General features: G+C 41.7%; 1 long non-coding RNA gene across 2 annotated transcripts; it reads right to left on the minus strand.

Moving 5' to 3' along the window:
• Positions 1-10,643: 10,643 nt before the first annotated feature.
• On the minus strand, positions 10,644-42,268 carry LOC139358512 (uncharacterized). 2 transcript variants are annotated; one of them, XR_011613538.1, is made up of 4 exons: positions 42,182-42,268; positions 29,264-29,419; positions 18,283-18,471; positions 10,644-15,051 (listed from the first exon to the last, which is right to left on the minus strand). It is a non-coding gene; the product is annotated as an uncharacterized lncRNA (long non-coding RNA). The 2 variants fall into 2 exon arrangements; XR_011613539.1 differs by having other exon boundaries at positions 18,283-18,800.
• Positions 42,269-72,089: the final 29,821 nt, after the last annotated feature.

Genomic DNA, 72,089 nt, shown 5'->3' on the forward strand with positions numbered 1-72,089 from the left:
GAGTGTAGGATACATATTCCTGTTTTCTTTGTAATGGGATAGAGGCAGGTCTTCCTGACCCTTTGGATTAAATTCTAGCCTCTCTGTCAATCTTCTCTTTGACAGCAGCCTTTTGGTAGTGCTGTTTATGTGTGTGTATGTGTATCACACACATACATAAATACATGTGTGATAGGACTATAAATGTGTGAGGTTCTTCAACCCACAAAAGTCAGTTGCACATTGTGCTAGGTCTGAAGTTATAGCAGGAAAAGTCGGTGGGCCTGTCACTAGAAACCAGGTGTCACGTATGAGTACGTTAGATCAGAAGAGACCTTGTCAGTCTGGGTCAGATCTGAGGTTTAATTAACTTAATAATCAGTCTCTCAGAGCACCCCAAAATACGCTGCAGAAGGTCCTAGACATGAGGTGAGGGAAGTCCTGAGGCATCCCTTGTTAAATCTGAAGGATCTTTCAGCCACAGGTTCATTAAGTATGAGCCTGGGATTATGTTAAAGTAAAAATTGCCAAAAACTAGACAATTACATTGCATTTTTGGTGCTATATGTTTATTTTCACTTTCTCTATGTCAGAAAATGAGGAACAGTCTGCTTTGTCTTCTTTCTCAAGTCTCTCTAGCTTTCTTGTGTTTTGCTTATTGCAGTCCTGGTTGGATAAACAGATATGCCCTGGAATGTCTCAGGAAACATAAATAGGGTATGTTGGATTTGACAGAATATTACAAGCTATTTCTGTTCACATTGGGTTTTATTATTCTTCTTAAAAATATACATATATGTTAATATACACAAACCCCTCAAACCTTACTTTCTTGTGAAGTTATTTGACAATGTTCCTAATATTTAATAAATATTATCTAGGTCCAGTGCTGTACTCTAGTAACATATTACAAAGAATGTCTTAAAAGGGATTAGTAGTACATTCTTGACAGATGATGCTGAAACAAGCTGTTCCTAGAGAAGATTCATTATAACATAGATTTAATATTAAAACAATGGACTTTATTCTCATCAAATGGATGCAGCAGAAAGAGAAACGACTTATGAAACAACTTATGCTAGTGTGTGTGTGTGTGCGCGCGTGCATGCTTGTGCCCAGAAGATAAATGAAAATCTTACAGCTGTATAGACCCTCCAAAAAGGGGTGATGGTGGGGGTGGTGGAATCAGACCTAGTATGTTAATCCAGCTACCTGTCTAGTCACACTTAGCAACTAACCTCTTATGTCATTAAAACTTAGAACTAGAATAGATTCCATAATTTTATAGATGAGAACAGTGAGGCAAGGGAAACGAATTGCTAGTTGGAGATAGAGCCAGGATTCTACCTTTATCCTAGGTCTTCCAATAGCCAGTTGGCCCCAGATCATAAATCTTTAAGGTGTTCAGAAGAATGCTTGGAGGCTTAGGCTCTGCTTCTCTCTTTGGCTAAGGAATATGTTTTAAAAATGAGTATTTATTAATTATTTGGACTCTGAATTCAATGCATTATTTTATGTTCTTGGGTAATCTTTATACTATCCTTGGAATTCTTAAGGAAGACTAATAGCCAAATGCTGTCCTCAGTTTCACAAAGGGGGAATTGTAAAAAGTATAGATTCGTGATCTTGATGTACACTCTTGGAAAAATGCTAGAGTATGTTATTAAGAAGATGGTCGATGAACACATAAGAAAAGAAAGAGGTGATCACTAGAAGCGTCCATGATTTCCTAAAAGCAAGACATGCCAATTAACCTCAGTTCTTTTTTTTTGAGGGGGATACAGAGTCTTTTTTTGGGGGGACTGGGGACAGAGTCTTGCTCTGTCACCCGGTCTGGAGTGCAGTGGTGTGATCTCAGCTCACTGCAACCTCTGCCTCCCAGGTTCAAGCAATTCTCCTGCCTCAGCCTCCTGAGTAACTGGGATTACAAGCACACGTTACCACGCATGCCACAACGCCTGGCTAATTTTTTGTGTTTTTAGTAGAGACGGGGTTTCACCATGGTGGCCAGGTTGGTCTCAAACTCCTGACCTCATGATCCACCCTCCTTGGCCTACCAAAGTGCTGGGATTACAGGTGTGAGCCCCCGCACCCAGGCATCTCAGTTCCCTTTTTGGCATCTTTACTAGACTGGCAGAAGGAGGGTGGAGATGGTAGGGCAGGTAGTGTAGACATAAAGAATGGCAATAGTGTAAGTCCTATGAAATGTTTCTCCTAATATCCTCCGGAATGACCTAGAAAATACAGACTGTGTGTATGTATTTGCAGTTGTTAGGACAATGCCATTCAAAGACAGCCGATCTCTGGAATGCTATCAACAAAGAGGAAGTTGTTTTAGTATCAACTTACAGATTTTGTTTTTCCTATCCCTGTTGTGTTCCAAGTATTTATCAATGACTTGAATGAAACATTGACCATATGCTTATCGAATTTGTGATGACACAAAGCAGAGGTCAGCTAATATGACAAATGATATAAACAAGTTTTAAAAGATCTTGCTATCTGGAAAGATGGATTGAAACTAACAAGATAAATTTAACAAGGATAAAAGCAGAGTCTTGGTTTTAGGTTTGAAAGAAAGCTTGATTTCACAAAAAGAGGATGAGAAAGAATTGGTCTGAGGGTAGTTCACTTCATAAATATCTGAATGGATTTAGCTGACCATAGACTCTACCAGGCCAACATGGTATTAGGTTGGTGCAAAAGTAATTGTGGTTTTTGCCATTACTTTTAATGGATAAAAATATTAATTTTAATACATAAACATTTTAATTTAATAGATAAAAATGTTATATACTCTATTTTTCTATCTATCCATCCATCCATCTCTATTAAGAGGATCTTATCTTCCGAGCAATCTGTCCTCTGCTGGAGAGGAGATCCTCAGAGCACTGTAGTCAGTTCTGGGCTCCATGTTTAGGAGAAATATTGACAAATAAGACAACAAAGACCACTCTGAAAAGTGTTTGGACATCTTGTCAACTGAAGATTGATTGAGAAAGCCAACAGTGCATTTAGAAAAAGAACAGTTGGGGAAGTAATAACAACTGTCCTAGACATCTGAAAGCATCTCAAGGAGAAGATGAATGGGATAATTCCATTGTGTTCTAGAGGGCAGAACCTATGAATGGTGTGACAGGGAAGCAGATACTGACTCAACGTAAAGAATATTCTTTTTTCAGTAGTTAGAGGTATCTATATGTGGATAAGACAACTTTTGGGTTAGCCAGCTCCTGATCACTGGGTGGGCTTCAAAGCAGTGGTTAGGTGACCACCTGAGAATCAAGATGCTGGTGAGAATATTGTAGCACAGAATGAGTGGATAGACCAGTAGATCTCCATACTTGCTTCCAACTCAGAGATTCTGATCCCATTCCCTGGGTTAAGCTGACTTTCCTGACCACCAAATGGTGGTCTTGGCCTTGTCTCCCATAGCCACTGTTCACATTGTCTCCCCACTTCCTCACTCCTGTAACTCTGTAGAAGCAGATGGGGAAAGGAAACTACTCTAGGGAGGATTGGGTTTGTCTGAAAGTTCTATGTGTTCCAGGGTCTCAACTCCGAGACCTCCAGAAAGCAACTGCCCCTCCAGACAGCCCAAATGCCAGAAAAGATTTCTGAACTTCAAATGAAAAGGAGAACCACCACTCCTTTGAAGTGCATGTATCAAAGCTTTAATAAGAGCTAATAAAATTGTTATGTTGGGTTCACGTCTCCTGAGAGCATCAAGTCAAAGCCTCCCCGGGGAAAGAAACTGTTACATAACTATTCTTACAATTTTTTTTTTTAATGAATCCCTGATTAAAAAGACCACAATAGTTATTTCAGTTTAACTGTAAAGTACTAATTTAATTGCAATTGATTTCCTCAGGTTTTATTTGCAACAGAGAAGGTGTCAAGTAGTCACTAAACACTGAACAAAAGATAGTTCAGTGAGCAACCTCTCTGCGGGCAGATGGCTGTGTGCCCTGGTCTCCTGGGAGTCCTTCCTGTCCCAAAGCTTCTAACAATGGCAATAGTTAATCCTTTCATCTGTGAAGGGTTTAAATTTCCAGAATGATTTTACACAGACAAGGGCAGGCCACTTCCAGGAGCCTGCAGGTGCACTGACCACTAGTCTTTGGAACAAAGGTCTGCCTATGGATGTGAAGAGGCAAACGATGAGGTATGTCACCTGCATACTCAGAACCTGTGCTGACAAAATAAAATGGTACCCAGCACCCAGTCAACCAGAAGGAGTTTTGGGGAGGAGTAGAACCCAGGAAAACTGATGGGCTATGTGCCAGTTATCATACTAGAAAGTGGGTATGATTATCCCCAATTCCCAACTGAAGAATAAAAACAAGTTGCATCAAATGATTGCTCCTGGCCACACAAACATTAAATGGCAGCGCTGAGACTTGAACTCCAGTCAGTGTGATAGGTTCTCACTACACCTCATAGCCCCTGATGGAGTATAATTTCAGTCCATGAAGGGGTGGCAATGAGATTCTTTCCAGCTTGGGGCATATACATTCACCTGTGAAAATGTCTCAGACACCAAGCTGACATCTGCCATTTCTGATTCCCCAAGGAGAGGAGGAGGGGTGTGCAGCCAGGAAAGAGAGGGGTTAAAGGCAGCAGAGTGCTAGGGAGGGCAAGTGCTCTCAGTGACAGGAGAATGTGCTCACACAGAGCCCAGAGCTCTGGAGCAGCCTGCGGCAGAAAAAGGGCAACATTGGGGGAACACATGGAAAGGAGGGACCGGTATCTGAAAGCCATCTGGAGAGTTGGAGGCAGGCAGGACTCCTTCCTGGCCTGAACCATTCAACCAAACTCTTAGAGGCATGGAAATGCCTTCCAATGATGTGCCAGGGTTCTTTGCCAGCAATGTTTCTGAGTCGAGGAAAGGGGCAGAAAGGGGAAGAGGGAAAATATGGGGAAGATGGAACTGAATAGGATGCTTGTGAGAAAGCAAGGGCAAAGACACAATAGATTCTGCTCTTCTCTTAAAGGAAAGAAGTTATTCTTGGTTTTATTTCTCATGCATGGGGAAATTTTGAGCTTATCTTGCTTACCTGATGTCTGTGTCTAAGAATTTAAACATTTGTGTCCTTTGGATAAAGCATAAATGCAGGTTCTGCTCCTGTGCAGTGAGGGACATCTAATCAGGGCAGGGGGAGAAAAGGATTTCAGTGAGAAAATTCCAGGGAACTTGAATCCTCATTAGCTCATCTCTTTGTCCTTGGCTAGGATAGTAGTTATTATCCCAGTTGGAGGAGGATCTAGTGTCTGGGACTTCAGCAAGTTCACGAATCACCTGGGGATCTTGTTGACATGGAGATTCTGGTTTGTGAGGCCTGGGGATGGGGGAATAAGATCTTGCTTTTTCTGCCCTTTCCCAGTGATGCAGTTGCAGCTGTTTCTGGACCAGACAGACAGATAGATAGATAGATAGATAGATAGATAGATAGATAGATAGATAGATAGATTTTTTTTTTTTTTTTTTTTTTTTTTTTTTTTTTTTTTTTTTTTTGAGACGGAGTCTTGCTCTGTCGCCCAGGCTGGAGTGCAGTGGCACGATCTTGGTTCACAGCAAGCTCCACCTCCCAGGTTCACGCCATTCTCCTGCCTCAGCCTCCCGAGTAGCTGGGACTACAGGCGCCTGCCACTACGCCTGGCTAATATTTTGTATTTTTTAGTAGAGACAGTGTTAGCCAGAATGGTTTCGATCTCCTGACCTAGTGATCTGCCCACCTCGGCCTCCCAAAGTGCTGGGATTACAGGCATGAGCCACTGCGCCTGACGCTTCTGGACCACATTTTAAGTAACAAGGTGTCAATTAGTTCTGCAGAAAGGGAGCCTGCACTCCAAGGTCTCACTGTATTCACAGTCAGGAAGTTTATCTATTTGACTGAAATGCAGCATGGACAACTAGCTCTTATCACTCTGCTTACAGCAAAGGTGCAAAATAGCTGGCAAACCTCTTCATGTTGATCCGTTGATTCCTTCAAATTTCATGGTGGAAGCAGGAGACAATACAATTCTTGACAGGCTAGAAAGGGTTGGTTCCTGAGCTGCCCCTGGAAGTGTGACTGGACACCACTCTAAATGACTGTTTGGAAGGACCAATGTAGGTGGAAATAATCATGAAGGAGAGAGTTGGGAAAAGTCTCCAAGCTGGTTTGGGTTTTTGGAAACATATGCTTCTTTTCCTAAGGCTGATTCCTGTGTTGCCGTTGGGGGAATATGAACAACTGTGCACATCTGTCTCCTGGGCTATTCTTGTGCTCAGCTGCCTGCCAGTCAGAATCGGGTTCTTCTTAGGTAGATCCCTTGGTAGGAGCATGTGGTGTGTACTTCTGTATGAGGAACCCCCAGCCAGCTTCAGTGCTTTTAGATGGGTTGACTTAAGGGCCCATCTTCCCAGGTGGAACCATTCTGTGCTAATTTGGAACAGAGGTTGAACTTGCATCGCAGTCCCTGCTTTCCAAGCCTTCTGGGAGGAATGTAGCAGGGACCTCCTCCCTTTGATTCTGCCCCTCACCCTCAAATCTCTGGTCATGATAATTTTTTTCTCCATCCCCACACAACGATATATCTTCTCTCAGAGGTCTCAGTTAGACCCTAGCTGGCCCTTTTCAGCACTAGGGCTTATGAGTCCTGTGAACATGACAGATTCTGCCAAGAAGAAATGACTTCTGTTTTCCTGAAACAGAAGCGTTCCTTAGATGACACTTCTCCATAAGGGCAGACCATGAAAACGCAGGCAGTCTGCAGGGTATGAATGTACTGGTTAGTCACCAAGCAATGGCCCCTTCTCTTATGGGTGCTCCCACCAGCCTTCTTTGACACTTACAGAGTAGGAAGCTACTCTGCACTTAGCAACTCATCCTTGATGCCTCAAACATCTAAACCTTAACCCTAGGAAGCAGCTGGAATGAGAAGGACTTGACTAACGAGCACTGAGACAAAGATTCTAGACCAGACTTAGTTAGTCGTGAGGTTTTAGGTAAGTTACTTAACTCTATATGACTCAGTTTCATTTCCTATAAGTGTGAGGGTTTTTGACTCATTCATTCATGTATGCATTCATGCAATATATGCTAATTCAATGTATATTTTACATTCACCATAGAAGTGCTCTATGGGGCTCTGTAGAAAACCTAAAGGGAAGAAAACACAATGCTTTAAAGCATCCACTCAAAAAAAAAATACCTTTCTACTGAAACTATGCCAAGAACTGGCAGCACTGGCATCATTTGGAAGCTTGTTAGAAACACAGAATCTTGGGTCCCACTCAAGACTATGCATCAGAAACTGCATTTTAACAAGATCCCCTGGGAGATTTGTGCACCCATTAAAGTTTGAGAAGTACCAAACTCCATGGGTAATATTGTGTTCTCTGCTTTAGCACATATTGTCTTGTGCCACACATCCTTTTCTTTAAGGAGCTCATAAGAAAGAGAGGAAGAGATTTTGACAAATCCCTACTCTACAATGTTCTGAATGTCTTAACAAAGATGGGAAGAGAATACTATGGAAATTTAGATGAGCCAATAATCGACCATGCCATTCATTCATTCAATAAATACTTGAACATTTGCTATGGGCCAGGTGCTCTCCTACATGTTGGGAAAATAGAAATAAACACGGAGGAAATGTCTTTATTTTTATGGAGCTTACATTTGAGTGGGGAAAAACATATAATAAACATATTTAAAAATTTATAATTCCAGGTATGATGTGTGCTGTGAAGGCAATGAGCAGAGCAATGTGGTGCCTGAGGAGCGGGGAGTAGGAATTATTTTCGGTGAGTTGGTATAGAGAGGCCTCTTTGAGGAGCTGAGATCTAAGTGATGAGGAAACAATAACAGAAAGATCTGATCTGTGGGGACAGGGAGAAGAGGATGATAAGGAAGGAGGACAGCAAATGTACATGCCGTGGATAAGTCTGACCTCTTTTTGGTGTAGCAGGAATCAGATGTGTTTGGTAAGGGGTGAAGGTATACGCTTAGCAGGGACTGCTCAGGCCATGGTCAGTGTTAGATTGAATTTCACTCAGAGTAATTATAGTAATATGCACAGATATAGATTGAAAACAATTAATTCTGGCTGCTGTGTGGAGACTAGATTGTAGAGGGTAAGGCTGTAAAAGGCAGGCCAGGCAGGAGGCCCCTGCAGTCATGCAAGTGAGTGATGATGGTGACTTGGATTAAGATGGCAGGGGTGGCATGGCCAATGGATTGGGATACGCAGTGTTTTGGGGGTAGGGTCAAAGCACCTGGGGAAGATCTTTTAGAGGAGTCTATGATGTGATGAGATGGGCTTTGAAGAATGTGCAGGAAGTCACTAGACAGAGATTCAAAATTCCAGGTTTTGAAGACCAAAAGTGTGGAGTCATGTGTTTTGGAAGCAGAAGTTGGTTCATGGTATTCTTCTGAAAGAACCAAGACAAAAGAAAATAACCTAAAGTGCATATCTCTCATAGAAATGCAGTTCTTTTCATTTTCAATGGCAGCCCTAAAATGTGAGGTGACATTCCTGATTTCTATGCAACCACTCCAAATCCCTCTACCAACCTCTGTATTACAAAGGTCTAATCATCTGGGAGAAAAGAAAGGCTGCTCTCCTTTCTTCCAGTAAATCAGACTTGGTCCTGGATCTGCTCAGCTATGCCTACTCTTAGAGAATAAACTATTTTGGTCTTCTGAGCAGTATGTGTTCAGCACCAAACTCCAGATTTCCCCATAAACCATTCAATCCAAGTAAGAAAATAAATGTGACTATCACTAACTCAGCAGCCTGGCACTGCAGATGACCCCATTACGTCAATCACCATCTGCAGATCACTGTAACTGGTGGGCTGTCATCCACGTGGAGATTAATTGCTGAGGACCTGTTGTATGTATTAATAGATCATTTATTCAGATTGATCTTTCACCCATTGATCTTCAATTCCTGCATATGGCCAGGTAGCTATTGCTCTTGTGATCTGACTTCTGGAGCCAATCTTTCCTCTAAAAACCCCTTTGGGATTTCTTAGCATGTGTAGCAGCCCCATGTAGACTCCAAGTCCACAAACCACAGCTGCAGTAAATCTTGTCTCATCTCCAGAGAGTCAAGGTATGCTGCTGCTTCCTACCTTCCTATAATTTGATTGATAATATCTTAAGTTCCAAATCTGCAATCAAAGCACTACTGTCAGGCTGCAATCTGAATGCTTATTTGAATAGCTTCAGCACCTTGCCCCTTGGAAATTTGAGCTTCCTTCTTATCCTCCTGCCTTCCCTGTGCCAGCTGGCATTGTTGGACTGGATAGAGAACCTGAGGTCACCTTAACCCTTTAAGTGGCTGCCCTTTAAGTAACAAGGTGTCAATCAGTTCTGCAGAAAGGGAGCCTGCACTCCAAGGTCTCACTGTATTCACAGTCAGGAAGCTTATCTATTTGACCGGCTAACTCCTACTCCTCTGTTATGGGCTGAATTGTGTTCCCCTAAAACTCCACTCTAGTGGAGTAACTCCACTCTAGTAAGTGGCTAACTCTTACTCCTCTGTTATGGGCTGAATTGTGTTCCCCTAAAACTCACATGTTGAAGCCCTACTCCCCAGTACCTCCAAATGTGACTGTATTTGGATATAGGGACTTTAAAGGAGTCATTTTGGTGAAATGAGATAATATGGGTAAACCCTAACCCAATATAATGGGTGTCCATAAGGAAAGGAGATTAGGGCACAGACATGTAAAGAGGGAAGACACTGAAGAAAGATGATCATCTCCAAGCTAAGGAGAGATGGTTCAGAAGAAACCAACCCTACAAACACCTCGATCTTGAATTTTCACCTCCAGGACTGTCAGAGAATAAGTTTGTTTAAGCCACTTAGTGTGTGACACTTAGTTATGGCAGCCTGATCAGACCAATCCACCTTATTTCAGGTCTCACCATACCTGCACCTTTTCTGAGATTTCCCTAATGCAGATTAACTTATGTCATCCTGCTATCTGCTGCCATTTCTGTCTTTTCACTGACCTAACATTCATTACATTACAATTACTTATTTAATTACTCATTTTTAAGAGTTTGTCAGCTCCATGATGCCAGGGATGCCTGTCTTGTTCACTACTTTATTAGGTAAGGAAAATAACTAACTGATATTTATTTGTAAATAATACAAATAAACCTCCAAATCTCAGTGACTTAGCACAATAAGAATGTTTCTCATTTATATCACAGTCCAATGTGGGCCCAGCCTTCAAGCACTTAAGTCTTTATCTGTGGCTAGACTTTCCTCTGCTTCTTTAAGGGCTCCAAACTTAGCTGGTAGATGTGGAACAAGAAAATTATCATTGGTGGGAGGTTTCCATGAGCCACACCTGAGAGTGGAGAACCTTACTTTTGTTCATATTCCATTGGCCAATACCTAAGTCACATAATCTCAGCTAACTGCAAGGAAAGCCAGTAAATGTATAGTCCAGTTGTGTGTCCAGGGAGCAAAGGAGAACATGGCTATTGGTGAACAGAAGCAATTTATGCTATGACCACTATATCTCCAGTGCCAATCATACTGCCTGACTCATAGTAGGTATTTAATAACTATTTTAATTAATTAACTCATTAATTTTCACAAGTCACACACCTAGCCTTAGGTGGAACTAGAATGCTTTAGAATTGTAGTCCCTGCTTTCTCTGTCCAGGTGCTTTTCATTAGACAATGTTATCTCATTTATACACACTTGGAAGAGGAAAATCTCTGTCTTAAAAATCCCCTTGCAAAAAACAATCTCAACCAAGGAAGTTATTTGTACTGAGCAGGCAGCTTGGTATGTGTTTTTGCCATCTTGCTACGGTTATTCATCTCTATTAGACTCTAAGCTCCTAGAGGGCAATGCATTAACCATCTGGGTACCCCAACTTTAAGCCCAGTGCCTGACACATCTATAACATTCTTTCAGCCAACATTTATTGAACTTTTACTATGTGTTGCACAAAGTGCTTCACATCCATCAGCTCATTAAATTGTCCCATGAAGTAGCAACAATAATTGTCTGCTTTTAATACATTGAAAGCCAGTGCTCAGAGAGCTTGAGATAACTTGCCAAGGGTCACAGAACTAGAAAGTAGTTAAAGTAGGACACAAAGTCAAGTACCTAGGTTTTCAAAGCCCATGATCTTAATCGTTATTCCAAGATGCCTTTCCTGTGCATGCTGTTTAAGTTGAATGGAAATTGGCCATGGGCATCAGAGCTGAGTTGGCTGCTTTTGTGAGCCTGGTCTTATTCTTGATGTCAAGAATGTATGTCTCTCATTCTCTTGAAAGCAGAGGATGGGCTGTCTTTGTACCCCACAGAATGCCTAGCAAAGAGCATGCTGCACAGAAGATCTTCAATAAATGTGTGCCTCTGCTCTCTACAAGGTTAATGAACCACAACATAAGGAAGAAAAGGAATGGTCAACCTGCCTATACTGGTTGATGCAGCCTTCCCCAAGTACCCACCCACACACTGCCTTCACTGGCCCCCCAACCAGCCACTCTGCCCAGAGTTCTTCTTGGTGGGTCCTAGCATCCTTTGGGAGTGAAGGCCCCTTTTTTCCCTCTCTGAGATTGGTGGTGATGGTAGAGAGAAGGAACTAGAGGTTTCTCATGGAATTTCCATCTTGAAGATAAGATAGAAAGGAAGAATATTCCTAGTGAGTCCAATTATCTCAGGAAATAAGACAGATGTCTTTTCCTCTGGTCTTCCCCCTCCATTCTTCTGAACCCAGCTGCACCACAGCATCTCAGGCCCCTATTTTTTCCAGTCTGTGAAGCTCAGAAGCAGCAGTGTTCAGATTCTAGTTCTACTGTTCTGGCTTCGGGAAGCAGAGGCTGAGGCCTATCCTTCCAATCCCTTCTCAAATCCATCCCCTAGGCTGCATCAGAATGAAGCAATTCAATTGCATGCAGGTAAACTTCTCTTGGTGCATGATTTAATTTTTTTTTGGTAACCCTGAAAACGGCATTTCACCCAGGATATGTTATCAGTGAGCTCTCTGAGCAAATAATACACTAAAAACAAAATAAATAAAATAATGTTCTTTTTGTATACATTTGGCACAAGTGAAGACCCCTTCCTATGTGGGTGCTTAGCTGAATTATTTTTGCCTACTGGCATTCCTGTCCCTAGAATGAGCAAGGCTGCACAGCTTGTCGAATATGAGGAGGTCAGGCTCCATCATCTGGTGGATACACGTGGCTCTCTCTTCTCCCTCAGGTGGATGAAATGCAACTTACATAATAAAAATGGAAGCATTTCAGGCAATATGACAGAGCCATGTGTAGATGAAGAAGGATTTTCAGCACCTCTGTAGGAAATTGGAATTGGCTAATGGTTCCTCAGTATATGAAGAGAACTGACTTCATCATCCTCAGCAAAGTTTCCAGTGCTACAGGAATTCAAGCTTTACAGCTCTGCTTCTACAACTGTCAGGAGCCTCTTGGGGGATGGCAAGTACAGAAAAGACTGAAGAAAGACATATTCCAGTCACCCCCAAGTTCATTTCCACTTCAGGCTGAGGGCCTGCCGGCCCAGGGGAAGCTCTGTCTCTTCCAATTTGGTGTGAATTGAGACCATCCATCCCGGTCGAGCTGCATTCTAGGCTTTTTTCTTGCTGATGTCAAAAGGCTGAATGTGGACTTCAGGACGGCTTGAGGGCTGTCTCGCCTGCTAACACTGATTTTATGATATGCTAAACATAACATTCAATAGCTATTACTTCCACTGTCAGAGAAACAACTTGAGCTATCTATCTTCCTCCTCAGACTATATTACATTTCTCCCTGCAAATGACAACGCATTATAATATCTTTTATTATAATATTACTTATTTATCGCCAAAGGTTTTCCAGCATTAATGCTGAGGGCTCTCATTCTTTATCTGCTTTTTGGTTTGTTTGTTATGAATGTCACATTTTATTTATCAAGATGGGCTCTGTTCAGAATTTGTGGAGCCATAGTCTTCTGATTTACTTCTTATGCAAACCTGAGCTTTTATCTCATTAGATTTCTCAGCACGTAATGAGCACAGGATGGACAAAGTGTTCTACATTTTTATTTTTTTGAGACAGAGTTTCACTCTTGTTGCCCAAGCTGGAGTGTACTGGCGCTATCTCGGCTCACCACAACTTCTGCCTCCTGGGTTCAAGTGATTCTCCTGCCTCAGCCTCCCGATTAACTGGGATTACAGGTGCACGCCACCATGCCCAGCTAATTTTTTGTGTTTTTAGTAGAAATGGGGTTTCACCATGTTAGCCAGGCTGGTCTCAAACGCCTGCCCTCAGGTGATCCGCCAACCTCAGCATCCCAAAGTACTGGGATTACAGGCGTGAGCCACCGTGCCTGGCCTCTACTTTCTTGCTTTGTCAAAGGACCCAAAGGGAAAGCATCAGGATTTAGGATTATGGCCCTTGAACCTTGAAAATGAGTTCCTGGGGTCATCTGTGCCAGTGTCCCCCTCTCTTAAGACAGGACTTTAACCTTGATAGTCCCATTTTAGCAAGAACTCTGCTGAAGGAGCTCCCGTAATAGTTCTTGGTATCTTGTTCCACAGTTTAGCAGCCTTCCTTCTGAGAAGCTCTTCCTTCACATCCCCCTCTAAATTAAAGCTATTTCCTTAAGTCCAGTCAAAAATGTGATATTCTGCTGAGACATTATTTCTCTAAGAAGGGTACTGGAAACTCCAATATAGAAAATCTCTTAAATGGCATACACACTTGGAGGCAGTTATTTGTTTTACAATAAAACCAAAAACCTAAAATCATGCTTCCTTGAAGAATATCTTCTTTAGTTCTCTTAAGTGACTATGTATACATCATTAATGACTAGACAGAAAAGCTTTTATTTTATTTTTTTCTTTTTCCTCTGTTAGGAGTAGGTAGATGTGCAGGCAGAGAAGATGAATTAAAGTGCCAGCAAACTAATGCTTACTGAAAGTTTGACAGAATTGCTGATATGGTCCTTGGAAAAACTAGAGATATCCTTACATTGATACATTGGTATAAAAACATCAATTTGCGTTCCACTTTGCTGGAAAGAAATGGGGTTCAATTGTACTTGAGAGTGAACCTTTGCCCTAAATTTCTCTAGAAATTTCTCTAGCACCTAAAATCTAATGGAGGCTGAACCCCCAGTTAAGTCTGGCCTTGGACAAGTGGATAAATGAGGGATATAAGAGTTGTTTACTCCCCTGATTGACGCTCTTTTTCCGTTGTAAAGTGACCCCATCCTATCCTGTCTTTTCTCACCTGGGCACCCAGTACTAAAATAATGCTAACTTTTTCTGTCCTGTTCCAAAGATGATATCTGAGAGGCTAATGGTTGATCAAAGCCTGAGGCGTTACTCCCTCCCAGGCTGGTTTACATTTTAATAGCAGACTATGGGAAAGGAACATTATTATTCAAAGAATGATACTATCATAGTGGAAATTCAGACATCATAGAGAACTGATGGAGGATATACTTAGACTAGGGCCGGAAGCTGAAGGTACTCTTAATCACTCCTTGTCAGGGACTCAAATCCTTCTGTCCACGAGACCACATCAAAATGTCCAGTTGAGCAATCCTTCCTGCACGTCATGTATTGAGGCCATCCCTTCTTTGGCACCATGCCAATCACAGGAGAAAGGCAAAATGCAACACCTTGGCCAATGCAGAGGAGTATGTTGAACATCCACACAAAACAAGACACCATGTATTTTCAGCTGTTTTCCCCAAAACGGGTGCTAATGAGATGAAAGGCTTGCCCCTGATTGGAAGAATGTGTTGGAAGGCTTGTAGTTGCCATTCTTATACCCTGGCCTGCCCACCATCCTCACAAGAAGAGAAAATGGTGCAGCTGAGAAGTTCTGCCTTATCATGGTGGGAAAGGAGGAGTGGTTTCAGTGGGACGTGGCGGATTGTAACTTCTTGGGTACTGTCAGAAACTCATATTCCAGTCTCAGAGTCCTGCACTCTGCATTCAGCCCTTAAGCTAGCAAGGCACCAAGGATGTTAGCAGGCTCTGTGAATTATTCACAATGCAGAGGGACTCTTCCTAGAGCAGTGTAGGCTTGTTTCTGAAATACAAAATGCAAGATTGGCAAAGTAGAAAAAGGGGATATTGAGACTATATATTTTGTTAGACTCGTTGGCCTGTCCTACATCTGACTCTTTGGTGTTGTGCCTGCCCCCACCAACCCCCAAAAAAGATGATGAGTTGAAAACAAGGGCCCTATATCCAGATGAACAGTTACCTTGAATTTCCCTCTTCCCCCATTTTCCAACAGTCCAACTTCTATCCTTTCTCCTCCTGTCTATTAAAATAAGTTTGGTTGGTTTGGGTAGATTTGCTATCTCAAACTACCTCTGAGCCTCCTTTTTAATCTTGGAGAAAGGACAACAGATCTAGTCATCTCATTTTTGATGAATCTTGGGCATTTCTGCAGTGACCATAGCCACCAGATGAGTAAACTCTTCCTCCTTGACACTATTGTCTCAATTGATGGGCTGAGTTCTAGATGTCTCCAAAAGACTACACTGCTGGAAGACTGGTCATCTTTTTAGTACATTAAGACAAAAACAATCATTTATGAGCTGTGGTTTGTGAAATGGTGCAATAACTATTTGCACATTGTTTTCTATTGATCTATAGACCAATAAACTGAGCTCTCCGAAGCTATTGGTGAGTTCTATGGGGATGGAAAGGAAGATCCCCCTAAATGCCTTACCCTCTTGGTATCTAAGTCCAGCTGTGGTATAGTCTATCTGATTCTTTTGAAATTTTTTTTGCCAGGTAAGTTATTTACCCCTGTTATTTATTAGAGGTGCCTCTTGCAATGCTAAATTGCTTCTTCAAAACCATGTAGTTGATGACTTTTAGGGGAATGAGGTTGACAGAGTGTAGGGGATGTAATCACCCCAATCCACTTTATCCTCTTAGTGTCATGGCTCTCAGCAAACTTTTTTTAGTGTCAAGTCCCAAGGGAGAAAATCAATGAAATGGTCTCTACCCTGGTCCAAATAACTCCAGATCCCATTGATCTCCCTTTCCAAGTACCTGCTTCCCCAAGTAACTAATTAGGATGGGACTTTTTTTAATACCCACCTCTCCTTCTGCTGCCGCAGATTCAATTCATGTTTTCAATATGTATACATATATTTGCCTGGATGACTAGAAGAGCCCCCTGGCTGTTTCCCACCCCTGCCTCCAGTCTTACACTTCTTCAGTTCATCTGCTATAATTTAGGCACAGCAACTGTTCCAAAATGTGAATCTGATCATTTGAGTTTCTTGCTTAAAATTCTCTTCATTTGTCTTAGGATAAAATCTAAGTTCTTTGCAAGCCACAAAAGACTGTTTATGGGTCTCGATCTCACCTTTTACCATCATCCCCATTGGAATTCCATGCTACTGAGAGCACCCATCCCTCACCGGGGATTCCTTTCACATGCTCTTCCACCTTTTTGGAATATTCTCTCTGAAACCATCTAGTCTTTTGTGGTTAACTTCTATTCACCCTTTAGGATTCACCTGAGAGATTTCCTTTATCTTGAGGCCATTTACAGTTAACTGCTATGGATTAGGTTAGAGCTAGCTATCCATTGTGGGGGTGCCCAACAACCTTTGGGTTTGTTTCTGACAGAGCAGTACCTCCCTTTGTTTGTGTTTTCTGTTTGCTTGCATTTTTGTCTACAGACATTAAGTTCTTGAGGCAAGGACTGTGTCTTAGTCATCCTTCTAACTTGGGTACTTGATCAATAGACTAGAAGATTAGCAAATACTGGGTGAATAAATGCTTGACCTATGTCAATATAGGTTAATTGCACCCAATTAAGTTCCTCCCTCCCTTGCTTCCTTCCTTCTTCCATTCTTCTTTTCTTCCTTTCCTCCTTCCTCCTACCCCACTTTATTTCTCTTCTCTCTCTTATGGTTTGGAAGGTTTTTAAAATTTATTTTATTTTTTTTTTAGTCCTACATATGGTGTTATACTGGGCTTATCAATGGATCATTTTTGGATGAATATAATCCCTGTTATTTCTTCCAGGTAACCCTGGTTAGAATTAGAGACTTCCACTGCCCCCTCCCAGATTTTTCTACTCTTATCATCATCATATATGTATACATATGCGTGTGTGTGTGTATATATGTATATACACACACACGTATATATATACACATATATGTACGTGGGGATTCCACAGGGGAATATATGTATATAAATAAATAAATATGTATGTATTTATTATATATGGCCATGAGTATTATCAAACAACTGGCACAATACAGAAAGATGGTTACCAGCTTCTAAATCAAAGACTCTTAATTTTGTAGTTCACTTTCCTGTCACACACTCCTACAAGGTGCTTAACCAAAAGTTCCATTAGAACTAGCTGGGCTCCATAGAAGAATATAATATATATTATGTATGTATTATGCACATACATATATCTGCTACATATATATTATATATAGATATACAGACACGCAAACATACATATACACACACACAGACACACACACACACACACAACTATGTTAATATCATGTCATGGCCAAGAGAGTCCTGTTCTCCGTCACATTCGTTTCCAGTGGAGTGGTGCAAAGTGGTGAAGATAAGGGATAGGGAAGTAGAAATGAGCCCCAAATGCTACATTCCCTAGTCTAGTAGGGTTTCATTATTTCCTCTCTCAATTCCCCTTACCTCTGATGCTGGGACATCCCCAGAGTCTTTGGTAGTCATTAGCATTGTCCATTAAATATTTTCCAGACACATGATAGGACTGCACTTACTTGCCTAAATAGAAGCAGAAGGCCCACTTTCAGACAAACACTCCTAGAGCAGAGAAGTGATTCACCACTCTCAGAAGGCAGCTGCTTCATCAGCTTGGTCCCAGAGTGAGGACAATGATGAGCAAGCAATGACAAACAGGAAGAGAGGAAGGGACAAGCTTAATTGGGTGCAATTAGCTTACACTGACATAGGTCAGGCATTTATTCACCCACCATCTTCTACTGCCATGCACTAGGGTTGTGAGATAGAGCTTCATTATGTTAAGTCACTAAGATTTGCAGGTTATTTGTTACCACAACATAATCTAGTCTTCCTTGACTGATGCAGAGCCACTGAAATATAGTTTCCTCCTCACTAAATCCTCCTAGTGGGGATTCCACAGGTAAAGGTGGCCATGACATGATATTAATATAGATATATGTACATATATGTATGTGTTTATATATATATTTCCCTGTTGCTCCTGCTGCCCTGAACTAACCTCTGTGGGTGGGGAGACATGGTTCTTCATCCTTACCTGATTTGTTCCTGACACTCTTATCAGTTGGAGCTTGAACCATTGCTTCGCCACCATGTCCACCACTTCCTTTGGGGAACAGCTCCTGCCTCACCAGCTTTGAATGCAGGCAGGCTTCCTACAGCATGAAGAAAGTCCATCTGTAGTAGAAGTGGGTGCTGTCAACACACACAGCAGCAGAGACAAGAGCTATGGAGAGAGAGAAACCTGACAGTTTTGTGAGCTAATAAATCTCTCCCAGTTCTTAAACTAATCTCAGGTGTTTATCTGACAGTCGTAACAAAAATAATTCTTGATAATTCATCCAGTAATATTAAATCTTCTTTCTCTGAGTGATCCTGCTTTCCTAGTTTTCTTCCCTTTATGCTGTGGTGGCAAGTACACAAGTGAATCCAGGTCCTTGGTCATGATCTTCCTGGTAAACAGGCACTCAGCTCTGAGAGCCTCAGGGCTATACAACCATTAGCTTCTCTTAGCCAGAGGTCAGATACATACCCACTTCATCTTCCGGAAGACAGCTGGAACCAAAGTAAGTAAAAAGACCTCTGAGCACATAAAATGCAGTCCATACAACTCATACTCAACCTCCTGAATATTACTCTAAGGATTATCTATTCATAAAACCTCAGAGTTAATTTCCTCTCATTGTACTTAAGATGATAATACTTTCTCAATTTTCTTCTACCTTAGAATAGAAGTAGTCAATTCGAAAGGATAGGAGGGAGTGCTTTTCCTCTTAGTGGTGGAAAGTGACACTGGCTAGTCCATCAAAGGAGAGTCAGAAAAACTACAAATGACAAGCAAAATGCCTCAAGACTGGGGTCATAAGATGTTAGAAAAACAGTGTTTTATATAACTAATGCTCTTCGTATCTCACTGCACATCATTGCTTTTACAGCTCTGTACACAAGAAGATGCTACTAGTGGTGACCCTAAGTCAATATAATGTTAAATTATCTTTGGGATATTTGGTTTATTAAGGCAGGGGGCTGTTTAAGTTAATTAAAAAATATGATATGATGAATTGTTTCAAATGCTTGGCATTCAAAGAGTTAAATCCCCATTTTTTTTCCCTGGCAAATTTATTTATGTAGAACATCCCTTTCTTTGATACTGCTGAGTCCACGAAGTGAACTGTATTGTTTATCAATATAAATAATTTACAGTACAGACATATTTATCTTGTTTGTGTGCACACTCTTTAGTATGAGATAATGTTTGTGGATGTGTTTTTTAATCGGTAGAATACAATACAATGTTCTTTATCATCGTACTCCCTGGAAGTCCTGAATGACATTGATATTCATTGGCTTCTTCTTCCTTAGGAATCCCTGGATGAGCCATTCTCAATGTTTAGTGTACATAAAGTTCTGCTGGGAAGCTCGTTGAGAGTGCAGATTCCCAAGTCTCATTCTTAGTTATACTGATTTAACGGATCTGGGGTAGAATCCAGAAACCTGGATTTTAAATAAGGACCATTCCCCTCCCCTGCCCTGCTGTTCCAAGTGATTTTCACACAGGCAGTCCAAAGTCTAACATTTTACAAAATACAGCTCTCTGCTGGTCTACAGCCCACAACCGCCCTGGGATGGCTCCCTTTTTCCCACTGGACTTGAAAGGAAATCTTCCCTCCTATACAGTGTCTCAGTCAGAACCCAGACCTGAGTCATTGAACAGAGGGTGGAAATCATAAAATAAAATAGAATCTGGTTGAGGTGACTGGAATAAGTTGGAGAAAAAAAAAATAAAGACTTCCTAAGTCAAGTTTTAGGTGGTGGTATAATTAGAATTATTATCCATTATTTATGTGGCAGATGATGTTCATGAGGTGCTTGATGACTCTGTCTTAATAGGCAGTGGTTCTGCTGAAGGAGAAGGTGACATTGGCCTGTTCTTTCTCCCCGCTGCCTCCCTCCCGCTGTCTCTATTCTTCTACTGAGCCCAGCTAGCTCTAATGGCAGTTTTGGTTCAGCACCGTGCAGGAGTGTGTGATAGAAAAGCGAAGTACAAAATTAAGAGCCTTTGATTTAGCAACTGGTGACCATCTTTGTCTAATGTGTCAGTTGTTTGATAATACTCATGGCCATTCCTTGACCACCATCTCTGTGTTGGACGTTTGTCATCTATGATCTCATTAAATACTCATAACAGCCTTTCAAGTAGACTTTATCTCTTTAAAGATGAGGAAACTCAGGTTCAAAGAGGTTAAGTGACCAGCCCATGGCAACACAGCGAATAAATAGTGCAACCAGGTGATCTGAGTCTAACACGCAGCACCTTTCCACTACTTGTCCCCAAGAGCCCTCAAAGGGAAGAGCACATTAGGGCTCTTGTGTCTCTGTAAGTCATCCTGGGTCTCGTTAGTGCTTTGCCCTTATTATGGTCAATAGTGACCCTTGCCCTCTCTTGCCAGGTTCATTTAGTCTTCTCTGCTTTTTCCCAGTGTCACAGCCTAGATTGCTCTATAAAGGGGCACTTTTGGTAGAGCAGGGATCAGTCTTAACCTGAAGCTTTCTGAGAACAAAAAGCACTGGGTACATGTCATCCTTCCTCTGTCAATGAACCCCATTAGCTTTGCTGTTGCCTTTGCTATGACTAATATTTTTTCCTTCTTTCACCTGAATATAGCCTTTCGAAAAGTCATGACCTATTATGTAAGGCTGGCATGTCCTAGGAGAAAGAGAAAACACAAAGTTAAGCATAGTCTGTCAAAATCAGGGGCAACTGGGCTTGAAAAATCCTTGCTCTTCAGGGGCAGTGATATCCCAGTTTAGTGTAGTGAAAGTCATCGTGCCCAGTGTCCTCTAACAATCTGACTTTAATGGGGTTACTATAGCTGGGGTAAAGCATTTTATATGGAACCAGGTTTACATTATCCTACTCTTTAGAGATCTTGCTTGCAATGCTGTTCAAATCCTTTAATCCATAAATAGGATTCCAGACAGCACTGGGCTGCCTTCCAAAACTGTAATCTTCCAGTATATGAATTATTACCAAAAGATTAGGGTGTTTCTAGTAATAACATTTCAAATAAATCAGCTTTCATGGAGGAACAACAAACTAATATTGGAAATAACAATATAAAGACATTTATATAGCCACTTGCTAGAATAACTTCCCTAACCAGGGGCTTCTTTTCTCATTTACATTCATTCTGTTCGAAAAGTCTTTTTTCAGTTATTGTCAGCTGCTGGCTTTAGCCTTAGAGCATGCCACATGTTCCCTTGCCCTGGGACTCTTTGATGCCTGTGAAATCAGCAGTTCTATTTACCTAGGGATGGTCAGAGATATTGGCTACTGTCCCCAGAAGCTCTAGGTCCCTTTGGACTTTCTCTTTGACTCTGAAGAAGTGTGTAGGAAAAGCTATATTTACATTTCAGGCTGGAAAATGCTCTTTCGGGGCTTCATATCAAAGATTATAAATGAGATTGTGATGTAGAAGAGAGAGTTCCTTGCATGGCTTTAGGGATTGAGTCCTTTTTGGTGGCACAGAGATCTGTTGACAGTAAAGATTTACTCGGCATGTACACACCATGGTGATGACCCCAAGGCTGTGTGATGTGAGCTGAGAGGGCCTGCCTTATACCTTGATGAATTCTGACTTCATCGCTCACCAGTCTTAGGAACACTGGGCAAATTTCTTCACTTCTTTGTTCCTCTATTTTCTCATCCATAAAATGGGGATATTTACTACCCTATGGGGTTATTGAAGTTAAATGAAGTATCAGAGGTAAAGTCAGAGCTCCATACTATGAGTTTTTTCCTCCCCTTTTTACTGTTCTTTTAAACCATTTGAGTTCATGGTGATGTGGCTGATAGATAGTGAGGGGCTTCACTCTCTTAGCCACAGATGGCTACTTTGAGAAATCCCTCCGGAACACCCATTTTTGTGACTTATGTCTGCGACCTTGAGTGAGTTGTCACACTTCTGGATCTCCACTGCATCTTCTATTGGAGAAAGTACCTAGCTCCTTTCTAACTTGGTAGGTGAGAAGGCAGTAAAGTCAGTATTCATATATGAGCTCACATTTTAAGGAGACATTTCATAGTCATGGAATTTTAATGCTAGTAGAGATTATCTAGGAAGAAGAGTAATTAGCATTTCTTAAAAGTACTCACTATGTTCAAAGTAATTTATATGCTTTGCCATATTTAATCTTAACAACCTCATTAGGGAGGTGGAGTTATGCCCAGTTTACAGATGTGGAAACTGAGGCTTAAAGAGTCACTTTTAGTTAATTTACTCCGGATTGTACAGCTAAAATGTGGTGGAGACAGACCTCAAAAATTATATAACTCCAAAGTCTTCCTATTGCACTGTTTTTACCCTCCATGATTCTTATTTTACAGATGACCAAAAGAACTGGGACTTAAATCATTTGTCCATGGACTTAGCTGGTTAGTGAAAAATGCAGGACTAGAACCTGAGTTTCCTGATGCTATTCCTGTGCACCAGCTCCCCTCCCAGCCCTGAGAATTGGTATACATTGTCTAACCTCACCGCCCGTCTTATATTATTATTTCAAAGATGCTTTGTTTTCATTTTTGGTGGCTTTTCTATAGACACAGGCTCCTGACATTTTAGTTCTAAGACTCTCTTCTTATATGAAAAGGTTGGAATAGTTGATTTCTTTGGTTCCTGCTAGCTCAAAAATTCTATTATTCCTATGACCCTCCATTCCCCATAGTAGTTAATGATCTGTAAAGAAACACTTAAATGCACCGGTTTACTACCTTCTCACTCTGCAACCTAGAGGGAAGCCAGCTATTATTTTTTTTCTTCAAAAGGGAGATCTGAGACCCACATTGCTTGAGCAACTAACTCAAGGACATAGCTCATCAGTGGCTGAGCCAGGCCTGGAATGCTCGAAGGAGATTGTGTTTTCTTCACCTGTTAACCTCAACCCTTAGCAGAGGGGCTGGGACATAGTGTGTGCTTGTTTACAGTAGAATAAATATGCTTGTGCATTAATGAGCCATGAGTGAAGTTGAACCCAGGCTTCCCAACTCCCAGTATAGGCTTCCATTAGCAGCTCTTCCTCCAAACCTTTCGTAATGAAGGAAATTTGCCTGTTTGCTAAGTGATTCATATGTTGGGTTTCCTAAAAGCAAAGTGGCCCCACAGAGTACATTTCAAAAAGTGGAGGTTTTATTTGTTATTTGCAGATCACTGGGGTGGCAGGTCTGAATTCAGACCTGGGAGGATGGATGAGTGAATTTGCACACACCACTCCAATCTACTCCTACTCTGTCAATTTAAGGCAACATTATTATATTATTAATGGGATGGGAGAGGGGATGCCTGGAGAAGAGAGATTTGTGAAATGTCTCTTCAGATTAAAGGAGCTTTGAAATGGAAAGCATTAGCCCTCTGATTAACTGAGCCCTGCAGTTTACATTTTGGACTTTAAAATAAAAGTGAAAAGAGAAAAAACACCACTGTGTTTTTGGAAGCTTGTGCCATTTTTTTTTTTCTTTCCCTTTCCAGCCTTCCGCTTAGCTGCCCCAAAAGGCAGGCGATGATGAATGGCGCCTACTACAAAAGAAAGCCGGCGGGCACACATGGGCCCGATGTTGTTTCTGTCAGGGCAGCTCAAAGGGAAGGCCGCACCACACGGTGAGTTCCCCCTTTTCTCCCTAAACAAATGTTGTTTTTACTGAAGTGGGGCCGTTCTGATTTAATTACAGGGGGAAAGAGAAAGACACCGTCCATTCTTCTGCTCCATGGAGAAGAGACATTGGCAGGCTTGGGTGGGATGAGAACCAGAATGCACCAGTCCTCAGGGCCCCTGGCTCAATTACTCTTTCTGCCTTGGTTTCCCCATCTGTCAAAACCAAAACAAAGCTTTCCTAGCTGTCTCAGGGGGTGTGGAGGGACTGCTTTTATAAATTAATCTGATGACACTAAGTGTGGGAAAGGGGAGAAAGGGGCATGAGAGGGTCTGTGCCAACCAGCGGCGATGACTTCATACATTTGTTTTCTGTCAGTATGAGAGGTGGGAACAGGGCTGGGTAAATGACAAGGGCTGAGACATATTTTTCCTTGGGGAGTTTTTGGAATAGACCAGGTGCCACTCTTCATTTCCCCACACACAGGCAAAGATACTATTGTTTAGATGATATTTAAAATCATGAAGGCAGAGGAGTGGACTTGACCTCCAGAAGATCTTTCTCAGATCAGGATTCTGGGACACAGATTTTCGCAAGCAAGCCTGTGCTCTGGGCGCTGAAGACAATGCATCTTCGTTGAAAGGCACTCCATCCTTCTCCCAGCTTGCAGCATAAGGCTGGTTCCACTCATTAGCAGGCAGGCCTGTTTCTCAGGCGCTGGCCTGCTCTTCTTAAGCAACTATTGTCTCCTTTCCTATTCAGCTGTCAGCTCATTCCCTATGATGCTGCTGACTTTCAGCCTGAAAAGGGTCTTTTCCCTGCTGGGCAGTGAGGCAAGCTCCACCCAAGGGGTTGCAGCCCCTCCTCTCTGCTTTGGAGAAAGAGCCGGCATCCTCCTAATACTATCCAGTGATCTTGGCTGGCCCCAGCCCAGTGAAAATAAGGAGCTGTGAAGACAAGTACATTAATAACTCTTATTCATATTTCTAGACACCTCTATAGTTGGGTAGACAGGTTATGTGGAGGCAAAATATATTAGTTTAGGAGTAGAAAACATGAAACACGTTGACAAATCCACCAAGGGTCAAATGAACCATGCATTTATTTTTAGAGATTAGGCAAAACCCCAAAGATTCCATGCAGTGTTACTTGGGAGAACTACTAAGGCTAAAAGGCCAGCTACTGAGGTTCTTGTTTTCATTCTGGAACTGACCAGTTAGTTTATCTGAGTCCAACATGTTGCAAGGCTAGTGACTGATGGCAAATCACTTGGCCAGAGGGTGAGCCTAATGCCTCTCTGTACCAGCCTAAAAACAGATCTACTCATAGACGTATTGTGTTTTATGGTACATAAAAGAGCAGCAGTCTTAAATTTGGGAAATTGTATTATTCCCTAGACACACTTCTCACTAGTTTGCCTTCTGGATTCAAATTTATATTAAAATAGATTGAGAAAAGACGAAGCAGAAAAAAAAATTGTAATTCTTTTTTTTTTTTTTTTTTTTTTTGCAGCAGGGTCTTGCTCTGTTGCCCAGGCTATAGTGCAGTAGTATGAACATAGCTCATTGTAACCTTGAACTCTTGGGCTTGAGATCCTCCCACCTCAGCCTGCTGAGTAGTTGGGACTGCAGGTGCATGCCACCACACCCAGCTAATTTTTTTTAAAAAAAATTGTGTAGAGACGAGGTCTCACTTTGCTCCCCAGGCTGGTCTCGAACTCCTGGCCTCAAGTAATCCTGCCTGGCCTCACAAAGTGTTGGGATTACAGGCCTGAGCCACTGTGCCTGGCTTTGTAATTCTATATAAACTGGAGTTTTAGTGATCATTATTGAGAAAATATTTCCAAAAATTGAAAAATAATACATTGCAACCCCCAAAGCAGTCATCTTTCTCTTTGCTCCTGAGAGGGCTCTGTGTAAACCTCGTTTGGAATGCCCTGGACAGGACAGACTGGCTGCAGCATTGCTATGGCATCTGTCCTGGGCTTGCTGGTGGTGGAGGCAGGCAAAATCCTGGCTTGGGGAAGATAGAAAGGTGAAAAGTTCATGATGTACTTGAAGCTGAAACAATGAAAATTGTATATCCATTAGAGGGAAGAGAAGAGGGAATTTCTAAAATTGCTAACGGGACTAATTTGCCCGTTTTCCCTTGAGAGGCAGGTTCATCCCACACTTCAGGATGTTATGGATCTCCTGCAGTTTCCTGCTGTCTTATGAATTTTCTGTCACGTGGCATCTCTTTTCTCCCTTGCTTTATTCTTTGGCATCCCTTTTTTCCTCCTCAGGCTTTCAGATAATCAGCCCCATGATGCCAGGTGACTTGCTCCCGTTCAGCATCATTGAGTCTTCACATTCACTTGCAACTTGGGGCCCTTCAGAGCTGGCCAAGCCTGGTAATTAAAATGTCCTCTTCATCTTTAATTGCTTCATTTAACATCTAGTGCAATGGTTTAGGAGGGCATGTGCCCTCTGCAACGATCTGGTGTGCCCTGGATAACTGACAAGCAGCACCTCTTGCCCCTGGCTCAGGAAGATTAGTCTGTTTGGGGACTGGGCATCTTCAAATTCCAGCCATCCTTTGACCCACTGTGCTTTCTCACTTGCTTGGGAAATGTAATTTTAATTTCCTCTGCCTTCCTGGGTGTCAAGTGGGGACCGTGTCCGCTCCACCCTCACATACAGAGAGGATATTACATCTCCCTGGAACCTTATCATTGCACAGACCACACACTCTTACCTGAGTCAGGTGCAAGAGAGTGGGGAGAAGCTCAGGGCTGGGTGGGAAAAATCTGAGTCTGAGTCGTAGCTCTGCCAGTTCCTAATAGGGACGTGGGGACCAGGTCCTTGCTGCGCTCCCTAAAGCCTCACTCTCCTTTCTTGCAAATGCTGCAGTGACACCCACACTACCGGGTTACTGGGGGGACTAGATGAGGCAAGTGAGAGAAGTTAGGTAATGCCTTAAACAAATGAAAAAAATGTAAGTTAAGATTGTGGCACAGAGGCCATCTGGGATCATGAGTGTGACTAAAAGAGATGGCCTCTCCCTTGTATCCTTTAAGCATGGCTGTGGGAGGGAGGGCGGAAGAATCAGACATCATTTGAGTATGGCAGCAGGGGATGATGATGCTTACAGGGGGAATGCTACTGCAGGTAGCCTCAAGGTCATGATTCTTTGCCTCCACTTCTCTACATTGATTCTCCTAAAGAAAGTTAGTTGGGTGGCAGGGCCAGGCCCCTTCCTGCCAGAGGGATTTCATGGTGCCACCGGAAATCATGGATGGGGTGGCAGAAATAGTGAGCAGTATCTCTTGCTGATAATTTAAAGAATTGGTCAATGTGGAAAGATAGGATTATGTTTTCTGAAATAATTTCGTATGTTTAAGTCCCTTGGAGAAAGTCTAGCAAAGTGGTTGAGCATTCCTGGGAGCAGAGAAAATTATGTTGGTATTACTAAGACTTCTCCATGCTGAAAGTGTAGAAAAAAGGTAAAAAGTATTGCCATGTCCCTCTGAAATTTTAAATGAGCTTAACAATACTTTGAATTGAGCAACTTTTACCTCTTAAGCATGAAAAAATATTAGAGCTTCCTTTTGTAGAACGTGTGTGTGTTTGTGTGCATTCCTATGTATACCTGTGCACATTTGGATGAATGGGATATGGGGAGAGGAGAATCCATCATCTGGATGGGGATGAGATGATACGGGGAGAAAATGCTAAGAGCTGGGCATTTTGAACTGGCCTGGTGACTTGGAGAAAAATTGACCCTTAGTGAATGCCAGATTTTGCAAATAAAAATATAGGATGACCAGTTAAATTTGAATTTCAGATAAACAACAAATACCTTTTTAGTATACATAAGTAGCATGAAATATTTAGAACATACTTATAGTAAATAATTATTTGTTGTTTATCTGAAATTCAAATTTGGATAGGCATCCTGTGTTTTATCTGGCAACCCTACTTGGGGTGGAGTGGTGTGCAATAGCAGTGTCTTTGGACTATGAAAGAAGCATACAACTATTAGTGTTCTTCCAGTGTTGACAGTGTCTATAAGAACCAGGAACTTGGGAGCAGAAGGTTTCAGATCTTGTACCCAATCAAGTGTTTGGAAAATATTTTGTTGTATATTGGAGAATAATGAATATGTTGAGAAAACCACCAGGTTATTCAGCACTGAATCACAGAATTCTGCATTTATTCAATATCAATCTTTTTAAATCCTTTCATTAACAGAGCATTTATTGAGCACCTAATATTCCCAGACATTCTGTTTGCTGCTTGAGTAACTAAGATAGAAAGCCTGTGGTTATACTATGTTAGTTGGACTACTTAGATTACAAGGAAAAGGGGGAGATCCATTCAAGAACATCGAAGATGTCTTTTTCTCAGATAGTACATGTTTATCTCAGATTTCCTCTAAATTTCTGTTCTGTTCTCTTTTCTGCCAGCCAGCGTTTTCTGCTTACTCATTTTCCTCATGATCCCAAATGTCTACCATGGTAGCTAAAATTATACAGCCTTCCAGTTCCAACACCCACCCTCACTATTGGCAAGTATCTCTACTTAGTTTAAATCCTTGGAGAAAATTGGGTTGACCAGCTTGTCTTTTAAATACTCTGTCATAGGGTGCTCTCCAGACTTTGCTTTCATGGCTCTTGGGTCAAGTGTCCACCCCAGTTCAATCAGCTGTGACCAGGAGAAGGGGCAAGATGGTGCTGCAGATTGTCTAGTATATTCAAAATAATTGTCTAGCTCCTTACTTTCTCTTCTCCTCACACATTTAGTTCCAAAAATGTCCCTGCCTCAGTAAGCAATTATTTTTAAAGCTTAGTGGTAAAAAGTATAAACTATGGAGTCAGACTGACTGGATTTGGAATGTGGTTCCATCATTTTAGTTTTATTCTGCCCTTAAGAAAATTATTTAAACCTTTCTATGCCTTAGTGTCGTCACCCATAAAATTAGGATAATGAGAGGAACCACCTCGTAGAGTTGTTGTACAAATACATGGAAAGCACTTAGAATAGATCAGAAGGTGAGCACTTAAGGAATAGTGGCTATTATTATCAGCATTTTCACATATACAGGCATGCATTGACTCTGCCTCTTCCCATTAGGAGAAAATACGATGTCGTGACCTGTATTGCATCCAGAGTTGAAGTCAAAGGGCCACTTCAAAGACTTATTTTCAATCTCTAGGTGAACACCATTTCTTCCCTGGTAGCATTCCAATAGACTTAAATGGTACATTTAATCAATATAAAATACCAGATCAAAGCACAAAATTATGATAATAAACAAACAAAATATAACAAAATTGTAATACTGATTCTTACTCAGACAAAGAGGGAGAAAAACATTATAGAACACCCACCTTATCTTGCAGGAGAGTCCTTCAGCCTTGCATATACGGTATCGTTTTGTTCCTCTAAGTAGATCCATTTGTTGGTGATACACTATTGGAAGAAGTTTGAGTAGCCCAGGCCTCTTTCCAAGACCTATTCCAGTTGGTGCATGCAAAGGCCAGCATCTGTTAAAATAGGGCCGAGCCTTTTAAGAACAGCCTAGCACCTTTTACAAAAAACAGCCACTTGCTTACAGACACAGCTATAAAAAGCTGTAACTGTCCTGCAAAGGTCAAATCCCATGTGGCCCATGGAAGCCTCAAGCCTCTGCCTCTGCTACACAGAAACCTCAGCCTCCCCCATGTGTTACTTTCATGTACAAATGTCAGCCTTTGTGCCTATCTCAAAGGCCTCTCAATCAATCCATTAACTGTTGAGGTTTTGGAGCTGATAATTGTTCTCACTCCTTAAATCCCCATTTAAGTTTGTAATCAATTGAAAAATAGAAGAATAAAACATGGAGTTAAAACAATAGTAATACTAGAGTTGAGAATGTGTGGTTTGTGTTTGTAATCAGATTTATTTTAAATCACCCTTTCTTGCCTGTTAATGTTTCCTAATAGTGGAAACAGAGAGATATGAGCCTCCAAGCCCACCACTGTGAGACCACCTGAGATCCCCAATTCTCTTTTGGAATTAGGTGGAACTGAGTGCCTTCGCCCTGTGGACAGGCAGTTTCAATAACCCAGAAGGTGCTGAGTCAAGAATGCCCCGTTTATTTATCCCCAGTGTCACTCATCATATAGTCCATTGTATTTGATTTGGAAAGAATTAATGATATAGAAGGAAGAAGAGAAGTTTTTTTTGCCAAAACTTCAAAAATAACTGACCCTTCTATTTTTATGAGCAAAATTAAAACTAGGGGAGAAGGGGAGGATAGTTTGTTGACTTCCTTTGCAGAGGAATGTGTGCCTTGTTCAGGGGGCACTGCTTGAGATTCTATTACTATGTCTTAGTCCATTTTCTGTTGCTGTAACTGAGTAACTGAGACTGGGTAGTTTATAAATAAAAGACATTTATTTTGTATGGTTCTGGAGGCTGGAAAACCCAAGTTTGAGGAGCCACATCTCATTGGCTTCTGGTGAGCGCCTTGTGCTGTATCATAACAGGGGAAGGCATCACCATGTTCCCATCTCAGTGGAGCACTGAGAGGCAAATAGGCTCTATTTTTTGGTAGGCGGGGGGGGGATGGAGTCTCACTTTGTCACCCAGGCTGGAGTGCAGTGGCACAATCTTGGCTCACTATAACCTCTACCTCCCGGGTTCAAGCGATTCTCCTGCCTCAGCCTCCCGAGTAGCTGAGACTACAGATGAGCACCACCATGCCTGGTTACTTTTTGTATTTTTAGTAGAGACGGGGTTTCACCATGTTGACCAGGCTGGTCTCAAACTCCTGACCTACTGATCCACCCACCTCGTCCTTCCAAAGTGCTGGAATTACAGGCGTGAGCCACAGCGCCAGGCTGCAAACTGGCTTTTATAATAGCCCCCTCTTGTGATAACCTTTTAATCCATTAACCTGTTAATCCATGAATGCATTAATCCATACATGAGGGCAGAGCCCTCATGACCCATCACCCCTTAAAGGCCCCACCTGTTAATACTGTTATATTGGGGATTAAGTTTTAAGAATGTGTTCTGGAGGCGACAAACATTTAAACCAGAGCTGACTCCAAGGCATTTGGAGGAACCTTGTCCTTGATTTGGTACCTACGGAATGCATTTATCTTCTACCTGAGGGAAGGGGTAGGAGTAAATACCTGGGACAGAGTCAACACCGGATATTGGGATAAAGGAAGAGAACTCTGGAAGCACTTTTTGGACTTCTTAAGTCCCAGAGTCATTGACAAAGGAAAATGAGAATAAAATCTATCAGTTCCTCCAAGCTTCCTAGGATTCAACAGTAGACATTTGTGGGGAATAACTAAAGCCACCTGAGTTTGATCCAGTATTCACCTGATCAGCTAGCTTTTATTGAGATCTATCATATGTTTAAATAATTTTCCTGCCTACTAGACCTCAAGAAACTTTGGTTCCAATGGGAACAGCACACACGTGTGCCCCAATCCACAACCCCTCCCCACTACACAACATGCATGTGCTAGCGAACATAGAGCAGAATTTTAATGCAGTAGGAGTTCAAAGAGGAGACAATGCTGGTTTTGTTTTGCCAGAGCCTACAGGGAAAGTTTAATGGAGAGGACAATATTTCAGCATAACATTGAATGCCTGACAGGTTTTAAATAATCTGGAAGAAGAGAATGAGCATTACAGGCTCAGGTGGGGACAATTTAAAGGAAGAGAGCAAAAACATTAGGTGTTGGGATGAGCAAAAGTGTGTGTGTGTGTGTGTGAGCACGCGTGCCTGCCTGTTTAGTGAGGAGTAAAGGAGGAAATGTGTAAGTGTACCAGACTAGAAAAATCTACATGTTTTTTCTTATCTGTAAAATAAGAGCCTTTTTGTGCCTTTCCTACCTGACCTGTCCAGGGCATCTATGGTGCTGTTAATGTAATTTCCATACTTAAGGAGAACATAAATTCCACACATGCCTGTTTTTAAAAATGCACAGGCTATCCACACCCATTCCCAACCACAGAAAAAGTTGTATTAATTTGATTCAGGAGCACCTTTTATGATAGCATCTTTCCAAAAGACACACACAAACACAGGCCTTGTCTCCTCTTTCTCCCTTTGAAGTATCAGCCTCCGGAGACTTACGGGAAAACAGTACGCTCTGTAGCCTCAAGGATCCCATCTCCATCCTGTGCCTCCTTCCCATGCATGTAATACCTTCCTTCCCTTCTCCAAGTAGCAATTCAGCTCCCTTCCCCATGGTGAGAAGAACGCCTTTTTGCCTTTGTCAGGAGAAGGGATGCCTACGCAACAGATATTCAAGGAACTTATACATTCCACCCCTTCACCCCATCTCATCCGGACACACTCTAATAACTGGTTTTATGGAGGCAACTATATCAGTCTTATAGTCCCCACAACTCTGGACTCCGCTCTTGAGAGGGGCATTGACTGATAAAAATCTGGACTTTGTGGTGGCGATCATAAGTGAAGATAGATTTTAAAGAAAGAAGAGGGTAGGATAAAGTGGTTAAGGAGAGCTACATTGGGTGGGAAATGGGATCTGAACTGCATTGTTCAGGCTGAGGAGAATTTTGGTTAGTTGTTAAAAGGGAGAGGAAGGAGTGCCTGATGGAAATTTTGATCGTGCTTTGGGCATTGATGATACAATATTGGATGAGGTCAGTAGAGGTTAGGAATGAATTTCCCTGTAAAGTTCTTGGCTCAGATACCTTGATTTTAAGGCTGTGTTAAGTAGTTTTCTTTCTCCTGTTTCCCATGCCTTCCTGGACTAGTTGTATCACCAACATCAAGCTACAAAGAAATTTCTTTCAGCAAATAAAACTCTTTACTAATTCTAGTCCTTTTGGAAAGGCTGTTGGTGATCAGCCAAACACCCTCGCCATCCCCCCTCCTTCCCTCTTCTTGCCTCCCCAGGGCTTTTTATTTTTTTCTCTCTCTCCAGGTTGATAGATTCCCTTGATATAAGAGGGAAAGGGAGCCGCTAAAGAGTTGTGTGCTGTATATCTTCATCAATGTCTGGGCAGGCGAAAGTGAGAGCCTGAGTCAATTAAGTGGAACACCGATGGGGAAGGGGGCGTGGTTGGTACAGTTTTAGGGGAGGACGGCGCTAAATCAAGCACATAATTTCCAAAGTGCCACCCATCAAAATCAGCGCTAAACAAGTCTGTGGTAAATTTTTAAAAGAACATTTTAATGATGAAATGACCATGTTTGAGATTATTTTGCAAGTAATTGAGTAAAATTCCCTAGTGGAAAATGTTTGGCGTCAAGTTCTTAAAAATGCTTCCTCCTCTTTTTTCGTAATGGACAGAGGCATAAACAGTCTCTAATCACATGAAACACAATTCTCCTTTCCAGCCTGTAATTATCGTGGGGACCCAGAGGGGTGCTAGTTAAGGACGCTGTCAACTTGTCCATTAAAAGAGCTGGAATTAGGTGGGAGTTTGTGTGTGTTTTCCTTCTTTCTTTTTCCTTTAATTTTTTTCTTCTTTTTTTTCTGAAGGAGTTTAGATCACGATTTCCAGTGAGGCTGAAACTTTGACACAGATTATCAACAGGGGAGCAGATTATCCTCAACCAACTTTAAAATACATAGAAACAAAATGAGAGCTGCTTTGATTTGGAGGGGACCCAATTGCCTTTCCGGCCCTAATTGTTCTCAAGGTTTCTGCTGATTTGGAGACCGGGTTTATGCTTGCTTTAGAATTGCCAGGAAAAACAGAGGGACCTGGTCTCTTGCTTTGAGGAACAGGGAGGCAGATGCCAACGGTTCATGCCTATCCATGGAGTTACTTACCCCCTTCTCTTACTCCTTCTCTTATTAGTTGCCAAGAGAAGTGGGGGTAATGCTGGGCTTTCCATTGAAATATTCCCCAATTAAAGAAAAAAAGGCAATAAAAATGCCAAGAATTATTATTCAAAAGTATTTCTCCTTTCAGTTCTTTTCAATTAGAACGGCTTCTGTTCTAGACCCAAGTGGGGACCTTGTGCACTTTAAGAAGAGAAGGGCACAGGAGCAGGGCTAGAATGGGCTTCACAAAAAGACTAATCTCTGTTCACTCCACTCTGGGTTTACATGGCACCCAGTCAGGAAGACAAAACCCAAAGGTGAGAGAAAACTGTAAAATGTTTATAACAAGTAAAGAATTAGATAACTCCTTACGGAAGGAAGAAAGAGCCAGTATAGATCTTTCGGATTATGTGATGCCTGGCTTGTTTCCTTCTTAAAAACCTCAAGTCACTCCCTGTTTGCTGAGTGATGTATAAATTCATCCTGGTGGGTGTTTAGGACAGTCTGAGGCATGGGGCTGACCTACCTTTGCAGCCTAAGCTCTGTGTGCTCCCCCAGGTATACCGTGTGCACCAGCTAAACTCATTTCCTCTGTGTCCTGGGCCAAACTTCCCTCCTCACTCCATGACTTTGTTCATGTTGCTCTGCCTGCCTAAAATGCTTTTTTCTCAACTTCTAGTTGTTACCAAATATCATCCGAGTATTTACCAAGTATCATCTCTCTCATATATCCTTTATTAATTCAACCAGCTCTAAGCTCCCCTCCCTCCTCTAAAAGCCCCCAGTACTTTGTTCCTCCTCCATTGACAGTGTGTATATTTGGGTATTTTTATGTTTCCTTTCTTTCTAGGGTTATGAATAACATTTGTATAATCAGCAGGGACCAATTCCCCAGATTTTGTCTGATACCCTAGTATGGAAAGCCGGTTCTGTTTCTTGCCCATTTGAGAGTGTTCTGATTTCTTTTCACTTTTACTGCGGTTTCAGTTGTAACGGAAGATCAATTATATTCAAACATCCCAGAGAGGTAGGTAGAACAGACAGCCTCCTCCTTCGTCCAGTTACAGGATTTGGATGTGTCTCTTCCAGAGAAAAATCTCCTTATATTTTTTACTGGCATTTTGAAATTTTTTTGACCAGAGAACCAGGCCTCTGGTTTCCCAGTGAAAGTCACAGCTTATTTGCAAATTCAACTGGAAGCGAGAGAAGAAGTGATTTAAATTCATACTAAGCAGTAAATGGCTCATATAAATTATTTGTTAAGAATGCATTGTGATGGAGACTGTGGCTCTGGATGTCTAAAAATGAGAGGAAAACAGGAGTATCAGAGAGGGTGCAGGATCTGGGAGTCACTGATGAATAAACTAGATTTCTCAAAATGTAGCCTTGAATGAGGTTGCAATGAGAAATTCCTTAAATCAGTAGGATTTCAAATCTGATCTGTCCATTTCCCAAATCCAGGTGTGTCCTGACTTCTCTAGGCAGAGATGGACTGAATGCGACTCAAAACAGAACTATGAGCTACTTTGTAGAAGAGACCCTTGATAATCTACCTCCTGCTTTATTCACTTACTGGAAGGCTTTGGTCTACATTATAATGAAAACCCCTCCATTGTTTCTATCTTTAATGAAAATTAAAAAGCAGAGTTTGCCTGGAAAGAGGTGAAAGAAGAGAGAAACTTCAAGGCCATCAGGTACCCAAGAAGAGAGAGGAAATGAAACCTCATTTTACCTTTGACTGGCTGAATCCCTCCCCTCTCCACCCCCATGGAAATCTCATATGCCCATTTATGACAGCTCTACCGTTTGTCTGTCTTGTATCCCTCATTGGCTATGCTTCCATCCTTCTGTCAAGTTCCCACTCCGGATTCAATTTCAAATTGAACTCCCTCCCACTTTCTCTTATTCTAACCCAGAGGAGATGGAGAACAGCTGGTCACCATCTTCCTTATGATAACCCTTCATATGGTGTAATTTTATTTCCTTAAATTAATGACAGTGTGTTGGGTGCCTTCCATCTCAGACACATTTTAATAGATGCTTTTAACATACGGAGAGCTGAGGGAGAGAAAACAATGCCTCTGTCGTGTTTGGGCACATCCTAGATTTGAACATTGTTAAATCCCAACAAAGCTGGTGTCTTCTGATTGGAAGCAGAATTTAGAGGAATTTACACATCTCAGAGCCCCTGTGAACAGTTAGGATGGCGTGGACCAGTGCAATGTGACTTTGGGTGAGGTGTGATGGGTTGTACAACGTCAAACTCTGCTTATTTGTCTGGAATCAATTATTTACTAACATAATAATATTGCTGTCGTGGTATATGAGCCCTACACTGAGAAAAAATCATTTCTCAGTTTTCACTTGCAAGAATTCTTTGCTCACGAGGCAGGAAGGAAACTGCATCAGAAAGGTTCTGGTTACTCATGAAGACTTACTTGTAATCTGTGACGGTACTGGGGAAAGAAATAGTATGCTTAGGAAATCACAGATTTCTGAACTATTCTCAGTTATTTCCTAAGGTTGAAATTCTGGAATTCTACTCCCCCTCCATCTTACCACATTCTGTTACCAAAGTCTTTTAACCCATCCTTCCAGAATTATCCATCCCTTCCCATTCCTGTAGCTACCACCCTAGACAAGGTTTTCATTATTTTGCTTACAGGCTTTTGTAGTAGCTTCCTAAGTGGTCTACCCTCCTCTGAGATTTTCTAAAGCTTTTCTTTTACTTTATTTCCTCTTTCTCTCTCTCTCTCTGTCTGTTTCTGTCCCTCTCTCTCTCTCCCTCTCTCACCTTTCTCTCCCTCCCTCTGTTTCTATTTCTCCTTAGTCTTTTGACTAAAGTAGATTCTTGTCATGTCATTTTCTGGTCAAAGTCTGGGCTATGGAGTTCGTATTCCAGCTGCGCCAGTTACTAGGCTAAGTGATCTTGAGCAAGTTACTGAATCTCTGCCTTGATTTCCTCATCTATACAATGAAGTGGTTGAGGGTTGACCCTCTTAGGTCCCTCAAAGCTCTAGTTTTCTGAGAATAGCTTTTCTTGCATAATGTCTGCCTCCTGAAGCCTTTCAATTCTTCATGCCCAAACTCAAATGTCATCTCTTTCCTGGAGACTTTGCTGATGCACCTGTTAATGAAACTTCTCCCTTGTCTGAATTGCTACATCACTTTTTAGTGTGTATCTCTTGCATGTTTTTGTTTTCTGCTTATATTGTATTATATTTTCTTAGGGGAGAGACTCTATACCTTGCCCATTACACATTTCATTCCTCTTCTCTGTGATGTCTGGTCCTATGCCTGACTTGTAGCTGGCACTCAAAATATGATTTTTGCGGATAGCAGACAGTAAGCTTGGGGCTTTGGTGGAAACATCAGCAAGGTGAAACAGAGTTCATCAAGCATGGATTCACTGGCTTAGTCCATGGCGGGAGGTTAAGTACAGGGCTGAAGGAGATTGAGACAGTGAGCTCAGCCAGGGAAGCTTCAAAGAGGGGCTTCATCTGCACCACATAGTGCCTGGCACACAAAATGTGCTCAAAAATGCTAGATGAATGCAAGAGGAAGGCAGAGATACACAATGCCTGATATCAATAATTCATTTATCATTGTGCATTTCCAACACTTCCCAGTTATGCTGTCATATTTGATCTCAAACCTTAAAACTGGAACATGTAATAGGGCATGTATGACTACCTCTACTATATAGATTTGGAAGTTGCATAGCTCAAAAACTTGATGGTACTATGACCATGTGCTGGATACTGAGGAGAAAAAAAGGAATGGAAATGGTCCTCACTGTCTATGAGATCATAGTCTTGAAAGGGAGGCAGACAGAAAGGCACACAAGAAAAAGCAACCATGACCAGGTAGTATTATCCTGTATTGCAAAGGCTGCTGTAATGGGAGTGTACAGGAGGAGATGGCCTGTGTGGATGAAGGAAGGAGTCCAAGCATGAGAATGCTTTAGGTGAATATTAAAGGATGAGTAGAAGCAAGAGTAAGAACTCAGGAATCCTCAACTCCAAGCATATACTGTTTCTTTTTGGGCAGATAAATGCCCAAACTCAAAATACTTTTCTAATTTGTTGCTCAAAGAAGTTATTCTCCCAGCTGCAAAAACGAGTAGGTCTACTTTTGGTGTTATGGGCAAAGGCCAGTGCCACACACTGAAATATATATGCGCACAGGTAACATTTTCATGGAAAATTCATGCCAAAACTGGGGACAGAAAGGGCCCTCTAAGGCTGGGCCCCCTTTGTAGCCACAGCCTGCCTTTGGAGCTGCCTGTGTGGGTGACAGCCGTTAAAGTTTGGTCTCCAGCTGGTGCATTTCTGTTTGCTGGGTCTGGGTTGCTGCAGTCTGGGCTAATGAGACAAAGGGATGAATGGTCTGAGGTCTGGAAAGGTGGGAAAAGGGAGGCGGGCAGAGGAGGGGCTGGGTGGCGGGGTGACTGACTAATTGCTTTGTTCTGTGGCAGGAGGCCTTTCAGCAACAACAACAGCTACTTGAAGGCCCATTGCTTAAGTGCTTTTCATCATCATTACCTCCTGTCATTAGTCCCATCAGCTGCTTCCATCAGCTCATTGCTAGTCAGGGCCCATGGCCTGTCACAAACTCGCTCCCGTCCACAGCTATCTCTCTCTGCCTTCATCCGGAGCCAGGTCCTGTTCCTCTAAATTGTCTTTTTTTCCTGGCCGTTGGTGCCCAACCTGTTCTTAGGTCTGATGGGTCCATCTGTTAGGGGCCTGTTGACGGCGGTCCCTGCCATTTGCTCTGCGCCTTTTAGATTGAGAGAGGAGGCATGTCTGCCGCTGCCCCGCAGGGATGCGTAGCCCTCCAAGTCAGAGCTTTGACTTGCACCCTGTCTTGTGGCCTAGCTCCGCATCTCTCCCTACATAGGTTCCTCCTAGGCCTTAGTGTCATGACTGTTATTGCCCCTGAAGACCTTCCAGTGGGACAAGAAATGGAGGTGAAAGACAGTGATCTAGATAATCCTGACCTTGTGTAGGCCTAGGCTAAATTCCTTGTGTCTTAGTTTTGAACAAAAAAGTTTTAAAAGAAAAAAAAAATAGAATCGCAAAAAGCATATAGAATAAGAATATAGAGAAAAAAACATTTTTGTACAGCTGTACAATATGTGTGTTTTAAGCTAAGTGTTATTACAAGAGTCAAAAATTTAAAAAGTAAATTTATAAAGTAAAAACATTACAGTAAGCTAAGGTTAATTTATTATTAAAGGCAGAAGTTTAAAAAATCGATTTAGTATGGCCTAAGTGTACAGTGTTTATATAAAGCCTACAGTTGTGTACAATAGTGTCTTAGGCCTTCACATGCACTCACCATTCACTCATTGACTCACCCGGAGCAACGTCCGGTCCTGCAAGCTCCATTCGTGGCAAGTGCCCTACACAGGTGGACCACTGTTTATCTTTTATGGGTATTTTTACTATAGCTTTTCTATGTATAGATACACAAATACTTACCCTTGCCTACAATTGCCTACAGTATTTAGTACAATAATTTGCTAGATGTATAGGTTTGTAGCCTAGGAGCAATCAGTTTTACCAGATAGCCTAGATGTGTTGTAGGCTATACCATCAGGTTTGTGAAAGTAAACTCTCTGTTTTTACAATAACGTAATCACCTAATGATGCATTTCTCAGAGGATCTCCCCATAGTTAAGCGAGGCATGACTGTATATGTATATTTAATCCTCTAACAATGCTGGAGATAACGTTATCTCCATTTTACAGATGAAAAAACTAAGCCTCAGGGAGGCTAAGTAACTTAATTCAGACCACATTAACATGCCCTGGGTTTTTATGAATTCAGTGTTGTAATCAGCTGTCGCCTTGTGTGGCCAATTAGTTTATTCCTTAATTAACCCCGTGGAAGAGTGATGGGAAGGCAGGATTTGGAATCAAACAGAATAAGTTAAATTCTGCTTTTGGAAGTTAATAAGTGATTACCATTTAGCAAATTACTTAACTTCTTTGGCTCTCAGTTTTCTTATCTGTAAAATGGAGATTTATATCTAGCTTATTACCCTTGTTGAAAGGACTGAATGAGATAATGTATGAAAAATGCCTAGTACAGAGTCTTCAAAGAATGGTAACTTTATGTAGGCCACAATTGCTAATAAGAGTCACAACTGGGAAATATCACTAGGCTTATAGGAAGTTGTTTTATTTGAATATCAAACTGATAAATTCATGTTTCTTTACTTTTCGTACTTATGACCAGTAAGAAAAAATGTGTATATTACAGTAACAAATGGCCTCCAAATCTTACTGGCTTGCTGCAACAAAGGTTTATTTCCCCCCTATGCTACGTGTCTTAGTCTGTTCCAGCTGCTATAACAAAATATGTAAACTGTGTAGCTCATACCCAACAGAAATGTATTCCTTCTAGTTCTGAAGGCTGGGAAGTTTACGATTAAGGCACTAGCAATGTAGGTATCAGATGAGGGCCTGCTTCCCTGTTCATAAGGACACCTCTCCATGTGTTCTCACATGAAGGAAGAGGCAAGCTGGCTGTCTCTGGCCTCTTTTATAAGGGCACTAATCCCATCTGTGGGGGTTCTACTCTCATGACATAATCATCTCCCAAAGGCCCCACCTCTTAATACTATCACCTTGGAGATTAGAATTTCAACGTATTAATTTTGGGGGGACATATTCTGCCCAGAGCACTCTGTGTCCAAATGTCGAGTGGGTTTGGCCCCGTCCCATGGTCATCTCTACTTTAGGACTCAGGCTGAAAGAGCACTTCCTGGCTGGGCTCCTCTTGGGCTACTCTAGTGGTGACAGAGGGAAAAGGACATGGTGGACAAGAAACTAGCTCTGAAGCCTCTGCTTGGAAGTGACACCTATCACTTCTGCCCACGCTGCACTGGTCGTGCAATCCCATGGTCACTCCTGAGTTCAACACTTGCAGCTCAGTATAAATAACCCTTTCACGTGGAGACACACTGCAGGGAGTCAGAAACCAGGATAATTAGAACACGCTAAGACAATCTGCCCCACATTGTAAATAGGGCTGCAAATGATTTTGATAGTCTCGAAATTTACCAAGTCTGGTCTCATGTACCGCTTAGATTTGCCTAGGGATGTTTAGGTTTGTTTTTGTCAGTTTCGATGAACTGATGTGTTGCCTAAAATAGCAAAATACACGTAGGCCTAGTAAAACATTTTTTATTACTGGAACTCCCATAGGAAAAATAACTTTGTGATGGCATGTTTAGAGATCTCTAGCACCAAGGCTTTTTTTTTCACTGTTAGAATAATTGTTTTTGTAATGTTATTTTTGATAATGTGGTATTTCTTAGAAACACAACCATTATTATATAGTATAAAATAATGCATTTCTGTATTTTTCAGAAATCTGAGCTGTCATAGCTTTTGGTTGCCCCAAGTTCCAGAGAAAGAAAGCATCAGAAGACCACTCCCATAAACTTAATTTTCCCTATTTGCACATTTCTTTGCCTCCATCTCTATTGTAGCATTTATCCTGTTTCTGCTTTATTTTTGAGTTGTTTATTTACTTATTAATCACAGTCTGCTACTAGAATATCAGTTTCTAGAGGACACCAACTATATCTTTCTGGTCTCTGTGTCCCTTCTGCTACCCAGTCCAACTTTAAATAAGGTTTCTTGACTTGAACTGGGTGGAGATAAGAATTACCCTTACATATAATAGAAACGAATAGGCTATCTCCTTCTACTTCTTGGGTTTAAAAGCTGTAAGAATGTTTATGCTTCTATAGAAAATAAAGTGGAGTTCTTGCTAAACCATTTTCCTAAACCATTCCTAGGGATCATAAAGTAGAATCCTGCTAACTATTCCTAAGGATCAAGGATTTAATTTGTTCCTTCTAAGTACAAGGCTGACTATGCCAATTGGAAGCTAATTTTTTTTTTCTTCCATTCTCACCCCACTAAACATTTGCTTGTGCAGATCACATTTAGAGATGTTCTACCTATTGGGTTTTGTAAGATGGGTGAGAGCTGGCAGGGAGGAGAGTGAGAAGGAGGGAGGTTTGGGGAGAAATCACAGGCAATTGAAAAACAAGGAGAGGCTCGTATACCCTTCTATTTGAAAAAAGGGGGGCTATATGCAGTCCTGATAGAGTCTTTTATATTAAATTGAGGGGAAAAAATTCCTTCTCTGATTTTTCTGGCTGAGACCTAGGGTCAGCACAACAGAGCATGATGTTACCTGACAGCCGATTCAATATTCAGCTTTTTCCTAAAGACAAGGGAAAACGACAAAGACTGGGACAGTTCCATACAAAATGATTCTATTACCTACCTCTAAATGGCAAGACTTGAATAAGGCGAATTCTACTTACTTAGATGATAATGAGTTTTTTACAGCTTGCTTAAGAGTCACATTGACTGCCTTGTTTACCAAAGCAGTGGTTGAAATACAGCACAGAATTCTAAGGAGGAAATGAGTGCACACAGGTCTTTTGGGTGCCTAACTAGGGAGCTCGCTTACCTTTGCTCCTTGGGATGCCTGGATGTCCACAGGATTCCAGATTCTCTACAGGTGTCCAGATTGTATGCCCTGTTCACTGGATAGCCTGGTTCTCTTCGTGCAAGCCTTCATTTTGCTTCCCACTGTTCACGAACACATGTACATTCCACTTTATATTTTTGGGTTCCTGAGTTACATAAAGTAGACCAGCATTGCTGATGAGCTTTCCCATTATCTAAAATTGTTTTGGCAGCAGGAGGCAGGAAGGAGATAAGAGAGGGGCACAGAAGGGGAGATTTTGGCTGACATCTTCTGCCTTTCCCCACATGGTATTTTTGAGTTTGACAAAAGCCCTTCTACATTCATTTTATTGTGATGGTATGACAGGAAATAACCCTGCCTTGTGATCTGTAGACCTGAATTCTAGCCTTAGTTTTGACTCTTTTAACTCATTTATTAAATATATTTTGAGTGCTTTCTACCCTGTGCAAAGCCCTAGGGGGTACAAAGATGAAAAAGTCATCGTCCTTGCCTTTGAGAGATTCAACATTTAGTGGAGAAGCATGTAAACACAAAAAATGTGATAAAAATACAACACGATAATGCGTGTAAAAAGGTATAGTGTATGGCTTTAGATATTCATCCAATAAACATGAGCTGTTAATATTACTGCTATTATTATTGTGCTAACAGAGGCATGTTCAATATGCTGTGCAGGATCACTAACCAAAGTTTGTGCCTGGGGTGTTAGGTGGGGATCCAGAGGAAGGCTTCCCAAGAGAAATTGCTTTTGACCGGAGTCTTAAAGGAAGAATGAAAGAGCCATAAGGGAGCAGCTTGGGGTGGGAGGCTGGATGGTGGAGGGAGAAGTTAGGGAAAGAATATCCATATGTAGGGGACTATCTGGTCAATGCAGGAATGTATGGGAGTATGTGTGTGTATATGTGCAGTTTGGCTTGGGTAGGGTGCAACAGTGAGATTGAGTGATGAGAAGTACATGAAGGGCCTCAGATGCTGCTTGGGAAATTTAGATTTTATCCTCTAAAATGTAAAACCAAACAGAAAGCATTTCATATATTTCAATGAGATTTTTGCTTCAGGAAGCTAACTGTGTCCGTGGATAATCACATGTCAATGCACAACTGATGCACATCCATTGACCTCAGTTTTTTCATATGTAATGGGTGTGATAAGCCATGATCTGCTTACCAAGTAAACATTCTACATTCATCAAAGTAAGAAATAGGAAGGTGAAGGTCTTCTTTGTCATGATGTTATCTTAAACATATCCTACCATGCACTTAACTACTTCAGGGCCTTTGCTTAACCACCTACCTTCTCCTTATTCCCTCAGTGTCACTGCTTTCTACCTTCTTTGAATTTCTTCAAGTTGTCAGCATCTTCTTCTGTGCCCCACTCAAGTTATTCTGCTCTAAGAAGCCTTCTGCATTCATTCTCTACTGCTTTGTAACAAACGACCACAAACTTCATGGCTTAAAACAACACCCATTCATTTTCTCACAATCTCTGAAGGTCAGGAGTCTGGGCACAGGTTAGGTGGGCCCTTTGTTCAGGATCTCACAAGACTGAAATCAAGGTGAAATCCAGTCTGCATTCCTTTCTAGAGGTCAGCGTCCTTAAGCTTGTGGATTTGTTGGCGTTATTCAATTCTTTGCAGTTGTAGAATGGAGGTCCTTCCTTTTGCAGTGGCCATCGGCCAGGAGGCTCTCTCTGCTGCTAGAGGCTGCACACCATTTTTTGCCTCATAGCCCTTTCCACAACACAGCAGTTTGTGTCTTCGAGGCCAACAGGAGAGCATACGCTGCAGCTTAGAATCTCTTTTGCTTCTTCTAGACCAAGCCTGTCCAACCCGTGGTCTGTGAGCCCTAAGTAGCCCAGGACAGCTTTGAATGTGGCCCAACATAAATTCGTAAACTTTCTTAAAACATTATGTGATTTTTTTTAAAGCTCATCAGCTACGTTTCATATTAGTGTATTTTATATGTGGCCCAAGACAATTCTTATTCTTCCAATGTGGCCTGGGGAAGCCAAAAGATTAGACACACCTGCTTAGACTCTCTTTGCAAAGGGCCTACCTGGTTAGGTCAGGCCCACCCACACTCAAAGGGAGGGGCTGATACAGGACATGCGTGTCACAGGGTGGAAATTTTGGGAGTCACCTCAGAATTCTGCCTACACAACTTCCCTTACTACCCTATAAAAAAGTTGTTCTTCACCTTCTTGAAATTCTTAAAGTTCCTGTGTGGTCTGCTCCCATCCACTCTGTGTAAACACTCAGTTGTATACTGCTTCCTATTACATTTGAGCTATTGCAGAACTAGTCTCTGACTTTCAGAATCAAGAAGATGCCTCGTGTGTGTGTGTGTGTGTGTGTGTGTGTGTGTGTGTCTATTTGTGCCCCCATTTAGTGCTGGGAGACTGGAAACTTAAGAGGTGCTGCTGTTTTTTCTTCACTTTTTGATCTTGTCCTGAACTTTGTTGTGCATATGTTCTTTATTGCCATGCTAATAACACTCAGAGCAGTGACCTTGCAATGAAAGAATGCTTGGGGCCCCAGGAGAACTTGCTGAAATTCCATGCCACACGATATTTCTGTGGAGGCAGTGAGTGTAGTCCTGCAGATCGGAGATACTGAATTTTGGAGCCTCGAGGTAACTGGAGAAACGGCTCTGTTTGTGAACAGGAATAAATTCTCTGCTTAAAAAAGAAATCTTAACTTTCAGTTAATGTCTAACAGAAGCTTAACTAAAGCGTAAGCTTGCTTTGATAGGTGATCTACCTTTGAATTCAGTTTCTGTTTCTCCTTTCGAGACCTGATTTTAAAAGGGGAGTGACTTGGTAAGCTCCAAATCAACCCTCAAACATTTTATCTGTTAGGATTAACCTTCCAAGGAAGGTGTAGTGTGTTTGGAAAACAAATGCATAGCAAATGCTGTTTGAGGCAATCCATGTCCACTCAGCTAACTGAGCTTGACAGGTTCTAAGAGATGATAAAGCATATGAACTACTTTCCACGCAGAGAGCAGAGCTTAGAGCTTCTCTCTATTAGCACTCCCTCTGGCTACTGCAGAGCAAAATCATTCAATAACTTTTGATGTTGAGTTTGAACAACAACAACAACAGAAAAGAGTTCTGTCCCCATTTGTTTTTTTCATGTTTGCTGTAATGGCAGATTGTTAAGACAGGGCTATTAAATATATAAGTGCATGGCCTTGTCCTGGTCGGGTCCAAACCCAACCCACCCGCATTGTATATACAGACTGATGTTTAAAGTTGGGAGATGGCTGTATATATCCAGAGCAGACAAATGTATTGTGGACATAAAGAAAATGTATACAATAGACTGAATTTCAATGTATACAAGAGAAATACACACTAGACATGGTTATTGCTTGGAGGAGCAGGGCTGACAGTCAGAGGACAAAGGACTCCAACCTTTTAAAGCCTTATTACTGAGATATTTTGAGAGGCAGAAAATATTTGGTGACTAAAAATCCGTCAATTCCTCCTAAACTTAATGGTTTTATTATCTCCCTGTAGTCACTTACAAGAATTCAGAAAATCTAGGACAGCTTGTGACCCATTCCAGCTGGTCATAGTTGTAACGCTTACTTAGTTCAGAGCCTCAGACAAAGACATGGGATTGTGCATGCAGAGCAAATGTGATGATGGCCTGATTGTCTAGGGAGAGAGGAGGATGTACCATTGCTCTCTTATCATGAAGATTTTATTAGAATTCATAGGAAATCAGAACTGAAAGCAATCCTAGAGATTGTCTTACGAAATCTCTCATTTGCAAATGAGAGAACAACTGAGATTTGGATAAGGTAAAAATAGCTTGTGTAAGGTCAAACCATCAGGTGGTGGCTAAGAATGGCCTGCGGCTTGCTCAGCTCCTCTGATTCCTTGTGCATATTCAATGTTCTTCCATAATCACAGCCACAGAAAATATTTTAGAACCTTTACTCTCAGACTTCAGAACACTCACTGTTTATTGAGTGGCCACTGGGTGTGAGGCTATGTACTTGGCATGTAGAAAGTAACTAAAAACAAAGGACTTCTCCTCCACAGGAAGAGGCGATTATCATAGATTTTTAAGGAAGTTTCTCCTACTCCTTGGTGTTACCAGAAACTCTGCCATCAGTGCTCCATTCTTTAGCTTAAGACTTAGTATATTTTAAGATGCAATTATCTTCAAAAGAGGCATCCCCTTCCACCTACCCATGGACTCTCAGGATGAATAATTTCACCATAGTCCCTTCTGATGAGGAAGAAAAGAAAGGCCTAAGAGAGCTAGAGTGAGAAGAAAGGCCCCTTCACTGAATCACAGTCTTTCCAGGCTCAGCCTGATAATGAAAATAGTAGAAAACCCATAATGTATTATACAGATTTCCCCAAGGTGCAAGAGTGGGAAGAAAGGAGAGTGGCTGTAGTCAATTGCAAAAATAGTCACAGTTCTCCACCTGTGAATTTGGGCTGTTTTTGTGACTTGCTTTGGGTAACTGAATGTGGCAGGAGTGCTGTCATGCTGGTTTTGAGCTCAAGCCTGGAGAGGCTCTGCATTCTTCTTCTTTCTCTTGGGATGCCTATCACCATTGCCCTGTAAATAAGCCCAGGCTTGCCATCTGGAGGATGAAAGACCATGTGGAACAGAGATGAGCCATGCCAGTGGAAACTTCTTAGACCACCCACTCACTTGTCAACTGTTACAGGCTGAATTGTGGCACCCTCGACCTCTAATTCATACATTGAAGCCCTAATCCCTAGAACTTTAGGATGTAATAGTATTTGGAGATGAGGCCTTTAAAGAGGTAATTAAGTTAAAATAGGGTGTTTAAATTGGACTCCAATTCAATATGAATAGTATCCTTATAGGAAGAGGAAATTTGGACACAAACATAGGCAGTCACCAAGAAAAGAACATTGTGAAGACAGGGGGAAAATGGCAATCTACAAGCCAAGGAGAGAGACCTTAGAAGAAATCAACCCTGCTGATACATTGATCTTGGAATTCCTTCCAGTCTCCAGGAAATAAATTTCAGTTTTTTTAAAGCACCCAGTCTGAGGTACTTTGTTATGACAGCCCATGCTACCAAATATACAACCTAGCAAATAACTATAGATGCACATGCAAGTTTTGCCAAGCAGCTAAGCCTGGCTCAGATTAGCAGAACCACTCAACTGATCCCAGCCCAAATTACCAAACCATTGATTGTGACATAAATAACTCGTTGCTCTTTTAAGTCTTTAAGTTTTGGGATAGTTTTTTACATGGTAATAGATAGTGATTAAAGACTCATCAGACATCCTACTGCAAATGCATGAATGTTGATTTCACATGCAGAATTCATAGCATTTCCCCACTGGTCCTTGTGGGAGTGGGAGGGTATAGAACAGAGTTTATTCTGTATTGATGAGTTCCACCAGTCTTCCATTCCCAACTCTAACACCATCAGCAAGAAGAACTGAGTTACTAATGCTGCTCTACTTGTTCTCTATCCTTTCTAAATTGTGTCCACTTTCAACTGGTATAACAAACTTCCCAAGTGGGAGTCAGACAACTTATTTCAGTTAGTGCCAGAGCAACCATTAGAGGCCAGGTAATCATCCATGAGGACCATAGGAAGAGGAGTTCAACATGGTGGTGCAGGAAAGAAAGACCACACATATTGGTGCTAAATGCTTCTAGGTTGAATTTCTAGGTCTGTCAACTTATATGTCTTGGGGGAGGCTCTTCAAGGTGATGTTTCTTAGGTATACTGATGTGAATAGTAATATGTTCTTCTAGAATTGGTGTTCCACATGTCAAGTTCACATAATGCAAATAGCCCAGCATTCTGAACATACTAGGCAGTCTATAAATGTTGGTTGCCTAACAGTATTGGGAGGCTACGATTCACTTATTTGCTAATGTTTGATTAGTGCTAACAAGTGCCAGGCACTATTTCAGTCTCTAATAAGACAGTGGGTGAGCCAGATAGATAATGTCCCTGCTCTCATGGAGATGACATTCTACTGGGGATATTAAGGGGTTAGAAACTATCTATCTATCTATCTATCTATCTATCTATCTATCTATCGATCTATCGATCTATCGATCTATCGATCTATCGATCTATCGATCTATCATCTATCATCTGTCTAATTACCTATCCTATCTCTATCTATCCATCTATCTCTACCAGTCTATCATCTATTTATCAATTGTGGGATACTTACAAGGTAGTGAGGCTCTGCTCCCATCCAGTTATCTGTAATCAGAATAGTGTTTCTTCTATGTGTTTTAGATAATGGACTTCTGAGTAAGGGTTGATTTGAAGAAAGGGTTATCTAGTTGGAAAAAAAAGAATGGTAAACTACTCCATTGGTACATCTGCCATCAGGGAATTCCATATTTTTCCTCATGTAAATGATTTTACAAGTTAACTCAAGCTTACTACTTTAATTTGACAATGTTATAAAAATATATGGCATATAAAAAGGAAATTTTAAAAATATGGCACACTTCTCTTTCTTAAATAGAGTATGTTAAGCACAGAGTCTGTTGAACAGAATGCACACTTTTCTGGATGTTTCCAAATTCTCAACCTCTCTGAAGCATTTGACAACACTGACATCCTGCTCTTTGAAATTTTTCTAGGCGTTCACAACACTGAATTTTTTTTTATACTTTTGGGACTACTTTCTTCTCAGTTTCCTTAACCAACTCCTGTTTCTCTTCCTACCCCTTAAATGTCATTGAAATTCTTCTTTTGTTGTCTTCATTCTCTATGTAGAGTCAGCAATCTTCTTGCAGATGGAAGATGACCCCTGATTTCATATATCTAAACCCATTTTTTTATGGGGAATAAAGTATTTTAGCTTCTTATGGGGTAGGCATGGTTACTCCGAGGTCCCAGGGGCACAACAACACAAATCCAAATCTTGACTTCTATGTCTCTTAAAAGCACCTCCTACTCTTACCTTCCTTAGCCGTGGTATGGTGCTATCTGTCTGCCAAGCATCCTATATGGAACCTCAGGGTCTTTAGCATCTATTGCTGCCTTTTCATGCCTAGCCTACAGTGGTTCTTAAGGTCCGTTGATTGAGTTCTACAAATTCTGACTTCTTTTTATGATCCTTGCTCAGGACCTCATTTTCTCTCACTTGGACTGTTGAAATTGTTTTCGAACTGATCTCCTTACTTTTATTATCTGGCCTTCACAAGTATTTATGTATTGCTTTAAAAGTACTTAAACTAAAGAAGAGCTTTGATTATATCACTTGGCTATTGGAAAATCTTTATGGCTTCCCACTGTATATAAAATACATTCCAGATTTCTGAGCATGTCACCCTCCCTGACCTGACTCCAACTTGCCTCTCCACATTATTCTCTATACAACTCTGACTTTGAATGTTCCTTGTACTTAAAATGTTTGTTTTTTGCTTATATTTATGTTTATTCTCACTTTTTTCCATTTGTCTAATTCTATCTACCTATTAAGGTACAATTTTAGGTATTTTCTTAGGGAGAAATGAATAAACAGTGGTTTGCCTATAAGCCACAGATGAAGAAGAAGTATTCACACTACACATATTTGACAAATGACTTGTTTTTATCCAGAAGAATTATTACAATTAAATAACAAGAGAATCCCATTACTGAGTATATACCCAAAGAAATAGAAATCATTCTATTATAAAGATACATGCATGTGTATGTTCATTGCAACACTATTCACAATAGAAAAGACATGAAATCAACCTAAATGCCCATCAATGATAGACTGAATAAAGAAAAGGTGGTACATATACACCATGGAATACTACACAGCCATAAAAATGAATGAGATCATGTCCTTTGCAGGGACATGGATGGAGCTGGAAACCATTATCTTCAGCAAACAAACGCAGAAATGGAAAATCCAATACTGCATGTTCTCACTTATAACTGGGAGCTGAGTCATGAGAACACGTGGACACATGGTGGGGAACAACACACACTGGGGCCTGTTGGAGGGTCAGGGGCAGGAGGAGGGAGAGCATCAGAAAGAATAGCTAATGGATGCTGGGTTTAATACCTAGGTGAAGGGATGATCTGTGCAGCTATTCACAATGGCACACATTTAACTATGTAACAAACCTGCACATCCTGCACATGTACCTTTGCACTTAAAATAAAAATTGGAAATTAAAAAATGATCAAAAATTTTATTCACAAAAATATGTGTAAATGGCCAATAGGCACATCAAAATATGCTCAGCAGCATGAAAACTGCAACACAATATATATCATACACTAAGCCAATTAGCTAAAATTAAATCTGAGAATCCCAGGTGTTGATGAGGTTGTGGAGCAACTTGAACTCATGTTTCTGATGGGAATGTCAAATGATCCAATAACTTTAGAAAACAGTTTGGCAGTTTTTCATTAAATGAAACATATACTTAACACAGGACTCAATAATTTCACTCTGAGGTATTTACTCAAAAGAAGTAAAAATATGTCCTTTCTAAGATTCATACCTGAATATTCTCAATGACTTATTTATAGTAGCGCCAAATTGGAAACAATCGAAACATTCATCAAGTGGTAATAGGGTTTACCTGTGTCTCCGCCCAACTCTCATCTTGAATTGTAGTTTCCATAATCCCCACCTGTCATCGGGAGGACCAGGTGGAAATAATTGAATCATGGGTGAGGTTTCCTCCATCCCGTTCTCATGATACTGAGTTAGTTCTCACGAGATTTTGTGGATTTATTAGGGGCTTCCCCTTTTGCTGAAGACTCATTCATTCTTTTCCTTTCTGCCACCATGTGAAGAAGGATGTGCTTGCTTCCCCTTCTGCCATGATTGTAAGTTTCCTGAAGCCTCCCCAGCCCTGTGGAACTGTAAGTCAATTAAACCTCTTTCCTTTATAAATTACCCAATCTCGGGCAAGTCTTTATAGCAGGTGGAGAACAGACTAATACAAGGGTGACTGGATAAAACAATTATAATATATTTAAGCAATAGAATTCCACTCAAGAAGAAATGAACTACCGATATACACAATAGCATCAATGAAATTTTTTCTTTTTTTTTTTTTGTGAGATGGAGTCTTGCTCTGTCATCCAGTCTGTAGTGTGGTGGCACAATCTTGGCTCACTGCAACCTCCACCTCCCAGGTTCAGGTGATTCTTGTGCTTCAGCCTCCCGAGTAGCTGGGATTACAGGCAGGCACCACCATGCCTGGCTGGTTTTTGTATTTTTAGTAGAGACGGGGTTTCACCATGTTGGCCAGGCTGGTCTTGAACTCCTGACCTCAGATGATCTACCCACCTCAGCCTCCCAAAATGTTGGGATTACAGGCATGAGCCTGTACAGGTTGGGATTACACCGCCCAGCCTCACTGATGAATCTTAAAATACACTAACAAAAAGAGAAACAAAAGACACATATGGTATGATTCTATATATATAAAACGCTAGAGCTGTCAAAACTAACATATCCTGAGAGAAAACTGAGCAGTGGTTACATGTGTCTGGGAGTGGCAGGGACTACCTTTCAGTGGAACATGAGGGAAGTTTTGGAACTGATGGGATTCTTTTATATCTTTTTGGGGGGTTGTAATTATGTGAGAGTATACATTTGTCAAAGCTAACTAAACTGCACACTTAAAATCAGTATGTTTTGTTATATGTGAATTATACCTCAATAAAACTGATTAATAAGTAAAAGAATATTATTTTTGATTTCTGGCACTTACCTATAAGAAGACTTTTCAGGCCCTCACTCAGACACTACTTACTTTATTTTAGATAAATTTTAAAATATATTACATAATTTCCTAGCCCAGATGAAATATGTGGGTAATGGCAAAAACTGTTAAGCCAGACTGCCTGGGTTGAGGGCTCTGTAATTTAATGATTTTGGGGAAATTTTTTAACTTCCCTATCCCCTAGTTTTCTCAGCTTGCTAAATGTGGGGATAACAATACTATCTGCTTCGTTGTGTTGTCACAAAGATTAATATATGTGAAATACTTCATACAATGTTTGGTGTACAGTAAGCGCTATATGCATCTTTTTCCTTTCATGGAGTACCCTTTTCAAAATGTTTGCCATATTCTGAGTTGAACTTGAGTTACTTGTTTTTATGTGCTGTTACAATTTGATTGTAAGGTACTTGAAAGCAAGGGACATGTTTTGTTCTTGATGTCTCCTAAAGAATCAACCATGGCACAGCATTTAGGATAGTTGGTTGAATTTTTATTCCACTATTAGAATGTGTCCAAATATTGAGATAATACTAGAGCTAGTAATCTGTGAGTGCCTATTGCACACAAACACTTATTTAATCTTCAAAACAACCTGACAAGATAGGCATTATTATTAATTCAATTTCAGAAATGAGAATTCTCATTTCTTCATCAGAGAGGTTATGTGACTTACCCAGGGCCATGTGGCTAGGAAGGGAGACTGGATTTTTTTTTTTTTTTTTAAGATAGGATCTTGCTCTTTTGGCCAGGCTGGAGTGCAGTAGTGTGATCATGGCTCACTGCAACTTTGACCTCCTGAGGAGGCTGGAATTTAATGCTGTCTTAGGGCTTTGATGTTTTATAGAACCATTTGCTTCTATGCTGAGAAGCCTGATGTGGTTCTGTTTTGTGTCTTCTTGTGTCTGATTTTTTTTTTCTTTCTATTCTCTCTACCCTCCTTGTTATGCCAGATTTTTCACGTTGTCCATGTACGTGAGACTAATAGAATCTACCACTGCCCCCTCTTTACCTCCAGTAACTTCCATTGACAGCTGCTGATGGCCAAGAAATTATGTAACTCACTTTGCTTAAATTTTATCTAAAACAAGAGTAAATAGGCTCTGAAGGAGGACATATCGGGGGTTTCCCATAATTAAAAAATTGTAGTTTAGGGCAGGAGCTTTTCTGCAAGCTTTATAAAGAAATGATATATAATACAGAGTCAAGTGGACAAATCATAGGTGCAAAGCTCCATGAATTTTTACAGAGTAAATACCCATGCAATCATCACTTACATCAAGACATAGATAATTACCAGTAGCCCAGAATCCTCCCTGGTTTAGGGCAGACACATATTATGATTCAGAGTTCTTCTTTGCTTATGCCTGTGTTCTGCATGGTTGCACTTCTGAATAAGTTAACATTATTCACGAATTTTAATAGTCTGATCTTTGCAAATATACCATATATCCCTGAAGTACACAGACAATGCAACAATGCCTTAGACTTCTCCTACGTCTGGAAAGCGAGCTGCATAATGGTTAGAAAAAGGAGACAAGGATGGTGGGAGGATTATAGAGTTGACGAGCTCAGTACTCCCAGCATTGGCTCTTTTCTGCAGAACCAACTCACTCAGGCAATAATATTGCCCCATGTTCCAAACGGCACTGAGTCTGTTTGCAGAGTTCTGCATCTCTGAAAGATGACTTCAGACCACTGTTTCCAGCCCCCAAGGCATCCCAGAAAGCAGCTTGTCTTTCTCAGTGGGTATCACATCTCCTGCTCCTGCCCTGTGACAGTGTTTCTTTTGTGCTTACTATGTCCTTTTGATCTGCTGAAAATGTCCTCCTCTATACTTCTGATTAAAAAGAAATTAAACCTGGGGAGTAGGGCAGGGGAGGTTGGGGCCAGAGCATGAATGTGTTGCCCGAGGCCCTGGCTGGGCTGTCTTCCAGCTTCTGAGAGACTACTCTGGCCAAAGGGGCCTTCGGAGAGGCAGCCCCAAGAAAAGGCTGGCTGATGTGCACTGAGAAAGAGCACTCTCCCCTGCCCCCTCCCCAGCACTGCTGGGGCTGGAGATGTGGGCTGCATTTTGAAGCTTAGCTGCTAAACCTACTGTAATGGGGGAGGGGAGGAGCTGAGGGAGCTTCAGGGAGACTTTTATCACCCTTTCTGGCCTTCTGTAGATAATGGGCCTGATGCTTCTTTTTCCTCATTTTACTCATCTGATGATTAGGTGATGAGACCAGAAGCCCTGGGCAGACTCCAGTGTGTCTTAGTAAACCATCTCTGTGAAATGGTTAAGTTTACTTAGAAGGTAACTGAAGAGGCGTAAGTGGAAAAACCACCCTTATGAATTCAAACCCAAAGCCCTGAAGATGAGCTCTGGAGGGGGAATCACCATGTGGGAGAGGCCACAGGCCAAGTGCTACCCACGTGGCCAATGCCTGGGGTTCTTTGGCTCTGGGATCTCCCGGGATAACAACCCACTTGGCTGACTTGCTCTGCCTTTCTTGCTTGGCCCAATCTAAGCCTAAATGCCTTCCTTGGAGGCCCTGTCTTGACCCAAGCAAAATGGATCTTTTTGAAAGACTTTACTGAACTGAATAGTAAGAGAAAGCAAGAGTGAAAGAAGTCCAAGAAATATGAGACCTATATTACATATCCTGGCTCACTTCTCGTATGGGTTCCTGATGCTACCACATCCTGCCTGCCCCAAAGGCTGAAGGTTATATCTTCTTTTACCAAAGGTCTTGCAAACTCAGATGGCCCTTTGACTGGGACTCTTACTTCTTATGTTTCAGTCTATATCCATGTGGGCATGGGGGTTCACTAATGAATGAGGAAAAAAGGTTGCCCTGTATTAGCTTCTAATATGTTACAGATACTCTGCAAAGTGGTTTACATGCATTATTTTATTTCCTCTTTCCAACAATCCTGTGCAGTGAGTACTATTAATCCTGTTTTGCAGATAAAAGAAAAAGCTCAAACAGATTAATTTTGTGGCTCAAGACCACAAAAACTAGTAAATGATGGAGTCAGGATTTGAATCCAGGTTTTATAGTGCATGACCCAAGACTGCCCTCTTAAATGCTGTAACAATTCATGGTCAAACCTGAGAAAAGACTCTTCTGTTGTCCTTCAGCCTCTGGACTGAGTAACAGGACTTTTCTCTTGGTAATTGCCCCATGAGGGATCTGGGTCTTTGCAACAGGTGTACAGTTTTGTCCATGGGTGCCAACCATATAGTCACATTATTATGCATTATCATACTCCAGCATTTGTAAAAGAACTACACAAATTAAATAATGGGAGGGGCACTACTTCACAAGATGATTTTGTGTCTTATGAAAGGCTTCAACACAAGACTCTTTTATCCGGCAAACACAGCCATGCATTTCAAACATCAATTGATTTGCATACAATCACCCAGGAATACATCTCCTCTGCATGAATAATCACTATTACAGTTAGAGCAGCTATCATTTACTGAACATCTACTACATCCCTCAAACTTTATTTACACATTTTCATGCATCCATTGAAACTTGGCAAGATGGTATTATCTTCCCCATTTTAGAACTGAAGCTAGCATTTCCCCATACTTATAGAGGTAGGGAGGAGCAGGGACTATAAACCCCTGACTTCAGACACTTTATGCTTCTTACCATTCCAGATAGGCACATGAATGAGAAGATGCCTGCTCTCGTTCACTTCAACAATCTAGCTCACCATTATATCGTTAGTACAAATTACTTCGTTCTTTCTTTTTTTTTGTTTGTTTTAGGAATAGGGTGGTAAACTTCAATTTCTCAATCCCTGACAAAATCCTCTTATTATATGAACTTGCTTCCTCTTTTGCTTTCACTAAAGTGCTCTCCAAAGCAACCTTGCCCCCTTCAAACTTCACTTCCTTTTTAGTCCTGTCCCCTTGTCACATCATATCAACAACCCTCTATCCCCCTCAGTATTCTTGGTCAAATAAATTCAATTTTCTCCACAAATACTTTTTGGTGGCTTCGTTTCTGCCAGTCCCTTGGAATATGATGAAGAAGGCGATAGACTACCCCAAGCTTTCAGGGATCTTCTATTCCATTGCATTGGAGCTGTCAGGAATTAAAGAATTAATTAAGCAATTAGTTAGTCAATTAAAATAGTGATAGATTATACTGTGGAGAAACAAGTGTTAAAACAGATACAGTTTCACTTCATTTAGTACCTATGGAATACTTGGACTGTGCAATGCACCTTACATACTTTAACTTATTTAAGTTTCTTAATAACCCTTTGAGGCAGGCTCTGTTCGTACCCCCATTTAATAGCACAGACAGGTGAAGTAACTTGTTCAAAGCCTTACAAGCAGTGGGTGACAGAGCCAGGATTGAACGTCAAGAAATGAGGCTAAGGAGCCTGGAATATTAAAGCACTGTTAGAAATGAATATGGAGAGTATCGACCTAGAGAGTAAGGTTTTGTTGACATTAGAATAGATGAAAGGAGATGACAGGAGAGTGGAAAGAAAGCACACGTGGCAGAGGCAAGTTCAGGTACAAGGCCCTGAGTAGGCAGTGGGGATGGGGCAGGGTGAGCCTGTGAGGCTAAGGAGACAGATGCCATCCCACAGCCCTCGTGGGCCATGGGCAAAGGCTTTAGTTTTCATCCTGAGAACTATGTAGATCCCTGGAAAGGTTTCAGCATGAAATGTGGGTATTTTCATCTGCTGTGCACTTTTTAACCTGGTCCTGACTAATGACAACTGCTCAGGGGCATCTCTTAACCTTGGCCTCTAACTGAAGCTGAGCCTCAGGGAAGCCCCCTCGCATAAGCAGGGGTCAGCACATCCTCACTGGCCTCAAGTCACCCACCTCATCACTGCTGTCACCAGCCAGCCCACCAGGAGGGAGCACACACACCCCACGTTTATTCTTGGCTGGTGATCTTGCTTTTACACCATAGAAATAACTGAGGTTGTGAGGTTGTTAGGTACCGTGCCTTGACTTTACAAGCATACAAGTATGGGAATCCCACAACTACCACTTACTAACCCGTGACTGGGGTCATGTTGTTTAGCCTCTTTGTGTCTCAGTTTCCTCATTTATAAATAGGGAATAAAAAAGGTATTGCTTTACGAATTCTTGAGAAGATGAAATAAGTTAATGTATGTAAACATATATTATGTGTGTAATATTTTTGAATGTATGCAAAGTATGCCTGGTGTATCAGAGTGCTCATTATTATTATTACCATGACTCTTACTTCTGGTGATTTGCACCTGCCTCAATCAGTTCTCCTAGCCCTTCCTCTGTCTGTACAAAATAGTAGGGGATGATGACTCGCTATGTTGCCTAGGCTAAAGTGCAGTGGCTATTCACAGGTGTGTTTATAACACACTACAGCCTCCAACTCCTATGCTCAAGGGATCCTCTTGCCTCAGCCTCCCAAGTAGCTAGGACTACAGGCATGTGCCACCTTGCCTGACTTACCTGTACTCTTGACCTATCCTCTCTCTTTGTAAGCCTTATCCACTGTTGTTTTCCTCTTGCTTATAGATTTCCAAAATTTCTCTCACTTCTGATTCAGTTCCCAAACCCTGAGAAAATTTTTGTGTGTCTCTTAAAATAAACAAACAATTAAAAAAGGCAAAACAACAATGGAAAAGGCAGAAACAATAGCAGCTCTGTCCTGCATGTCTCTCCACCCCTTCCTTTCCAGGCATCCCTCATCACCAAGCCCCAGGAAGGGCATCTCCTCTGGTTGCTTTCACCTGCTCAGCCTCCCGTTCACCCCTCAGCTTCCTGCAGTCACATTCCTATGCTATCTTGCTCTGAGAAAAGTACTCTCATAAATCTCACTAATGACCTCCTCATTTTCAAATCCAATGGACTCTTCATTTCTTAGTGCAGCAGGTAACCTTTGAGTTGTCCACTCCTTTCTTTCTGAACCCCTGTCCTCCCTTGGCTTTGGAGACGACTGTTTCATTGGGTTTTCTTCACCATGTTGACATTTTCTTCTCAACTGCAATTGTGTGATGGTCTTTCATGTTCTCCTCATTTTTCTACTCCTGAAACATTTGTGTTTCTTTGGTTCTCACTTGATCTGAGAATTGCATCTGTGTTCAGGTTTCTACCTATTTCCTATGTCCTGGTTCCTCATGTGTCTGTGTCTCCAGCCTGGATCTTCAGCCTGCGCCCCAGTCTCATATCCCAGATCCCACTACCTGGGTGCCTCACAGGTCGCTCAACTCCATCATGTCCCAAACACAATCAGTGGTGATCTTTCCCCAAAACAGGATCATTTCTTTTTATCTCTCTTTTGAGTCAATCACCCCACAATTTGCTCATTCAGCTAGAAATTCAAGACCCATTCTTGCTCTTTCCTCTGCTTTACCATGTGACCATCTAAGTGGCTATGGAATTCTGTAGACCCTGCCTCCAGCCTCACTTGTTTCTTTCCCTCTTCTCTCCTAACATTCTAAGTCATTCTTGTCCCAGCTCAGACTGTTATTCTCTTATCTGGTCTTTTGTGATAGACCCCTGTATTAGTCTGTTTTCACATTGCTGATAAACACATACCTGAGACTGGGTAATTTATAAGGAAAAGGAGGATTAATGGACTCACAGTTCCATGTGACTGGGGAGGCCTCACAATCATGGTGGAAGGCAAAAGGCACATCTCATATGGTGGCAGACAAGGGAAGAGAGCTTGTGCAGGGAACTCCCCTTTATAAAACCATCAGATCTCATGAGACTTATTCACTGTCATGAGAATAGCACAGGAAATATCTGCCCCCATGATTCAGCAGTTACCTCCCACCGGGTCCCTCCCACAACACATGGGATTTGTGGGAGCTACAATTCAAGAGGAGATTTGGGTGGGGACACAGCCAAACCATATCAACCTTTAATTGATCTCCCTGGCTCCAGTGTGCTCCCCTGGCATCCATCACACACTAGGATGCTTCTAGGGTGATTCTTCTGAAGTGCAAACCATGTTGATCATTCCCTTGCTTAAAATTCCAAAATAGTTGCTGCAGAATGAGTTTCAACCTTCTCAGCATACCACATATAGGCTGTTACAATCTGGCCCTTACTTGCCCTCATCATGGGCCCTTCACTGTGTGCAAAACTCCCTGCAATTCTTAGAACATGCTAGATTATTTTATGTACCTGGGCCTTTGCCTATCCTGCTTGCTCCCTCTGCCTTGTGAGCATCTCCTCAACCTAGAATCTTGGTCTTCTCTCCATTTTTGTTTTTTATATAGGCTTCTATTTTAGCATCCGTAAAATTCTTTATTTTCTACTTATTTGTTTGCCAACCTTTAGTTCTGCTCACTCTCTGGGAGCGGAGTCTCAGTCTGTCTCTCTCTCTCTCTGTCTCTCTGTCTCTCTGTCTCTCTGTCTCTCTCTCTCTCTCTCTCTCTTATCTCTAGTGCCACATGCTGTGCTGGGCATGGGGTAGCTGATCTTTAAATGTTTGTTGAATCAATGAATCTTGAATGAGTAAAGATTACAAAATGTCTCCATTTTACAAAAGGCATTCTAATGTAGGATGTAGGAAACTGTAACTTTTGGTAAGTCAGTGGACCTCTCTGACATCAACTTTCTCATCAATAAAATTTGAATTATAGTATATCAGCTTCGAGGCTGAGAGATGGGCTAGATAGTATTTTGAGGTCTTTCTAACATTTAGAACAGTTTTAGATGAATAGGGTTTATTAGCCCAGATTCCTTTCCTTGTCTAAAAATGTTTTTTAAAAATGCATTTTAAATACAATTGGAACTTACTGAGTTTATTAGTTGTATTACATACTTATATATTAAGTGCTTAAAAATGTAATTGGGTGGGATATGGTGACTCATTCTTGTAATCCCAGCACAGTGGGAGGCCGAGGCTGGCGGATCACTTGAGCTCAGGAGTTCAAGAACAGCCTGAGAAACATGATGAAACCCCATTTCTACAAAACATACAAAAATTAGCTGGGCATGATGATGCAAGACTGTACTCCCCGCTGCCTGAGGGGATGAAAGGGAGGATCACTTAAGTCTGGGAGGTAGAGGCTGTAGTGAGCCAAGATGGTGCCACTACACTCCAGCTTGAGTGACAAAGTGAGAACTTGTCTCAAAATAAATATATACACATAGATAAATGTGTAATTGTTGTGTTATTCTATCTGTAATCCACTGAGGAGGTATTTTCATTATCCCCATTTTGCAGTTAAAGAGGCTGAGGTCTAGGTTCATTGGCCAGGGTAGCTGGAGCCAGGTTTTAGACACAGTCACATTCACATCCATGGTGATTAAGTGTGATTTACACCTATTCCACACTATCTCAATTTTTGAAGCTGTGATTGGGAACCAAGTTTCATTTTATTATAATGTAGACCAGGGATTGGCAAGCTTTTTCTGTAAAGGGGCAGAAGGTAAATATTTTATGCTTTGCTATTGCATATTCTTTTTTTTGTGGAGAAGAGGAGGGGTATTTTAATTTTGTTTTGCTTTCCACAATCTTTTAAAAAGGTAAAAATCATTTTTCGTTTACGGGCCATACAAAAACAAGTCATGGGTAGGGCAAACAAGTCATGGGTAGGTAGGGCATGGGTAGGCAAATTTGTAGAGTTAGCCCTTTTCTCACTGAGCTTATCAAGTCAGGAAAGTTTTTCTATTAGAACATTGAAGCAATACAAGGAATCAATGAATGTTTCAGTAATTCTTGTTAGACAAGATCAGCCAGATTCCACAGTAAACAGACTGACAGTCACAGCCTCCTTTGCAGCAGCCTACAAGAGTTCCATTAAATGCTGACCAGCCAGGCCCAAAATGTCAATGTCTGCTCTGTGAATAGTCCCTTTTTATAGAATGGCACATCCTGTAGGGAGCCAATATCTTAACTTCATCATTCTGGTCTCAGTAATTTACGTAAGAGCTTCCCCCCAAAAGATCTGCGATAAAATAGGGAAGGGGACTCAAGATCTTTGCCTGGTCTTAAATCTAAATCAATCAACAAGTTAGGAATCTATTTAACACCTCTTCCCTAACGTCTAGTGTTGCATCTGGGACACAAGAGAACAAAAGCTCCCTGATGAAATTTTAAATACACAAAGAGAAGATGAGAAATCCAGTGTTTCTTAACCATTTTGGAATGAGAGACCCCTTTGAATACTGACAAACACTATCGACCGTACTCAGAAAAATACCCGGGTGAAGATAGGAAACAATTGGTATTTGTTATCAGGGGATTCTTGCCCTGCTGGAAGTCTAACCACAGGCTCAGTTTCAAAAGTCCTGTTTTAAACAATTAGAGAAAGATAAAATGCTGAGATGTGTGTTATTGAGTGCAGAATCAGCTCTCCTGAGTCCATTGTCCCTCTGGAGACCTGTGTTCTTGAGCTGCCTACCTGTTTCGGGGTCAATGCCACCCCTCAGGCACCAGTAAGAAAGATCTGCTTCCTTGGGCCTGCGGTCTCTGTCATTGAGCTGATGTGAGATGGAGCATGGTGCCCCCAAGGCCTGCTCCCCTGCGGCCTTCCTGCTCCTTATCTCTGTGTGTCATGTTTTCCAGCCATCGCATCTAATGGGAGGTCATGGTTCTCTAGCTCGGCATTTTCCTCTGAGTATTTTTCCACGAGTCAAGGACAGCCCTCTGGGAAGCGGGACGTACATGCTGCCTCCTCAGACTCCTGTTCAGTGGAGCATGGGTTTAAAATAAATGTTATTCTCACTTCAAAATGTGAACTTTGGCATATGCCCACCTGATCCATGGAGAGAGCCAAGGCAGGCAGAACAGAAATGTGGGTGAACTCTCAGGTCCTGTGGGGCCAAGAGTAGGCACCTGAGGGCTGGCATTGGCTATGCTTGGCAGCTCGGCAGTGGCAGCAGAGGTGGCCATGAAGCTGGCTCCTCAGAGCCTGGTGTTTGGCTCCTGCATGTGTGGTCTCATGCCTGCTGCAATAAGTTGTAAAGTGTCTCCCAAATTTTCATGTTCAGCTACAACCTGAGAATGTAGCCTTATCTGCAAATAATCTTTGCAGAGGTCTTCATTAAGGATCTTGAGATGCAATGATATTGGATTTCAGGTGGTCCCTAAATTCAATGACTGGTGCCTTTACAGGAAGAGGAGAATACCCAGAGAGACAGAAAGAAGAGCGCCACGTGAAGATGGAGGTGGAGACTGGAGTGATGCTACCATAGCCAGGAAACACCTGGAGCTACAAGAAGCCGAAAGAGGATAGGAAGGGGTCACCTCCAGAACATAGCCCTGGAGAAACCTAAGATTCCTGGCCTCCAGAATTGTGGAAGAATAGATTTGTTTTTGTTTTAAGTCGTCAGATTGTGGTACTTTGTTACAGCAGCCCTAGGGATCTAGTACAACTGCTTTCTAATTGTTTCTAAATGGGCTGACCCCTGCGTGAGTGGAGGTGCCAACTCCTGGGTCCCCTGGATGATGCTGATGGAAGAATGACTGAGGTCCTAGAGCCTCTGATTTGAAGAACCTGCAGGTCTTGGAGGTGCTAATTTATTGAAATATTCAGCAAGTTGCCTGACCTTTCTGTGTATTGGTGTCTGTCACCAGATACAAACCCAAATCTTCCCAACTTCTACTTGTCCACCTGAGTTCCTACCTGAACTTAAGAAGTGCTAGCTGTCAATCCAACCTTGTGAAGAGAACCACATACTACCCTCCAAATTCACCCTGCTTTTTTCTTTCCTCATCAATGTCTTTGTTTGAAGTTTCCTCTCCATCTGGGATAATCCTTCTCATATTCATCCTAACCTGTGTTAAACTCAAAATGAATTAATTATTATGTGTCATTTCTTATACTAAACTATAAGTTACTTGAGGTAGAGGTCATTCACACTCATCCCACAGCCAACCCTGAGCACAGCATTTTGTAAAATCTTCCTTTGTAATTCATGTCACACAATATCTGGTATAAAGGAAGAGTTTAAATTCATTGCAAATGCTAACGGTAATGTGCTCATTTTGGTATTTTTAAATGGCAGAGAACCATGTTTTTCCTCATGAGATTTTTCTCTTCAGTTCTAATCCCAAATGTCACTGAGTTTGGTTAAAATTACAGAAGATTGTATCATGTTTTTGTGGGTAGAAGTCAAACCTTAGAGTCAGATAACTGGGTTTCCATCCTCACTGCACCATCTACTTCTCATGCAACCCTGGGTATAGCTAATGCTTGATGTGCACATGGATTCAGATGACTCCATCGATAGGGATAGTAAGGCTCATCTTGCTGAGTGTTTAGAGGAAGTACGAGTCCTGTCAGATGAATGGTGGCCATTGGATGTTAATTCCTTTATCCCCCTGTCTATTTGTTTTTGAGACAAAGTCTTGCTCTGTTGCCCAAGCTGGAGTGCAGTGGTGCAATCTCGGCTCACTGCAACCTCTGCCTCCTAGATTCAAGTAATTCTCCCGCCTCAGCCTCCTGAGGAGCTGGGACTACAGGCGCACACCACCATGCCTGGCTAATTTTTGTATTTTTAGTAGAGATGGGGTTTCACTACATTGGCCAGGCTGGTCTCGAACTCCTGACCTCGTGAGCCACCTGCTTCGGCTACCCAAAGTGCTGGGATTACAGGCATGAGCCGCTGCGCCAGGACCCCCACCCCCATCTATTTTTATTGGCTCTCTTTCATTTCAAGGTGGCAAGTGAAATATATTCAATGCAAGGTATTTCTTCACATCTAGAAATAATGGCAAATACACACATAGTTCCTACCATGTATAAGGCAATGTGCTAAATAGTTAAATATATTAATTCATATAATTATGAGATTATTCTTCTCATCACACAGATGAGGAAAAACTTAGTCACGAAGAGGTCAGGTGATGACTTGTCCAGGTTTTCTTAGTTAAGGGTGGAGTCAGGGCTTGAAATCAGGCAGTCTGGCTCCAGAGTCTGAGATCCTAATTACTATACATACCGCATTCAGCATTCAAGTTATTGAAATAAATGAGCAGAGAAACACATGGACCTATTGAATAGCCCAGTTGGAACCCAGATGTGCTTTCTTTGTTTGTTGGCTTTAATCAGTGGCAGAATCTTGATAGCTGACCTCCCTGAGCCTTTTATATCAATAATGGGAGCAATGGCCAAAACTCAAAATAATTTAGCAGTGGTTAAAGCTTCCTTCCTTTTAGGACTACTCTAGAAAAACGTCGTCAAGAATAATGATTAACTGTGTTGGTTTTTGTACAGAAAGAACTGGGGTTGAAGCCACTTACTAACCCTAGGATTTGGAGCTGAGTCTTAGTTTCCTCTCTGGTAAATTCCTTATAGGAATTTATTGAAGATTAAGTGAGATACTGAGCATAAACTGCCTGACCAAAAGTAACAACTTAATCTGATATGTGTTGTTTTGTCATTATGAAGATCATCTCTTGAAAGGTTTTCAGTTTATTGTCATAATATACTAGTGTGTCACTATCACTTAGGAAGTTTTTAATTCCATCTAAGTAATAATAAAAATATCAATATTTGTAAATGATAAGTCCTTTGTTTTTATAGGTTAAAGTATAATAAGGTTTTTCTCTGCATTAAGGTCACGGTTGCTTGCATTTTTCATATTGTTTCGTGAGGAGGGAGGAAGGGGTAAAGTTGGTGAGGAGGGAATCATGCACAACCTAGGTATATGCAAGGAAATGTCAGATGTCAAGTGTGAGGTGGTGGAAAAACAAATTGAGGCCCTTGGCACTCACCTGATTCCCTACCTTAGTGGTAAAGAATGTACCTATGAGATATAGTTACCTGGGAGGGCCAAAGATTAATTTATATGCAGTGTGCTAAGCACTGTTTGCAGGAGTAAAAAATGTGCCTTGTTCTTATGTGTACAACTTATTTCCAAATGTGTGTGTGTGTGTGTGTGTGTGCATGTGTATGTGTTTGTGCGTACACCCTTGGGGTTAATACAATTAAAAAGTCATTTAAAGGCATAACTAAATTCATAGTAGCTGCTTGTCATTATGTATTTCATAATTAGCAAATACTAAAAGTATCATAGATGTAGAAGTAAGAAATACTTTTGAGATTTAAAAAGGCATCACATACTCAAAAAGAAGGAGAAGCCCCAAGTCACTGATGAAAGTGTGTGGTCCAGGGTCTGACACGCTCAGCTGCTCAGTGATCATTTCTGTCCTTTTCCTTGAAGTTGTGGAACATGCTGGTGCCTCTTGTCGGGGAAGGAGCATCACCCAAGGCTGCAGGCCAGGAAGAAAAAGAATCAGAACTCTGGGTGGATCTAGACTGGAGTAAAATCCAAGGCCATGAGAACATGGCACTGTAGAGGGCCTTCTTGTAGAAGCAGTCATTCTTGTATTTGTAGAAAAACGTCATCAAGAATAATGATTAACTGTGTTGGTTTTTGTACAGAAAGAACTGGGGTTGAAGCCACTTACTAACCCTAGGATTTGAAGCTGAGTCTTAGTTTCCTCTCTGGTAAATTCCTTATAGGAATTTTCAAGAAGATCTGTTCAAGTTTGTGTTGAGGCTATAAAGCCAGGTCTGGCTCCAGGGAAAGGGCTGGCAAGGGCAAACTAAGGGGAAGTTTCTGGTCAGTTGGGTTAGGGTTAGAGCTTCCACGGGGATGTTGGAAATGGAATGAAGAAGCAAGGACCAGACTAGAAGGACACAGAGATGCTGCCTATGCATAGTTGGGGACAGTAAGGGGGTTGCAGCCCAGTGCCCAGGGGGTACCTGGCAGTGAAGTTCGTTCTAGACACAAATGACACAATTTATTGGGGAGTGGGTTCCAATTTATATGGGGAGAGGACTCTTTATTTCAGAAACTAGTGGTGCTGGGTCTGTAGGAATAGATTGTTCCTTACAGCTGGGAAGGTCAAAGCCAGTCAGAAAAAAATGTATGAATTTCCCTCTCTCAGCGTCCTACATGAGTGGTCATCCATTCTCTGCTGATACATCTTTAGTGATATCAGTCCCTGTAGGGTGAAGTGGGTTCACAATCCATTCAGAAGAAGAGACACCTGTTGTTTGTTTTATTGGAGATGGGATCCCAATGGGGTGTTACAGCTTGTCCCAAATGGCTATTTGCAAGGTTGTGATGTCACATTGGCAGTTTATGAGGTTCTGAGTTAAGATCTGATTACTTTTGCAGAAGACTGCAATAGCATATTTGAATACAAATAAAATAGTTATATGGGAGTGTGTGTGTGTATGTGAGAGACAGAAAGAGAGACAAACACAGACAGACAGATACAGACTAGAAGAGAAAGAAATTTCTCCTTCAGTGTTGAAAATATGGCATCCTTTCAGGAAGGAGGACCTAGAGTAAAAAAGTTTTCTTTCAACTCTATACTTCTGGAATTCTCCCAGTCTTCCTTTTTGTCAATTTGTATTATTGTTTTGACTGGTAATCATTGCACATGTATGTTATGCCAGGCAGTGGGTTCCATGATTTTTATACAATGTAACACCTGATGCTTGCAACACAAGCAGTGTCTATACAAACCTCAAAATGACAGGGTTGGGAGCATTTCCAGGATAGCTGAACACGGGGAGTTTCCTGGAGGGTGGCATGCCCAGGGAGGGCATGGAAGCTCCACGCCCCCTCCCCTATACTCACCCTGTGCGTCTCTGCATCTGTATCCATGGTAATATCATTTATAATAAACCAGTAGACATGATTCCTTGAGTTTCAGGAGCCACCCTAGCAAACTAATCATATCCGAAGAGGGGGTTGCAGGAACCCTGATTTATAGCCGGTCAATGGGAAGCATGGGTAAGACAGCCTGGGACTTGTGGTTGGCATCAGAAGTCAGTGGAGCCTTGTGGGACTGAACCCTCAACCTGTGTGATCTGACACTATCTCCAGGTAGACAGTGTTAGAATTGAATTTGAGGACACCCAGCTGGGGGCCACTAAATAAATAATTTGTTGCAGAATTAATAGATAAGTGGTTGCTGGGTGGAAAATCCCACCCTTCTGGGTGACTACAGGTCACAGAAGTCTTCTGTATTGACTGTTGAGTGATAGTACAGTAGGAGAAACTGACTTTGTTCTTTCTACTCAAGCTCCTACGCAAATTTCCTTATTTCTATACTTTCTTGTCCCTATTATTTGCTTTCTCTTATTAGACTCTTAGAAGCTAGATCAAAATCTTAGAATTATTGTTAAAACCCTTCTCCCAAATTGTGTGTAATGGAATCACAAATTTAAGTTCCTACCTAACACAGATGTGCAAAAGAATTAAATCTGAAATTTTACTTTTGCCTATGATTAATTTGTGTTTTCTCCTGAACTTCCACTTAGTGCGAAAATAAGTTAAGGACATGTCAGGTCTGATATAACCTTAGTCCAATTTTTAAAGTTGGAAAGTTAAATAATTCCTTCAGGTAGTGTTCAATCTCTCCCTACAGAGAGGGGAAAAAAAGCCTCTCTAGCATTTGGGCATATGGGAGAGGGGTGCGTGTCACTTGGAATGATGCAGACATGTAAGTCAGGATATACAATGCTAGCTTCAGGGCTGGACACAATGGCTTATGTTTGTAATCCCAGCACCTTGGGAGGCCTAGGCAGGTGGTTAGCTTGAGGCCGGGAGTTTGAGACCACCCTGGGGAACAAAGTGAGACTCCATCTCTACAAACAACAACAACAACAATAGCAATAATGCTAGTTTCTGTAACAAACAACCCTCCAAAAATCTCAGTGGCTTAACACAAAGGCTTATTTCTCATCCATGTCACAGTTTGATCTGGGAAGGGTAGCTTTTCTTAAAGTGGTAACAATCATTCATACTCTCTTCTCATCTTTTTTTGTAAATCTCCATCGAAATCTCTCTCTCCCTCTCTGTCCCTTTTCCCTCAGTACGTGACCTGAGTGCTTGCTGTGGAGGAAGAAAGAGAATGATGAAGAATTGGGTATGGGGTGGAGGATGACCAGGCCTGAAGTGGTAGGCATCAATACTGCTCAGATTCCATTGACCAGAACCTGGTCACAAGGCCCCGACCTCACCGCAAGAGAGGCTAGTAAATGTAGTTTCTCTCTGAGCTCAAGGAGAGGAAACCAGATTGGTGGGATCTGGCTGTGGTCTGCTACAGTGAGGAATCTCTCCCCAGCCCTCCTGCTATTTCCTCCTGCAAGTGCTGGCTGGCAGTGTCCCTTGTCTGCCTGGTTCTCTGTTTCTGACACTGAAGTGAGTGGCTGGTACACTCAGGCTCATTTCTCTTGTCTCAGCCAACACTGCCAGGGGAGCTCCCTGCCTGACTTGGCCTCACCTTGGCTGCCACAGGCATCTTGCTACTGGGCCTCACACCATGTCTCCTGTCAGTCTGCTGGCCAGAAAGTCCAGTCCCAGGCCCTCCTGTGGGGTCATTTTGCTCTGCCATGGAAGTTTCTAGGGGCCACCAGTGGCTCTCAGCTCAGCAGCCACACTGTCCAGGAACTGGCAGTGGTTTAGTCAACCTAAATACAGGCTGCCCTTCAACCACACCCCAGGGGTGACCTCTGGCTAAGACCCAGGCTGTTGGGAGGCTGCTTGTTAGCAGGGTTCTTTCCAGAGTCTCCAAAAGAAACAGGATGCATGATCCTCCCATGAGTGCCCCTATTAAGTTATCTAATTTACCTTCTGTTTCTGAGCCTAAGTCCACAAAGGGGAAGGGAAGAACTGCTGTTCTCTGTGCCTCATCCACTTCCTTCCCATGAGACCCAGGATCCAACAAAGGATGGGATTTTCTTCCACGTCCCTCAGCCAGAGCCTCTACCTTGCAGAGCGGGCCTTTGCACACTTATGATTGAGATCAGGTGTTGATGTGCTAAAGGAGATAAATAGATTTGGATAATTCTTTCTCAAGACAAGAGCCTGGCTTGCCAGCAATGGTAGAGCTTTGACAATCTACATTTTGACTTCCATAATTGAATATCATTTCATTTTTTCTTTATATTAATTCTATAACCATTTCTAATCTTTCACAGGTAGGCAGATGCATAGGGTAGAGAGGAAAGGAATGTGTACTTAGGCAAAAAAGAAACCACATTAATTTAAGCATGCTTCCATTTAAGGGGGATCTTTTTAGGAATATGGGCCAGGATGCATTCATTTAACAAATACTGAGTATTTTCTCTTACACTGTTCTAGGTAATGTGGATACTGCAGTTAACAAGGCAGATAAAAATCCTTGCCCTTAAGAAAGTTGGGTTCTAGTGGAGTAGAGGGACACAGACATAATCACAGAGTAAGTAAGTATGGAGATATATTGCTAAATATTGTTAAGGGCAAAGGAAAAAAAATGAAGCAGAAAGGAGGATATTAAATGCCAGGTGAAATGCTAGATAGGGTGAACAGAAAAGGCCTCAAGAGGCTGGGTGCGGTGGCTCACGCCTGTAATCCCAGCACTTTGGGAGGCCTAGGCAGGTGGATCACCTGAGGTCAGGAGTTCGAGACCAGCCTGACCAGCATGGAGAAACCCCATTTTTACTAAAAATACAAAATTAGCCAGGCGTGGTGGCGGGTGCCTGTAATCCCAGCTACCTGGGAGGCTGAGGTAGGAGAATCGCTCGAAGCCAGGAGGAGGAGGAGGTTGTGGTGAGCCAAGATCACGCCATTGCACTCCAGCCTGGGCAACAAGAGTAAAACTGTCAAAAAAAAAAAAAAAAAAAAAAAAAGCCTCAAGAAGATGGTTTCTGAGTAAAGACCTAAAGGAAGTGAGACAGTGAGCCATGCAGATTTTTGGAGAAAGCACATTCCAGGAGGAGGAAATTATAAGGGCAAGGATCTGGAGCAGAAGCCTTGCTGGCTTCCTGGAGGAATATGAGGAACTCAATGGCTGGACCTGCAAGTAGAGAGAGTGGAAGGAGATAGGATCACAGAGCAATGGGACTGGGGTTGCAGATGAAGTTGAGCCTTTGCCTTTCACTCTTCAGAAAATGGGAAGCTGTTGGGGGCTTTGAGCAGATCAGTGATCGGATCCACCTTTGTTGTAACAGAGCAGCTCTGGGCCTGCATTATCTCTAGGGTTAGTGCTACTGTGGCCCATCTACCTCTGCTTGAATTGTTACAGGGGCAGGAATGTGTGCTTTCATAGGGAAATCCATAGAGGCTGGCAGGCTTAATTGGCAGGCGACTCTGACTTCTTTCAGTTCCTATAGGACAGGGGTTGGCAAACTACTGCCCACAAGCCAAATCTGCCCTAGTCTCTTTTTGTAAATAAAGGTTGATTGTAACACAGCCATACTTATTCATGTATATATTATCTCTGGCTACTTTTGTGTTACAATGGCAGAATTGAGTAGCTGTGACAGATATGCAAAGCCTAAAGTGTTTACTAACTAGACCTTTTAAGAACATGCTTTTTGACCTCTTATGGGAGACAAATACTAGAAAAACAGCTAGGAAGGAAAACCAAAGACATATGAGGTGTGGGGCTAAAATAGATTTAAAACTAAAAGACATCAAAATAGGATACAAATTATTTATACCAAAGGTATATCACAAAAGGAAAACAAAATAGAAATTTAGTTGAAATATGACATCTTAGAAGTTTGGAGATTTATGGATGTGAGGAATGAAGGTCATAAGTTTGCTACATAGGTAACAACATTGGAAGAAGAGTTTACCTATTGAATACTTGCTTTCCCCAGGAGGGAACCCTGTGGATCACAAGAGAGGCTGAAAAATTCCATCACGGGTTAGCTTGAATACATCTGTATTTGACCTGATTTGCTAATTGCCTTGCCTTCATTATAAGTGTATTGCTTAAGTATATGCTGATTTAGTCTAAGAGATCATCAACCCCTTTTCATTATCAGCTCCTGTATATTAATGTCAGATAACGGCTGGTAATAGCCTTAGTACTCTTAGAAGTGTGTTTAATTTTGCAAAAATAATGGGGACTTTCTTGTCCTTTCAGAACCCCTTCTATGCTTCATTCCCCTCTGCCTAACATCACCTGCTCAGCTTGAGGCAGCCTCTCTGAGAGGATACTTCTTGCTAACACAGGACTACCAGGCCCTGGGTGGACACCTCTTAGCTCCTTTTTTACCTGAGCTATCTGTGAAGCAGCTGCCTGGCCTCCTAAGTGCCTGACTTCACCAGTTTAATTGGTTCCACTCAATGCACACACAGTCAACGAGACATTTTCCAAATTACTTATAATTAATGCTCTAGTCATTACAAATGAGCTGTCTCAGGCCAACTCCAATTCCCTATTCAATGGCCTGCATAGGCAGTACAGTCAGAGTGGGGTCACAGGTACCACAGTCACCTGAGAGGAAGGAGCTTTTCTCTCAGTTTCCCAGAGTTGTGTCTGTTGCTGCTAATAAAATCATGCTGGTAAATGGTTTGGCATAAATGACAATTAATTAAGGTGCTTTTTGCAGTTTGGTATAGTTGAGGACTTAACAAAATATCATGCACGTAGGGCCTTTAACACTATTCCAAGAATATGCAGTTTCACGGCAGGAGCTCATATACCATGTCTTGGAGTCCTTGTGGCATCTGGAAACTTAACATAATAGCCCACTCACCCAAGTACATAAAGGGTATCTGTTGCCAAGGCTGGGCCAGGTCCATGCAATGACTTTGTAGAATTTTCTTATCCCTGTGAAAGTGGAAGCTGCAGGGCCATCTCTGGCTTTGATTTAACTAACTTTGTAGAAGCTTTCGGTGCTACCTTTCCAGAGCTTCCTGTCTGGAGCTGCACTAGATGAGAAACAGAATGCTTTCTTTCTTTAAGACTTTGTGTCAATGTCAGAGGAGTTGGTTATTCCTTCCTGATGGCCACCCTGGTCTCATCTGGCCTATACCTTCATAGGTTGGTAGGCTTTAAGCCCTGTGAGTATTCATATACTTAGAACCTCAGAAAAATGGACTCATCAGGCAAGGAGGAATATGAAGTTTTCAGGGTTGCAACCAAGTGCTCACAACCCAGTATAAAGAACTAAGTCTGGCCCAGGGCACACTCAATGCTTAATACTGCCAGCTGAGATGAGATGATGTTGTACCAACACTCATTGGATGAACTTACAAATAGTAGAAACCATTATAGTCACTAAGTGATGTCTAAGCTGGGCTGTGAAAGATAGGAGGGAGCAGAGCATGTAGAAGTAAGGAGGACATTCCAGGCCCAGCGGACAACTTGGGCAAAAGCAAGGAAGTAGGAAAGCAATAGAGATGTCCAAGGAATAGATAGTGGTTAAGGTGGCTATAGTGCTGGTACATAAAAA

The sequence above is a fragment of the Macaca nemestrina genome, chromosome 1 (assembly GCF_043159975.1).
Source record: "Macaca nemestrina isolate mMacNem1 chromosome 1, mMacNem.hap1, whole genome shotgun sequence".
Lineage (NCBI taxonomy): Eukaryota > Metazoa > Chordata > Mammalia > Primates > Cercopithecidae > Macaca > Macaca nemestrina.